General features: G+C 61.6%; 4 protein-coding genes across 11 annotated transcripts in view; 1 reads left to right on the forward strand and 3 right to left on the reverse strand.

Annotated features, from left to right (window-relative positions):
* The window catches only part of INTS1 (integrator complex subunit 1), a 30,721-nt gene extending 19,841 nt beyond the window's left edge, over window positions 1-10,880 (reverse strand). Inside the window, exons 1-15 of the mRNA XM_040634664.1 lie at window positions 10,575-10,880; window positions 9,915-10,205; window positions 7,388-7,584; window positions 7,100-7,237; window positions 6,635-6,794; window positions 6,380-6,485; window positions 6,081-6,267; window positions 5,836-5,981; window positions 5,603-5,744; window positions 4,515-4,691; window positions 3,882-3,990; window positions 3,128-3,248; window positions 2,746-2,823; window positions 2,008-2,165; window positions 1,349-1,445 (exon numbers count right to left, since the gene is read on the reverse strand). Coding sequence (XP_040490598.1) covers window positions 1,349-1,445; window positions 2,008-2,165; window positions 2,746-2,823; window positions 3,128-3,248; window positions 3,882-3,990; window positions 4,515-4,691; window positions 5,603-5,744; window positions 5,836-5,981; window positions 6,081-6,267; window positions 6,380-6,485; window positions 6,635-6,794; window positions 7,100-7,237; window positions 7,388-7,584; window positions 9,915-10,205; window positions 10,575-10,632 — 2,165 coding nt within the window. The 5' untranslated portion in view covers window positions 10,633-10,880. The remainder of the gene's footprint in view (window positions 1-1,348; window positions 1,446-2,007; window positions 2,166-2,745; window positions 2,824-3,127; window positions 3,249-3,881; window positions 3,991-4,514; window positions 4,692-5,602; window positions 5,745-5,835; window positions 5,982-6,080; window positions 6,268-6,379; window positions 6,486-6,634; window positions 6,795-7,099; window positions 7,238-7,387; window positions 7,585-9,914; window positions 10,206-10,574) is intronic.
* A 17,381-nt stretch (window positions 10,881-28,261) lies between these two features.
* MAFK (MAF bZIP transcription factor K) lies at window positions 28,262-38,087 on the forward strand. 6 transcript variants are annotated; one of them, XM_040634665.1, is made up of 3 exons: window positions 28,262-28,412; window positions 36,558-36,637; window positions 37,627-38,087. In XM_040634665.1, exons 2-3 carry the CDS (start codon window positions 36,602-36,604, stop codon window positions 38,059-38,061), a joined length of 471 nt encoding a protein of 156 aa, XP_040490599.1. In that variant the 5' UTR covers window positions 28,262-28,412; window positions 36,558-36,601; the 3' UTR covers window positions 38,062-38,087. The 6 variants fall into 6 exon arrangements, with proteins under 6 accessions (XP_040490599.1, XP_040490605.1, XP_040490601.1 ...); XM_040634671.1 differs by lacking the exon at window positions 28,262-28,412 and adding an exon at window positions 28,943-30,520; XM_040634667.1 differs by lacking the exon at window positions 28,262-28,412 and adding an exon at window positions 31,795-32,046.
* Window positions 38,088-41,084: 2,997 nt separating this feature from the next.
* Window positions 41,085-49,708, reverse strand: TMEM184A (transmembrane protein 184A). The gene is made up of 8 exons (XM_008698295.2): window positions 49,420-49,708; window positions 47,058-47,223; window positions 46,664-46,754; window positions 46,479-46,554; window positions 46,305-46,396; window positions 45,115-45,284; window positions 44,348-44,545; window positions 41,085-43,667 (listed from the first exon to the last, which is right to left on the reverse strand). Exons 1-8 carry the CDS (start codon window positions 49,663-49,665, stop codon window positions 43,432-43,434), a joined length of 1,275 nt encoding a protein of 424 aa, XP_008696517.2. The 5' UTR covers window positions 49,666-49,708; the 3' UTR covers window positions 41,085-43,431.
* Window positions 49,709-57,881: 8,173 nt separating this feature from the next.
* On the reverse strand, window positions 57,882-59,743 carry PSMG3 (proteasome assembly chaperone 3). 3 transcript variants are annotated; one of them, XM_040634673.1, is made up of 3 exons: window positions 59,652-59,743; window positions 58,962-59,198; window positions 57,882-58,392 (listed from the first exon to the last, which is right to left on the reverse strand). In XM_040634673.1, the coding sequence occupies exons 2-3, from the start codon at window positions 59,175-59,177 to the stop codon at window positions 58,240-58,242; spliced, it is 369 nt and encodes a 122-aa protein (XP_040490607.1). In that variant the 5' UTR covers window positions 59,178-59,198; window positions 59,652-59,743; the 3' UTR covers window positions 57,882-58,239. The 3 variants fall into 3 exon arrangements, with proteins under 3 accessions (XP_040490607.1, XP_040490608.1, XP_040490606.1); XM_040634674.1 differs by having other exon boundaries at window positions 59,674-59,734; XM_040634672.1 differs by lacking the exon at window positions 59,652-59,743 and adding an exon at window positions 59,381-59,645.
* Window positions 59,744-63,222: the final 3,479 nt, after the last annotated feature.

The raw sequence follows: 63,222 nt of genomic DNA on the forward strand, positions 1-63,222 counted from the left end.
AAGTTGCACGCGCACGGTCAGCAGACGGCGCCGGGGCAGCGGCTTGTCCAGCCGCAGCGGAGTGAACCTGGACCCGGCCTCCCTCCACGCGCACACTAGCTCGGGGATCAGAGGCCTACAATCCAGAGCTGAAACCGTAAAACACAAGGCCATCTTCACGATCCTGGACGAGGCCCCAGCTCCGTAGAAATGACCCAAGTGGACAAGAAATGGGAGAAAAGCAGAGAAGCCGAACTTTCCCAGAACTAAAGCGTTTGTCTCTCAGAGCCTCAAAGAGCACGATCAAGAGCGTGGAAAGACCCCTCAGGACAGGAAAACACACGCAAATCACAGGCTCGTTCGGGGTCTAGATCCAGAACATGTAAGGAACTCCCAAAACCCGACAACAATCCAAACCGTCGGTTTAAAAACGGGCAAAGAACCCGGACACACATCTCTCCAGACGAGACGGACACGTGGCTGAAAAGCACAAGACGACAGGCTCAGCGCCGTCGGTGCTCAGAGAAGCCCCCACGGGAGCCACAGCGTGACGCCTCGGCACACCCGCTAGGACGGTGAGCGGTGAGCACCGGAGAGACGGGGCGCGGGTTCGGTGGGACGGGAGCCCCCGGGCACTGCTGTGGAGAAGCCGGCAGCGCCTCAGGTAACCATGTGACCCGCGAGGAGCCCGGAAACAGGTCTGCACAGAAACGCGAGTAGAACGTTCTCGGCTGTGCTCCCGGGGCACCGGGAGCTTAAACAAAGCGTGGTGTCCACACCGAGCAATGCTACGCGGCCAGGAGAGGGAACAGAGCGCAGCTAAGTTTACAGCACGGCCGAACCCCAGGGGTGTGCTGCCCAGCGAGGGAGGCCACACGCAGCCATGGATCCCGTGCGTGTGTTGCTGTGAGGCGTCCGATATCACAGCCATGGGGACAGAGCGCATGTTAGGGGCTGCCGACGGCCCCTGGGTGCGGTTTTCCTGACGGGGGCAGACACTCTAAGACAGGACTGTGGCAGTGGTGGCACAACCCTGTGCTTTACCGAAACCAGCACGTTAGCAACTTGAAGTGGCTGAGGCGTACGCAGGTTACAGCGCGATTACAGCAGACGAGAAAACTGCACGAAGCCCCTGCTGTCCACCAAGGAAAGTGCGTGTGTCAGTGAACAGGAAGGGAAGAACCTGTGAGGCTCAGGCACCAAAGGGAGAGAGCAGGGGTACGAGTCCCCGAAATGCAGGTGCGGGCAGGACAGCAGGCCTGGGGCTGCTGCGAGCCGTCCAGCCCCTGGGTGTCTGCGCCCAGCACGGGGCAGTGCGGCCGGCGGCCGTGTGGAGGGAGCGGGTGTGAGAAGGCAAGGAGCGCCTTACCCGGGGGGGAGCTGGATGTTCTCGGGGTGGTGGTAGGTGCAGAGGTTCAGGACCGCATCAATCAGCTGGATCCTCTCCACCTTCAGCACTTCCACATCTGAAAGCCGAGAGCCACACGTAGCTTCCAGAAGCCCGTTCACATGCGCCGGGGGGGCACCGAGGCACAGGCTTTGGGCCGTGGAAGGACGGCAGGCAGATGGGCCTCGCTCTCCAGCAGCTAAGGGGCGGGCAGGGGACGGACACGGGCAGCGCGAGCAGGGAGGGCCTGCCCCCCCGCGCTGAGACCCCAGCAGCAGCCAGGGGTGAGTCGCGCTCACGGCAGGAGTGCCATCCTCAGGACCGCCACAGCAGCCCCTTAGAGGCGCAGACACAGCACCTGCCCCGGTGCATCACGCGGAGAACATGAACAAACCCCAGGGCGAGCTCCAGAAACAGCGCGCTGAATCACCGCCAGAAACACGCTCCTACCGCCCAATCCCTGACTCGCAGAGACCAGTCAGGTCCAGCGAGCACGGGGCTTCGCCGGAGGCAGGCCCACCCGAGCAGCCTGAGGACACGCAGGTGCCCGGAGGGCTTCTGCAGGGCTGAGGGCAGCAGAGTCCCGCTGGGGAAGGCCGTCACCAAGGGGGTGCCTGGACAAAGTCTGGAGGGACCCTCACCGTCTGCCTGCACGGCTGCAGCTCGTTTCACCAGGTGGTCGGCAAGCTCCATGGCATCCGCGGGCCCCAGAGGGAGCTCCCGGGACAGCCCAATAACCAGGATGCGCATGAGTGTGTCCTCCAGGATGGGCACCTCCGAGCAGAGGCGGAGGAAGAAGCTGTGGGCAGAGCAGGCAGGGCTGGGCTTGGCGGGGGCCGCGCGTGCCCACGTGCAGAGGCCCCAGCTCTGAATCTCGCCTGGACAGGGAGGAGGGCGGCTGTCCCGCTCCCGTGGCCTCCGTGGACGAGAATGCGAGAAGGGGCCTGACCCCCCGGGGCACAGACACACCGGCCGCCACCCACAACCTCCCAAACCAAGAAGGGGCAGAGAGCACAGGAGAGTAGGAGCCGTGCAAGCTGCATCGGGCAGCAGGGAGCCACTTGAGAACACTCGGGACACGGGGCCACGACACTGACCCGGGGAGGAAGGGTGTGTGCACGTGACTGCTTGGAGGCACAGAGGGAACAGTGAGTTTGAGGGTCCTGTGGACAGAGGCCGGCTGAAGCCCTGGGAGCGGACAGCACTGCACAGAGACACGCAGGTACAGCACATCGGGAATGGGGAGTGGCGGGGGGGACAGGGATGGTGATCAGGAAAAACAGACGGAGGTGGGGGGCCTGCTTGAGGGAGCCCTGGGGTCCATGGTGCTCACGGGAGCAGACCCCCACTGCCCCTGCGCACGCAGCAGGCACGCTCACTTGCGGTCGCTCTCGGGGGGCCAGTTGTCCCACTTGTAGTAGGTCTCCGGCTGCTCTGTGAAGAGCACCTTGTGCAGGCTGTGGGGGACAGAGGGGCTGTCAGTGCAGGTCTCCACGGGGCTCTCCCCACCCCACTAGGCCCCACAGGTGCGGAAGCTGCACGCTCCAGGCAGGGGCTCTGGGGTATTTTCCGGAGCCTCCTGCAGCCCCTCCGTAAGGCTGGCAGACCAGACCCCACAGATGAGCCCGTGTCCCCAGCTCGGGGGCTCATCTCTGGGTGAGAGACCGGCGCCAGCAGGTGGCCACATCTGGCGTGGCAGGCTCCCGTGGGCTGAGCCCAGGGAAGGGGTGGCCGTGGAAGCAGAGCGAGCCGGGCCCATACCAGTGCACGTAGTCCTTGGGGGCAAGCTTGCTGATGGAGGGGACGACGGTGTGCAGCCACCACACGGCATCCCGCTGGATCGCGGCAATCTGGTTTTGGAAGGAGCGCAGCACCTCAAGGTCTGAAAAGGCCATGCAGGGTTATGGTGTGCCCACACTGCAGCCTCCCAGGGCTGGGTACGAGGCAGGTGCAGGGACGGGGGCCTGTCCGTCAGGGGGCACTCCAAGCATCCATCCCTGTGCCTCCGAAGGGCTACAGGAGGGACACACAGATGGACACACTGACGCAGCTGGAGGAACGCTCAGGGAGCACTACGTAAGCCTCCCGTGGGTCGGGGAAATCCTAGATAAACAAAATCCCCGAATTCCCAGTGATTTCATTCCTTGAATTTTTCATGACTTCGTTAAGGCATTGGGGAGGCCTCTGCAGCTAGACTCCCAGCGGGCTTCACGGTGGGGTGAAGCAGCAGAAAGACCCACCCCGCCCTCCTGCCTTCCTGCCCTCAGAGGTGGGACTGAGCCTGAAACGCCCCCCAGTGAGCAGATGACCCAAGCAGACAGCAGGCCCTGGGCCTGGAGAACAGGCAACGGCAACTTCCAGAAGCTTCGAGTGTCCGGAGGTGGTGGGCGGGTCTGGCCCAGCATCCTCTCCCTGGGCCCCGGGGGGACAGCCTGCAGCCGCGGGAATGCTCCCCCCTGCCCCACCCCATCCCTGCCCTGGAGCTGGGTGGTGTCGGTCTGTCCTGGGTCCTTACTCTTCTTCTCTCCTTTGTCCCAGGCGGTGCCAGCCTCCTTCACCTGGGCTGTGATGCCCAGCATCATGGCCACGGCCAGCACATCTGTGATATGCACCACAAACCGCTCCTGCAAGCACAGCCCCGCACGGCCGGGTTCACGTGGAGCAGGGGGCCCCAGCCCACAAGCAGCCGGCACAGGAGGACGCCCACGGAGCACCGTGCCTGGAGACTACCCGCGTGAGGAGGTCTGGGGACCAGGAGCAGGTCAGCAGCAAGGCTCAGACCACAGAAGAAGGTTCAGCCGACAAAGCCGGGCAAGGCCCACCCTCCGGAGCGTGGGGCCATCTGCCAACTCGCCCACGTGGCCTTCGAGACCCTCCACAATCTGCCCCCATCCTCCTCGTCCCCCTCTGCACCTCAAACTCTGACACCTTGCCGGGGCAGACCTGCACCCCGCCGGCTCCAACTCCATCCCCACCTCCACACCCGGCCGGAAGGTCGGCCACGTGCGGCCAGTCCCTCCTCAGACCCCACACAGAATGGAACCCATGCCGCCCTCTAGGACTGGCCGCTGGCCGCACGGCGCACCACCCCCTGCTGGCAGGAGAGGCCGCGGAGTGCGGGAAGCGAGGGGCAGGCCGGCTGTGGCACCTTGAACTCCATGTCCAAGTACTGGGGCTCCTTGCGCTCCTGCATGAGCCCGAGGCAGAAGGCCTGGAAGTTGACCTCATGCTTGGTCTGCTTGATGATCTCCCGCAGCAGCGCGCGCGAGGCCCGCAGATAATCGTCCTTGTTGGTCAACAGGTCCTGGAACACCATGGCGAGGAACTGGGAGGAGAGAGCACACGCAGGGAGGTCACTCCCCACCACCGCCAGCTCCCCTCCGTCACAGGCCTGCCGTCGGGGCCTTCCTCAGCCTGGCATGAGGCTTCACAGAGCCCTTCTGGGAAGACGCCCCTGCCTGTGTCCCTGGAGCACGCCGGGCTCGAGCAAGCACGACACGGCTTCCACACTGGCCGTTCCCAGACAGCAAGGGACAGCGGGGGACACGGCTTTCACTCTCTTGGCAACTGGCTCGTGGGGGACCGGTCCTCATTAAACAAGGGGCCAGACACTGGCTAGGGTGGGTGTGCCAGGCACCCGGGCTGCAGGGACGGGTGACATGGTGACGGCGGAGCAGTGGCAAGAAGCAGCACCACGCGGACCTGCTGCTGTGTACGCAGCTAAGCCGCTTAAAGGCCTCGATCATTTCAGTAACAGCGCCAGCACTCTCTCAGCTCTCCCTTCAAAAGCACCTGGAATCCAGGGGACTCTCGCAGCTGGGACCCAAAGCCCAGCGCCAGAGATGCTGGCCTCGTTTGGGAAAGACCAGCCCTCAGAACGGCAGGACAGGCCTTGGCTTGGAAACAAGTGCCTTTTTAAAAGGGGCTCAGTGCTGCCTCCTCCTGAACGAGCCTAGCTGTAGCTTCTGAGGAAGACACCCGTGGAGGGCTGCACCCGCTCTGGACCTGACCTGAAGTCAGACGCCACCATGCGTAGCTCGCTGGGCCCCCTGCCCCCTGCCAGGCTTTCTCCCACGCAGCTCGGTACCACGCCACCCGTTGCGTCCAGACGCCCGGCAGTGCAGGTGACGCCGTGCGCTCCTCTCTGGCCTGGAGCCCCACGTCCCAGGCTGGGGGCCAGCCCTGCACACGGGGCCGTGTTCCAGTGTATGTGCACGCGGCCGCCAGGCGCCCTACCTTCGGCGCCAGCTCCGAGCTGTGCTGCAGCACCGTGTAGAGGGTCTGCATGTTGTTGGGGTTCCGGGCGTTGGAGAGCTCGTTGAAGACCACGAACTTGATGGTGGTGCCCAGGTTGTCCTTGTGCGCGCTCAGCAGCTCCCTGGACACAAGGCGAGCCGAGGGCACTGGCACGGACTGCGGCCGCCCGCCGTGCCACCCGCCCACCCCGCCAGCCCCCGCCCGCGCCACACCTGACACACAGCATGTAGTGGTTGAGGAGAACCTTGGGCTTGAGGCGGATCTTGATCAGGTGGGAGATGACGTCCATGTCCTCGACGCCGTGCGTGTTGCAGTTCATGCACACAGACATCAGCAGGTCCTGGGCGGGCCTGGTCAGCTACGGGGGGCGGGCGGCGCGCCGTCAGCCTCGCGCACGGTCCGGCACCGCAGAGCCCAGGAGGCCCCCGCGTGCACGGCCCCCCCTCCTTGCCCTCACCTTGGGGTTCTGCAGCCACATCTCCAGCCTCTGCACCGCCATCAGCCGCACCTCCTTGTAGCCACAGGTGGAGGTGAGGAGCCGCAGAAGGTTCCGCGACACGTTGTCGATGGGCTGGCGCCGGTTAAGCTGGTCGCGGAGCATGTCCAGGACGTACTCTTCCACGCTCTCTGCGAGGTCGTCGTACCTAGGCCAGAGGGGGGAGGGAGGAAGGAGGGCTGGCTCCCCATGGGCCCACCCCACTGGCCTCCCAGCCACACCCAGGGCCCCACGGGCAGGGGACCGTACAGCGTGCCTACCTGGGCATGAGCTGGCCCTCCTGCTCGGGGCTGAGCTTCTCCTCGGCAATCAGGAGCTCTGTCTGGCTGTCCTCCTCCTCCGTGAGGGAAGGGTGAGGACTGCTCCCTGCAGACCGAGCCACTCGTGGACACATCCCCCAACCGTCCTGTGACCGCCCACCCCCCCCAACAGTGGGCTCCATGGAGGGAGGTGATGTGAGCCCCTCCCGCACAGAGTCTGTCCTCTCCCCAGCCCAGCCACCCAGCATCTCTTACCAGCACTGAGATCCCCGCCGCTGCGCCCCACCTCCCCCTGCAGAAGCATGCTCTTTGGGGGCATCTTGGTGTTAAAGGCCGTCTGGATGTTGTCCACGAAGGTCTTGCAGTGCGGGCTGTCCACCCAGATCCGCTCCCCCAGGGAGTCTTCGATGTACACCTGTCCATGACAGAGGTGCACACTCCTGGTCCCTGCTGGGCAGCCCGCTTCTGCCTGCCCTCTGTTGCTCCCAAGACAGGTGCTTCCCCAAGTGTCCCCAGTTGCCTGGGGTGGGGGTGGGGCTCCCAGAATGACCTCCCCAGCGACCAGTGCAGGAAACAGATGCCCTGGGCCATCAGATACACAGCCTCCAGAGAGCATACTCAGACTGGCCTCTTCTTCCTTCTGGGGGTCCAGCGCTCTGCCCCCATCACCCCAAGCAGCGCGGAGGTTCCAGGGGGGCCTCCCAGGAGCGGTGGACCCACCTTGACGAAGATCTCAGGCCAGTTCTCATCTTCCTCATACGCAGCCATGAGCAGGTTACAGGCCAGCACGGACACCAGGCTGTTCCCCTTGGCCTTGAAGTTGATGGAGGCGTCCCGCCGTAGGAGGCTGCACAGAGCCTGCGAGAGACGGCGCGTCATCAGGGGAAGGGGGGCCCTGCACAGGGGTAAGAGCCAGAGAGCTTCCAAGGGGAGGCGGCCTTGGGTGGGGGGGGGGAGAACGTGAGGCCAGAGCGAGGGCCCGTCTCACTCCAGCCAGCCAGCCCTCACCTCGATGACACCCTCTGTGGCAAAGATGTTGGGCTTGATCTTGGCCAGGTACATTAGGCTCAGATACAGCGCGCCGTCCGGCTTGGCCCGGGTGGCCTTCAGCTGCTTCACGGCCCCACACAGCACGCCCTCGATCCGGCCATCGTTGCCCTCCAGCTCGGCGGCCTCGATCTCGTCCAGCAGCACGGAGGGCGGCACTGCAGGTACAGGAAGGGCGTCATCAGGGCAGGTGGCCGTGAGCAGACCCTGCCTCTGGGGGGGGGGGTGCCCCCCGAAGCCAGGGGACAACAGGGCAAACCCGCAGAAACCCAGTGAGTGAGGGTCTCGGGGCTGTGCCGCGGCTGCCCTGCCTCTGAGAACAACAGCAACAGCCGGGGACGGAGCAGGACCCAGCCAGCCAAGGATGAGCCACAGTGGGAACGGCGCCCTCCAGCCTTGGAGCACGGCCCAGCCACCTCCAGGCGTCTCCCCGCGTCCCACAGGTGACCCTGGGCTTGGCTGCTCTCACACTACATCTTTCTACAAATTGCTGAACGTTTTCTAAGTTTTCAAATTAACTGGTCTGATGCCGTTCATCGCCTTTTCTCCTAACAGCGGCTGCTTCTCTGCTGGGCTCCCCTCCTGGCGCTGCTGACTGCACCCTTGCCCTCTCCTCAGGTCCACTCTGCACAGCGGTTTCTGATTCAGTAGTCTCTGCAAACAACCCTCTTTGGGTTTTGACCTTCTCTCCCGTGTTCACTTCCGCCGTTTCTTTAGTCCTTCCTTCTTTCTGTCTTCTTTGCCATCTTGCTTCAGTGGCACAGGGAGCTCACCGACCTTCTTGCACAGTCAGCCTCCTGAAAGCGTGTTAGGTCCACCAAGCCTCTTCCTGGTGCTACCCTCAGTATCGCTCGGACAGAGAGTTTGTAATCCCCACCATAGTGTCATCTTTGACCCAAGAGCTTTTTCTGGTGGAAAGATGCAAACACACAGAGGGAGGTGCTGCCGTTGGTGTGAGTTAACTGTGCGAGGGCAGAGGGTCCGGTGATATCCGCTGAACGCTTTCCAGGTGTCCGGGACACAAGCCAGGCAGGCCGCACAGGTGCACTGGACTCAGGGAAGACCTCGACTTTCCCGTGCCAGGGGCTATGCACGGCTGTGATCTGCCTTCTGCTTCCTAAAGACATTTGTAAAGTGCTTCATCGCTCAGAACATGCTTTCCATAACCGCGCTTCCTCTCATCTCCAGAAGCACCTTGTACAGGAGATGCCAGCCAGGATGTAACCAGGAGAACTGTGGTGCAAGCCGGGGTCTCAGCCCTCAATGCCAGGGGCGGTGCCATGGGGCCCCAGGACGGTTGGTCCTGGACGAGAGGTCTGATTCATCTCCCAAAGCCCAGCTAGCGCCAGCTGTGTCTTCTGCTCCTCATGTCCCGGGGCTTCCCGCTACCCACTGCATCTTCCCGGCCTGCCAGCTTCGGTTCTCACCCCCAGGAGCTGCCCAGAGCTCGCCTGTTCCCCGGGCACAGTTCCATTCTCCAGGACGCACGCCTCTGCTCAGCGGCTTATTCTCCAACACCCTCAACCATCAAAACCCTGTCTGGCCTTTACGGCTCAACTTCTCAAATCCCTCACGAGCCTTCTCTGTGCCAAAGCTGTCGTGTGAGTACCTCTATGCTCAAAACCTGGGGCTGGCTGACTTTTAACAGATCTGGTCTACGCGGTACCGTGGAGCAGGTGAGATAATCAATGGGAAGACAATGCAGAAAAGCAGGGGCAACGTGAGATGCACACAAACTAAAGGCCCTTCTGTAACTAACAGAATTATAAATAATTAAAAAGAAACTTTCCTGGATGTTGTTAACGTTGTAGTACTACCTTCCCAATGAAAGAAAAAAGGACAAGCTCTTCACTGTTAGCAGGGATCACTGAGGTGCAAACGTCCACACCCCAGGCAGAGAGACGAGCGCATGAGAACACAGAGCCCACAAGAACAAGGCTCTGGTCAGTCTCTGCTGATCCCCCGTGCACGGAGCAGGCCTGTCACAAAGGAGGTGCTTAGTAAGCACATCAGAGGAACCACCGGGCACAGGAAAGAGCCTGTTCCCAAAGAACAGCCGCTGTCAGCGCAGCAGGGCCCCCCCCCCCACGCCGTGGGGACAGCTAAAGAGCCACCATCCGTCACCTCCTGGCTGACGGAGTATTCGCTTCGCCGCTAAGAGTAGGCGGCTGAGCTACTGTAGGGACGGCCCCTTGCCAGCATTTGCTCCCGCAGCCCATTCGGGCCCGAGACCCGCCTCTGCCACGCTGCCCTGGGTCCCGTTAATACTTCCCCATCTCTGTCACGGAATTTGGAAACACACATGGTGTAAAGGCACCTATGTGAGAGGTGCTTTGCAGAACAAACTCCCAGATGACTCCTCTCCACCCTTCTCCAGACACCCTGTGCACAGCTCTGGCGCTAAGCCCAGAAGCGGACTTCAGCGAACCTCCGGGAGACTGACAAGGTGTGGGACGTGCTCTCTGGGAAGCCCACAAACTGACTTTACCTTCAATTGGGACCACAGATGGCTCTTTAATGGACGGAGAGATGGCGCGCTTTTCTGCCACTGCAGCCTCAGCCAGGCGCCCCAGGGCACTCAGGGGGGGTGTGGAGGAGAGTTTGGGGCGCTTGGTGAGCCCGGTCAGGGCGGAGGCACCCGCCAAAGCGGCTGCAGCGTCCCGCTTGCGCTCGGAAGGCAGGCCGGAAGGGGCAGGCTTCAACAGGGTGGACGCCGTTTTGGATTCATTGGCCTGACCTTTTGAGCCCAGAGCAATGAAGTCTCCAGGTGGAGGGTGCCCTGCAGGAAAGGGAGGTGGAGAAACGCGCACTTTACACGGCGGTGGCGGTGGGAAGGGTGCTGGAGAGGGACTGCAACCTCCTGCTGTCTCAGAGGGTCGGGGCTGGCAAGGGACATGGACCAGCGAGCCCAGGGCACAGCCGGGTCTGGAGCGTTCAGTGAGGACAGCCTCTGACAGTCACCCCGCTGCGCAGAGGGAGACAAGGCACAGACACAGGTCGCAAGTGACAAGGCCCTATCTGAAGCCAGGCAGCCCCCTGCCCTGGGCTGCCCTGGGCTTCCCGCGCCCGCCCCGGGGCCGCGGCCCCCTCAGCGGCTGTCGGCCGCCTCGGACGTGCAGGGAGCCCCCGCCGCTGCACAAGCCCGCACCTGACGGCTTGGCGGCCGCGCTGGGCCTGCGGACCGTGGCGGGCTTGGCCCGGTTCATCGTGTCCCGCGGCCGGCGCTGCTGCTCGCCGCACAGCTGTCACCCGGTCCGCCGCCCCTCGCTCGCTCATTCATTCATTCGTCCCCGGGCCGTCCGGGCCTGCGGCCTGCGAACGAAGGGGCCGCGGCCCCGCCGGGCGCAGCTACTCAGGGAGGCCGCGCGAGGCCCCTCCGATCGGCCGGGTAGGGGTCGCGGTCGCCGGCAGCCGCGGCTCACGCACCACCGTCCCGCAGCGCCCGCGCCGCTCAGCCGCCACGGCCGTCCCGGAAGCGGAAGTCGCCTCCACCGCCCTCGCCCCCCAACTTCCGGAGCAACCGGAAGCAAAACACCGCAGCTCGGGCAGCGCGAGCGAGAGGCGACTGGGGCCCCACGACGCCTGCGTGCTGCCTGTCGCGCTCTCTGGCGGCGGGAGGCCGGCCGGGCGTCGCTGCAGCTGGTCCGTCTCGCACCTGCAGCCTGCAGGTGAGGGTGGCGTCATTTAGTGATGCTCCCAAGGACGCGCAACATGGGGTGGGGGTGGCGCAGAGGGATTCGTGCTGCGCCTTCGGGGTCCTGCTGTCCCATTTAGTTGTCAAAGGGCCGGTTCTGGGGTGCCCATGGTGGGGCGTGAGGAGGGAACTAGGTAGGGCTGGGAGCGGGCGGGAGCCTCCTTAAAACGGGGGGTGGAGGGGTGGGAGGGAGAGGCATCAGTCCCAGCCTCAGTTTCCCTGCCTACACAGTGGGGCTCTGCAACCTCTCCCAGTCCCTTCGATAGCAGAGGACGTGTCCGCCCTCCCAGAGAACCCCACGCCCTCCTCCTCTCCGGGTTCTCCGTGTGTCCTGGGGTCTCCAGCTGCAGCCCCAGCCCGCACCAGGAGCGAGGCCCGGAGCAACTGCCGGGTCCACAGCCCCACATTTGCAAGCTGGGTGCCTTCCTTTATGGAGCAGATGGCCTGGCGTGAGGGACAGGCCATGCACACAAACACTGAGCTCAAGGCTCCTACCAGACCGGGTGCTTCAGCAAGGCAACAGTCAGCAGTTAAGGGACCTTAGTCCGTCATGGCTGCAGGCAGGAAGGGCTGAGCTTCAGGGGAGAAGGAGGGTGTGGGGCCCAGGTGAAGAGACTGGCAAAGGGCACGCAGCATGGATGCACGGCCAGCCTTGTCCACTGGCGGGCAGTGACCAGAGAGGGAAGACGGGGCCCAGACTCCTGATGGTCTTGTTCACAGGCATGGCTGTGGGTCCCGGGTGTATCCCAGAGGGATTCAGGAAGGCACACCATTACAGACCTTGTTGGTCCTGCCCGGAGTTCCTCTGTAGGACTGGTGGCCTCAGCAGGCAGGAGGGAGGCTCCTTTGTTACAGGGAGAGGGTGACAGTCAGAGTCCAGAACCGTGCTCCCTGGTGTGGCTGGTGGAGCCCTTCTGCGCACCGCAGGGGGAGGGAGGTGGCAGTGGGGCCACTTTGCTGGGGACAGTGTAGGGTGTAAATCAGAAAGCCTTCGAGAGATGCCCAGTGCCCAGTACCGCTCCCACAAACAGGGGCCACTCTCCGTGCTATGGTTGTTGTCATTACCCAAACCCTCGGGCTCCAGGAAGCAGGCCTATGGTGGGGGAGGGGGCACTAAGGTCCAGGGTCTGTGCAGCCCCAGGGCTGGAGGGTGGGGCTCCGTGATGGGATTAGTGCCCTTATGAGAAGATACCATCGAGTCTTCTCCCACTGCCTGCTGCCCACGTGAGGACTTGCGTCCAGGTGCCATCTGCAGGCCAGGAAGCCAGCTTTCACTAGACACCAAGGGTGCAGGCAGCTGTATCTCCGACTCCCAGCCTCTAGAACCTCAAGAAGGAAATGTTTGCACCTTGGGCCCCACCTGGGACTATGCGGTAGCGGCCGGAGCCAAGACCCTATCCACAGTGGTCCTTCTGCTTTTGTAGGCTGGGAGAGGGGGACAAGGACCCTCAAGCAGGTGGGCATGGCACTCAGCCCAGAGGCCACCAGAGGCCTCATGATGTTTCAGCCACGCCTGCCTGCAGCCTCCTGACTGACTTCCTCGTCTCCCCCATCCACAGCCCCTGCCCCTGCAGGAATGCCAGGACCCACGTCCGTGAGCTCGGAGGGCAGGGTGGGCACTGAGTAGGAGCTCAGAGTGGAAGGATGATCGCTCACTGCACCCCATCACCCCGATGAGGACAGACGCTAACAAGTGCTGGTAAGGACATGGTGCTGGTAGGAAGTGGGCTGTTGGTCACGTATGAACAGAGCTGCCACAGGACCCCACAGGTACAGTCCTGAGCGCAGACCCCAGAGAACCGAGAGACGGTGCTCAGATACACACCTGCTCACCCGTGTTCGCAGCAGCCCTATTCATGAACGCCAGGAGGTGGAGACCGGCTTCTGTCAGTGGGTGAGTGGATACACAAAATATGGTCTGTCCACACCGTGGAGTATTATTCAGGTGTGAAAAGGAAGAAAGCACAGATCCACAACATGGACGAGCTTTGAACATGCTGTCAGAAGCCAGACGCAAAAGACCACACGTTGTCCGGTTCCATGGATATGAGATGTCTAGAACAAATCCATGGAGGGGGAGAGCAGATGGGTGGTGCTGGGGGTGGGGGAGGGGCACTGCTCGGCCGGGCTCTGGGTTTCTTTGGGGTGATAAACACATATGGAGTTTGATGATGGTGCTGGAGGCACAGCCCGTGAGTTCGCTAACAGCTGCTTAATCGTACACTTTGAAATGTCAGCATTATGGCGTGTATCTCAATGAAGTTATTGAGAAAAGAGCAGGTGGATGGTACGTAGTGGGGGTTTTTTCCTGTAGCCAGAAAAAAATGATCTTTTTCCAGCTTCATGGGTGTGTAATTGACAACAATTGTAAGTATTTAAGGTACAGAACATGATGTTTGTGAAGTAATCACCGCAGTCCAGCGCATTCACCTTTCCCTGACCTCACCTGGTTACGGCTTGGATGGCACGTAGTAGTTTTGACACCGAGCTGTATGAGACCCCCCCCCAATGTCAAGAGGTGGGGTCTCCATTGCGCCCGTGAGTGCTCGGCCCCCAGAACACAGCAGCCAGGATGCTGTGCTCACTGCTGCACCCTGTCCCTGAGATGGCGGTTCCTGGAAGCCAGCCACGTCTCCTGATGCTGCGGGGGGCAGAGACGCACTGCCTTGCACCCCCGCCCAGAGCGCAGACCCATGAGCAAGGTGGTGACATTGTTACTTTAACTCACTAAGGTGGGTTTTTTTTTTAAGATTTATTTATTTATATGAGAGAGAAGGGATGGTGAGAGGAGGAGCAGAAGGAGAGAGAATATTTTTTTTTTTTTAGATTTTATTTATTTATTTGACAGAGAGAGAGAGACAGCCAGCGAAAGAGGGAACACAAGCAGGGGGAGTGGGAGAGGAAGAAGCAGGCTCATAGCGGAGGAGCCTGATGTGGGGCTCGATCCCAGGACCCTGGGATCACGCCCTGAGCCGAAAGCAGATGCTTAACGACTGAGCCACCCAGGCGCCCCAGAAGGAGAGAGAATCTTAAGTAGGCTCCATGCCCGGCACGGCGGGGCTTGATCCCATGATCCTGAGATCTCGACCTGAGCTGAAACCAAGAGTCAGACACTTAACCGACTGAGCCACCCAGACGCCCCTTAAGTCACTAAGGTTTTTAAAAAATTAGGGAACATGATTTCAAACACAGAGAGTTGGCAAGAATGGTGTAGAGAGTTACGGGATAGCCTTCATCCTGAATCCCTCAACATTCACCGTGTACTGTCTTCGTTTTATCCTCCTCTCTCTCCATAATTTTCCCTGAACCATTAAAGAGTGAGTAGAAGATGATTCCTTTAACCCCCAAACATTGAGTATTTCCTAAAAATGAGGAATTCTCTTACGTGATGACAGCTCTATTATCAGCATGAAGAAAACAACATCAGAGCAGCGCTCTTCGTCACCCTAAGGCCTTAGGAGACTCTGTGCGTTGTCCCAGCAATATCTTTATGAAGCAATATCTTTTTGAAGTGTCCAGGCTTGTCCCTCTGTCGAGTTCCCGTGCGGGTTCGAGCACCTGCGCACGGGTAGGCTCATGTTACGCGCACCCGCTTCTGGCGGGAATAGCGCACAGATGCTGATTTCTCGCCGCATCTTGTCAACTGGCACGTGACTTTAACTTGACTGTAGTTTATCTCGTTACTGGCAGAGTTAACTTGATTACTTGGTTGGGGGGTATCTGCTGGATTTCTCCTTTCTTTCACCACCCCCCGCCTCCCAAACTTTTAGCCACTCAGTTTCAGCTTCCTCTCAGACCCGTGCCTGACTCCATCCTGAGGCTCACTGATCACCACTGGCGGGTGGCGCTTTTCGTCTTCCCTCATCCATCCTGGGTTTGTGGGCCAGCTGCCCCCCTCCCACCGGCCCATTACCTTCCCGTCAGGATGGACTCGGGGATTCCTTATCCAGTAGGTTATGGTAACATTTCACTATCATTTATTTGAGGCACAAGATGGCCCAGATTTTGGACCGGGGCGGGGGGGCCCTGCCTAGCTCACTGTGACTTGTGGTCTTTCGACATGACTCCATCCTTAGTGAAACTCGTCCTTCCTATTTTTCCCTCTCCTTAGTTTTTGAAGCCACTAAGTGTGGAGGTTGGTACGGATGGCTGGGCTGGAGGACGGGAAGAGTGAGGGGCAGACGGATTGGAGGAGGGAGGGAGTGGGGCGTCCTCGGTCACCTGAGAGGGGAAGGTGCGGGCTGCTGGGGGGCAGCTGGGTGCGAGTGTGCTGGACACATGAGGGACTGCTGCCACTTTCCCCACCTTCTCCGTCCGGGCTGCTCCTTCTCAAGCCTCCCCGCGGTGGGCAGAGCTGGGCTGCTGGCAGCTGCAGGCTGCAGGGTCGGGGGACGGCGAGAAGGGCCAAACCAAGGCCAGACTCGAGTTGAGGTTCTGCCCGCTGCCAAGCGCATGCAGGGGAAGATGGGACATCTGGTGAGAGCCATCAGAGAGTGAGCCGTGCCCAACTTCTGTCCCAGGATTTGAGCCCAAATGTGCAGAAATGCAGGTTCCAGCTTGACCACTGTGGAGGCCCCGTGTCCAGCCGCACAGACTGCTCAGTGCAGCCGTGGGGTGTCCGCACAACCCCCTTCTCTGAAGCTGCCGTGAAAGGCCCACACGGACCCTCTGGTGGCAAGAGGTGGGGAAAGGGAGCTGCTTATGGCCCCGTCTGCGTGCAGCGACCACCTGTGTCTGAAGTGGGAAGGAATGTATCCCAGCACTCCCGGGCGCAAGCGCTGCACGCTGTGCTCCGGGGGGCTTCATTTGTGCAATTAGGTGGATTTCCCAGGGAAAAGAAAGTTTCCGTCAGAAAGCAAAGAGGAGTGCACTGGCCGGTGGGCTGTATCAGACTCTGCCCCACGGAGACCACAGAGGCCGCCTCCCCCTGCTTGGGTCCTGCAGGCCGCCCTGCCCAGAACAGGACACCAAAGCAGCCCCACCCCAGAACTGAGTGCAGGGACTTGGGGCAGGCCCAGGAGTCTGCATTCCATGGGCTTCCCGCGGACGCCAACACAGGTGCCCCCAGGCTCCCTGAGACGCAATGAGTCCCGTCCAGTGGCTGCTGTGGAGGCCTGAACAATGAAAGTTGATTCTACCCCAGTCCTGGAGGCCCAAGTCCGAGATCAAGGTGGCAGCAGGCTGCGCTCTCTCCAGGGCTCCAGGGGAGGTCCTTCCTTGTCCCTCTCAGTTCCTGGGGGGCAGCTGGTGCTGCTTGCCCGCCTGGGACCTGCTTTCTCCCCAGCCCCTGCTGCCTCTTCCGGCCTCTTCCGTGGCCTGCACCTCTCTGTCCCTGCCTCTTCCTCTCCTCCTAGTGGACGGAGGGCCCACCGCAGCCCGGGGGGATCTCAGACCCTTACCTGACCTATATGTGCAAGGACTCTGTTTCCCAGTGGGGCCCATTCTGTGTCTGGAGGCCACTCATCGGTCAACTGCAGCTCCATAGGGGGTGCCAGGGGCTCTGCTCTCTGGCCCCTACTTGCGCTGTTTCCCGTGTCAGGAACCCCCCGCATGCCTACGGCCACCCTTCCCCTTCGCTGGTCTTTGCTCAAGGTGGCCTTCTTCCCTCGCCCCAACAACCACGTCCCCAGCCCCACTGGACCAGACCGGCATCTTGATACCCTCCGATCACTGCCAAACTGCTACTACTCACCCACCGGGCGGCCTGACGGGCGGTTCCCCGAGCAGGAGGCCCCAGAGACCAAGCGACCAGCAGCACTGGCGCTGCTGCCTCCTGCTGCATCCACGGGCCGCACGCCACACACAGTAAATGTGGGCAGGACTGAGGAACAGCCCAGCACAGAGCAAGGTCCGTGCAGGGAAGCCGTTACTGTTAGGAGCTGGGCTCAGCCCAGAGGGGTGCATCAGGCAAAGGCAGCCCTTTGAGGCCCACATGCCCAGTCACCTTTGCTGGGACCCTGGGTTGAGAAGCTTCTCTCCCGCTGGCCCTGACCTAGTGGTTGTGTGGCGTGCTCACGGGGCACCAAGAGGGAAGGAGGGAGGTCCCTGCAGCGGGGACCAGACAGGGCGGCCCCTCCCGGAACCTGAAATGCCAGGGGCTATGTGGCCAGCAGGGTGGGGGACCGAGGTGAACACACCGGCCTAGGCGCCCCTCCGGGGGATGGGGGGAGGTGGGGGAGGCACAGGTCTGCAGCTGCCTGCGGTCTAACTGCCTCTAGGCCAGGAAGCAGCTGCTCCTGCTGCCTGGCCTCGGGCCCCAGGGCTGGGCTCGGACCTGGGCCGTGTCTCCCTGGGGTCCAGGTCTCCCCGCCTGGGTCAGGTGTCCCCAGCCCTGGACCAGGCCCAGCCCTTCCCAGTGCTCATGGTGGGGGGATGGTGAGATGAGGCACAGGGTGCCCTGGGGGGGGCTGGTCGGTTCCCAACTACCTTGTCCACTAAATTTAGAAAGTGCTTCACCCATGTTGGAAGCCCCACCATCCTGGCAACTGGGTTTCAAAGCCATGAGTCAATGATCATTAGGACTCAGATGCCCATGTCCTGGGGGGGGGGGGTGGCGAGGCAACTCGGAGACCCATCTGCATTCCGGCAGACTTTTGGGCAATTTCCTCCACTAGCGAACATTCTGGCATGGAGCCTTTGACGCCGCAGTCCGCCAATGAGACGCCCCTTTGGTGGGGCCGGCTGGCGGCGCGCGAGGAGGCCGTAAGGACGGCTCTTTGCCCTCTGCCCGGGAAGGCTGGGCGGCCTGATATCTGAGACTCTGCTGGGCAGACGCTGGCCAGTGAGCGGAAACTCCGGGGAGGCAGCCTCTGGCTGGAGGCGGAGAAGTGCTTTCCAACAATTGTCTGAAAATAGAACGTGCTGGCTCACGAGGAAATGAGTCTCCCGTCACGGGAAGGGAGCAAGCAGCAGCAGGAAGACTGCTTAGCAGGCAGGGGATCCAAGGTGTCTGAACCCGCCAGGCCCCAAGTCCTGTTTCTCACCTGCTGCCCCCCCCCAATGTTTGGGTCCTGGAGATGAGAAAGCAGGACCAGGGTGCAGGCACCTTTCCCCCAGTCATGCTGGGGGGGCCGGGAGGGGGAAGCTGGCGCTGGCAGAGAGCACCTTCTCTGGGACCTCAGGTGTGCGGAGCAAAGAACCAATGGGGGGACCTGCATGGTCCCATCTGACAAGCGTGCGCCCTTCTCCCTGGGTCTCAGCTTCCCTTTCCCCTCAGCATCAAGCTCGCAGTCTGGGGGTTCTGCAGCCCGCACTCCGAGGATCCCACCCTGGCTCTTGACTCACCGGTGAAAACGCAGGGAGAAGGAGGCACATGCTTTTGTTCTGAGCCAACTGTGATCTCCCTGCCTTTGAAAGACTGCGGGGGGAGGGCAGGGCAGATAAAAGCCAGGTGTCGCCAGGGCCCCTCTACATGGCTTGCGCCCCTGGCACCTTGGGGTTCTAGAGAACACAGTTTAAGAACCAGTGCCAGGGCAGCCGCGGACTAAGGACTAGGGGATCCCGTAGCCCAGCTATACATCCCAGCCGGCACCGTGCCCACGTTCCAAAATTTCCCCTGGAATGGCTGAGGCTGAGGATGGGCCCTAGGCTTTCTTTCTTTGGTGGCTGGTGGGAGTCCCCCGGGGCACTTAGTGACCAGTCAGCTATGGCGGGGCAGAGGGCAGAGGTCACGGGCATGGGGCTGGATAGGCTGGAGGTCACAGCCCACATCAGGCAGGACTGAAAGGTGGCCTGGGTGAGGAAAGTCTCATCCCCCAGACACGGCATTTCCTCTGGGGACGGCAGACTGAGAACCTGGGTCCCCGCCCCAGGGCCTGTGCCCCCACCTTCTGTCTCCGTCCTCCGGCTGGGTGGGGATGGGAGGGGGGGCACCGGAGCAACGACGGCCTCGCTCCTGCCCTGCCCAGCGCAGACCCAATTCCACACCTTGGTCTCACTGGGCGCGGCTGGGCTTGTGCCTAAGGCTGCCCGTGTTTCTCACAGCATGGCGGTTCCCCGAGCAGGAGGCCCCAGAGACCAAGGGCCAGGCAGAAGCTGCGTGGCATGAAACACGTTAAAATAAGGAAGATATGTTTGATCTTCTTCTGGGTTCCCGGCACCAAGCTCCTACAACGCTTGAAATTTCCTGAATAGTGGGAGCGGCTTTTGTTACTCATGACGAGCTCCCTTGACTTTACCTGAGTTTGTGCTAAGGAGGTGACTGCAGGTGGGGCCCCTGGACGGCCTCCGGATGGGGTCCTTCTCAGTGGTGAGATTAGAGGCCGGTCCTCTGGGGAGGGGAGCGGCGGAGGTGGCCTGCGAGCTAATCCATCCTGCTCCCCTATCGGAACTTGGATGCATACCGGTGAACAAGAGATGAGAACAGCTTCAGGTCCACAGGGTGGCCGCCTGGGGAGGGCGTGAAGTGCAGTGTCCCTTTCCCCCTTTCTGGCCCTCCGTCTCTGCCTCTGGCTGTCCCTGTGCAGTTTCCTTTATGGTAACACCGTCCCCCTAGGTATGACGCGCTCCTGAGTTGTGCGATTTGAGCCTGAGCCTGATTTTGTTGTCAGCAGGCAGGTGTGGGGGCAGGCTGGGGACCCGGGACTTGCAAGTGGTGTCTGAGGTCACTGGGGCAGCTGGTGGGACCGAGCCCTTCACCCCTGCTCTGCGAGCCGGGAGATGATGGAGGACTGCAGTGGATTGTGGGACACCCAGCCGGTGCCGCAGAGCTGGAGAACTGGTTGGCATTTGGGAAAACAGAACACTGGACGTCACGCCCGCTGTCCGCTGTCGGCCAAAGCTACCAGGAAGGCGTGGCCAGCTTCCAGGAGAAGACGCACGCTTGGCTCCTGGCGGGAAGACGCTGTCACAGCATCTCTGGAAGATGGGGTGTGCTACAGTCACGGAAATTGGCTCCTGGCCTGCTGCGACCACGGACATCAGGTCAGGGGCCATGCCCACAGTGGGGGACACGTGGGTGATTCTGCTTGGGAAGATGATGGCCAGGATAAGTGCTTGCACACGGGCCTCCCACTTGAACCAGATTCCACCTGCATGTGAGCATCTAGACCCTGGGCCTGGCTCTCTGATGCTGCCAGCCATGGAGATGACCCAGCCATCTCGCCAGGGCTTGTCAGAGGAGTCTAGTGCGTGCACGCTGAGGACCTGACCCCCTGTCTGGCACACAGGAGCGACTAGGAGTCGATTGATAGCACTGTGGTTGTTTGGGGGTGAGGGGCAGATGGCTCTCGGACTGTGACTCCCCTGTCCCGCTCTTCACATCTGGTACTGGACCATTCCCTGCATGAGGGGGCCGTCCTGTGTGTGGCGGGGTGTTGGCCAGCATTCCCGGCCTCTACCCGTTAGATGCCAGTAGTAACCCCCTTCCTCCAGCTGCCGCGTCCAAGAATGGAACAATGTCTCCAGACTTGGCCAAATGTCCCCCCCTGGGTGAGAGCCACTGCCCTCAGCGTCTCCACCGGCACGAATGGGTGTTTGTTTTCAGGGTAGATGGCGTGGGTCCTGGGGCGGAGGGAGCGAATGCAGCACACTGCCACTCTGCCCCAGAGGCACCAGTGAGGTGCCCAATGCAGGGGGATGGCCTTGGCCGTGGTCGCAGCTGGCCTGCCTCCCTTGTAACTCACGGGGGTTTGGCCCCAAGCCCTCGGAGAAGGGTGAGGGCCTCAGTGGGATGCTGGCGGCCTCGAGCAGCCGGCTTCACCACTACCTGGGTCCCAGGTGCCCCCCGCCCCAAGGCATGAGCAAGCTCTCCTGTTGCATTCGAGTAATGGGCAGGGTAGGGCGCCGGGTTGGGGTGGCAGCCTCGGACGTGAATTGCCAAGGAGGGCGGCCAGACGCACCCTGTCCGCTGGGCCTGCTGGCCACCGATGGGCTGGAGATGGTCCAGGAGGCAGCAGAATCCTCACTGGTTTGCAGAGAGGATGCGGCTGCTGCCCCGGGAGTATGGGAGGGGTGGGGAATAAGTCCGTTCTTCAGGAATCTTGACCCAGTTGCTCTCAAAGTATGAAAGGAAATCAGCTCTATTACTTCATAATAAATTAATATCATCACACCGATGGGGGTCTTTATTTGAGAACTCTGCATTTTACAAAGACCTTCCCACGTCTGGCCCTCAGTCCATCCTCCTCCCAGTGTCAGATGTGCAGACAGGCTCAGAGACCGGGCGGCCTGCCCAAGGCCACACAGCTGGCCAATGCCAGAGGAGCGTCTGGAAGCCAAATTCTGCTCCCCCCGCATCTGAAGTGCAGAGGGACCCTTCTCCCGTCTGCTAGTGGAAAAAAGGTGGTTTCAGGACTGGCCCCTCCCCAAGCCAATCTGACCCCCAGAAGGGAGCTGGGGACAAGCAGACAGAGGCTCTCAGCTACCCGCCAAACTCCCACCGTGACCATCGGCTGCTTTCTGGCAGAGGACCCAGTCCACTGGGGCCTGGGTGCAGGAAACCAGCCTGGACATGCACCCCTCTGGGGAAGGGGGGCCAAGGCCCTGACGGAGCTCCCCATCTAGACTGAGGACAGGCCCTGAGAGCAGGTGCACGGCATCAGAGGCAGAGGGGCACACAAGCTTGTGCCACCTGGGGCGTGGGGAGGGGGCTTCTCCCTCACTGTCAAGGGCGGTCCTGGACAGCAAAGGTCGAGGGAGGGGCACCGCTGAGCACTCCTGGCCCTGCACGGAAGCATGAGTCATCTGCTCCAGGTCAGCACACTTCCGCCTGCAAAGGCTGCCCCCTTACAGGGTGTGGGGCACCGACACCCCGCCCCACTGACTTCCTAGACGGCTGTACTGGCCTGCCCTGGGGGGGAGGTCATGGAGCAGGTTGTCCCCAAGGCCAGCCTATCTAAAGTTCAACCCCCCCACCTTCCTGGGGTCAGGGGCCTTGGGGGCTGTGAGAGCGGCTGTTCCTGCAGGCTAGAGCTAGCATGGCCCCTGTCTCTCCTTCCCCCCAGAGCAATCAGTGTCCCTCCCTTGCCCTGGACCTTGCCCAGATCCACCTGAGTCCACCCTGTGGCACTCCCTACATCAACTCTCTGGAAGGAGGGTGGGGCAGGTGCACAGGGCCCAAGGGGCAGTCCTGCCACTCCCTGGGGCTCGACAGTCTCGGGACTCCCCCCGGGCAAAGAGGGGCACTTTATCTGGTGTAAGCAGACCCTTGTTAGAACTTTGTCCTTCCTGCAGCTTCCCCTTGGCAGGCACAGACGCGCAGACACCCATTCTATCTCCCGTCTTCCTCACACTGAAGGCAGCACAGCGTACACACTGTTGAGCACCTTGCTTTTCATTCACGATGGGCCCCGCGTCCTTCACACCTGCGCACGGATCTTCCATAGAACTTTCGCTGCTGTGTGGTGCCCCAGGCACCCTTGTCCCGCTGCTCACGTAGCTGGCCCCTCAGCAGTGACAACTTGATGGTCCAGCCTTTAGCTATGACAGCTGGTGCCGTCACGATGAGCCGAGTACACCCCAAGTTCATTCGCGAACAGGTGCACGTGTGGCATGGGGTTCTCAAAGCGGGGGGGGGGCTGGGTCTGAGGTCAAGTAAGGTCCATGGCGAGGACATAAGGAGCCGCCAGATTGCCCTCCTGTACCCCCACTGGCAGCCGCACCTCCCATGCCCCCCACGTTGCCATCAGAGGACACCCCCCGATTCTTGGGCTCTGATGGACGCAAAATGGAATTTTGATACTGCTTAATGTGTGTGCTCTGATAATGCACGTCTTTCTCTATGTTTGTCATTTAGGGTTGTTTGTTTGTTTGTTTTCTGTGCGTGACCTATGCCTATCCTGCGCTCCTTTTTATTTGTGTCTTCCTTTTACATTCCTAGGAGCCTTTTGTAGATTAGGGAGATAGACCTTTGCGACATGGGTTGCAAATATTTTTTCCTAGTGTATACTAGGGAAGTGGTTTAAGTTTTGCTTATGATTTTCACAGGCACAAGCAGGGAATGACCTGGGTCAATTCAGCCTTGCAAAATAAGCTCAGTGAAGCTTTCTGTGACTAAACGGGGGCTTGTCGAGGTTGGTCTCCATTTGTTTTGGGTTTTAGCAGTTCTCCCCTTTTGGTGGTTGTGTTGGTGGGGTTCTCTCGCCTTCTCTAGTTGAGTCTTCAGTCCGGAGGGTCGTGTCGTCACCGTCTTCATCGTTTCTGTGCTTCTTGCTGACCTCATCCAGGTGTCTGGTCCTCGTGGACAGCATTCAGGACATGGGTGGCTGCCCACCGGCATTGAAACCCTGGAAAGTGTGGGACACACTGGAGCGGCCAGTATGATTACAATAAGGAGGACAGTAACCAGGATCGAAAAGTTCCCTGGAGCAGAGGTTCCCTGGAGCCAGCACGTCACCGATCAAACACATGCAGTGGGTTACAATTGTTTGAGTTATTTACAAAGGCGCGCAGAATGCGCAATCACACAGCCTCACGATGACTTAGGACTGGAGAACTTGAGCATCGTAGGTGGGCTTCCACCTAAATCAGGTCTCCATATGGTGTGAGCAACTGGCTAATTTAATGACAGACTCTTCTATGGAAACAAAAGAAAAACAAGGGTTAGTACTTAAAGCAAATTATAAATTTGTTTCTGAGTTTGGAAAGCGGCCAGCTGAGTTTCTAGACGTTGGGTTTGGAGCACCTTCAGATGGGGCAAGAGCAGGCTGTGCTGATCCGACCCGTCTTCCTGGTTTGCACCGTGAACATCCCTGGTGACCTTTCTGAGCGCCCCACAGCATCAGGCATGGAGACTGTCCACACATGAGCTGTTGTGGTGATTGCTCTGAAGCTGACATCAAGTTGTCAAGCTTCCACTCGCACAGCTCTGGGAAAAGGACGATTTTAGTTTCATAGTGATTCCCAGTCAAGAGACTGGGAGACTTGGAGATGATAGTTTGGAGCATTCTAGCTAAATTTTGGAGGAAACTAGAGTTCAGGATCTAGTCCCGTCTACAGGTATAAAACAAAACCTCCAAGACAAGAAACAGCACTAGAATCTGATATCCACAAAGATTATTATTACTGAAACATATTTTTTCTCTCTATAATCATCCCCCATTTCTGTCAAAGATAACCATAGTAAGACAATTCGTTCGCAAATTAAGACTAGTTCCAATACACTCGGTCTGATTATTTATACAAGTGCACAAGAATAATGATTGATCATATAGGTGTTTCTAAGTCTGCTTTGTTGGAACTTTTCCTAAGGAAACTCAGATTGGACTTTCAAGAGCTTCTCCAGGTCACAGAGCCAAGCCAGTTCTGTCCTGTTACAGGGAGAACAGATTCTTATCGAGCTTATGCCAACACGCATATTGTCATGAAAAATGAGAATACTTAATAAGAGTTTCTGAATTCTGGAGGGATCAGATGGAGAAAAAAAGAAACACATTTCAACCTCTGCTGTAAAGATATGCTTACCAAATTGTTGTGCATCATAGATAGCTAAAGAGAGAGGAGAAAAGGGGTCCTTTACACCTGGAAAACATGACACGAGAGAACCAACAATGTTGTAAAACGAGGTCATCCAAATTACAGCCATCTCCATCAGTTTGTTTAGTGTTTTGTAATTAATTCTTGCTTTGCTTCAATTCAGGTTAGTGGCTTTATGAATCGATCAGCTTTCCATTAAAGTTTTAGAAATTCTCACGCAGTTCAGTAGCTGCATAGTAGAGTGCTAGGATCGTTCCTGGGAATGTCTTTGAAAAGGAAGCATTTTTGCAAAAGCATCAGAGTAAAACAATGTGTTTGTAAATGGCAAAAGACTTAAAATGGCCATGGTTAAAGATCTGTGAGAGTTCATTATAATGCCATTGACAAGTAAATTTGATTATTTCTGTGACATACATTTAAAATAATAACTAGAATTGGGACTGATAACATTATAGCAGGACACATCAGTTTTTAAGAATTTCATAGAATCTCTGGAATGCATATATTATTAACATATATTTATACAAACGTAAGTTACAGAAGTTTTATCTTCACTTCTTGTTTGACAATGCTTCCCATGTAATGTAACATATCAAATAAGCCTAATTAGTTCAGCATTTCTTTGTTATAAGGAGAGAGAACAAATCTTTTGAGATAATCCAGGGACCCTATTTAAAATCCCAAAGTTAGTTTGAGGTCAAAACGACTTCATCTAGAATTTGGTTTTTGTGGGGTGCCTGGGTGGCTCAGTCAAGTGTCTGCCTTTGGCTCAGGTCATGATCCTGGGGTCCTGGGACTGAGCCCTGCGTCGGCCTCCGTGCTCAGTATGGAGTCTGCTTCTCCCTCTCCCTCTGCCCCTCCCCCTGCTTGTGCGTGCTCTCTCTCTCTCTCTCTTTCTGTCAAGTAAATAAAATCTTTAAAAAAAAAGAAGAAAACTTAGATTAAAAAAAAAAGAATTTGGTTTTTGAGAAGTTTGTCAAAAATAGCCTAAGGGTTAAAACACTTGATCAGATAGGATCACAGTTCACCATGAAAACAGTAGTCATCCATTGGCACCAACGTGACAATTAAAAATTTCAAAAGCAAATACAGAAAGTTACCAAGTTGCAAAAATGACCTTAGTTCTTTTAATAGAGAGGACTCAGTTATTTTTCTAAGTAATCAAAGACTTGGGAAAGTGAAGCACAGGAAAATTATATTCCTAAAATACAGAATCTTTGTTTCATAGGAAGATCACATTAAAGTAGAGAAAATCTTGCTTACAATTTCTGATTAGGGGCAGATGGATAATCTAAAAAATTTTTTTGGTGATTTTAACAGAGCAAAAACCAAATTCTAATTTTGTACTAGTGTGCTTTGATATTAAAAATCTGTGTTTTAAATTTTAAGTGGCTCCGTGCCCAACATGGGGCTTGAACTCACAACCCCAAGATTAAGAGTTGCTCGCTCTACTGACTGAGCCAGCCAGGCGGGTAAAATTCTTTTTTTTTTTTAAGTTAAATAAATCCATTCCAATCTTAGTCCCCTTGACCACATATTAAATTTCTTTTTCAACATCTTTTTCCACAAATTTCCTGCAACTTTCTATATCCATTTAGGCTTTTCCTATCTTTTTCCTTTCTCATTCCAGAACGATCATTTTGCTCTAAGACAAAATTCCTTCCTTTTTGCCTTACTGACCCCCACCCCTCAAACCAAAACCAAAACCAAAACCAAAACCCAAAACAAAACAGTAACAACAAAAACCCGTGTCTTTTATACTTTTTCTTGTTCAAAAACACATTCAGAGACAAAGGCATGCATTCTTTGATTGGTGTGCCGAAGCTGCTAAGAGACAAAAGGACTCCAAAAACGCAGTTCCAAATGGTCCTTACAGGATGCAAAATAGAGAGTGTTTCACAAAACCCGTTTGGCCATGTGGCCAGGTATGCACATTAAAGTTGGAGAGCTTAGAACACCAGAGAGCAGAGCTCAGATCCGAGAGACACCTGCAAACTTCAGGGTTTGCGAGAAAGTGCTGAGCTCTGTGGGCTCTGTGGGAACCAGGACCTGTTTGCACAGCAGCCTCAGAGTCATTGTGTGGGTGGGGGAGGGGGGGTCCTTCCCCCCTCCCTTGGATCCCACTTCTGACACCATGAAATGTCAAAAGTTCCCATAAAGGAAAACCAATGAATCACCCAAGTAGGACTTATGAAGTGCATTGTGTACACACCACAAAGACACTTGGCAAGCCGGGAGCACTCTGACCACAACACGGGGTGCGGCTCGGGAAGCTGGGAGCACTCCAACCAGAACATGGAGTGCAGCTCTGGGGTCTCACAACACCTTCCATGGTGAGAGCTCAGTGAGAATTCATTGTTCACAGGGATTACTTATCATATCAAAAGTTTCCTAAATGAGAGGGACCTGGGTCATGGTTCTCTCCCAACAACCTCTGGAAGCAGTAGGTTTGGCTTATGATTTTCAGAGGCACAGGTAGGGAATTACCTGGGTCAACTTACCTTTGCAAAATAAGCTCAATGAAGCTGTCTGTGACTAAACTGATTGTGTCTGTTCCGGGACTTTTCAAGATTTGTCTCTGTTTGTTTTGGATTTTAACAGAGGGGCCCCCACCCCAGCTTCGTCCTCCACCTGGGACAGGACCAGGCTTCTCCCTTCCAGAGCCAGGGGCATTGTTCTGGGCTTGCCTTTGCAACTGTGAGCTGGGGCTTTAGCTGGGCACTGTTCCCCAGGCCCCCAGAGCCTTGAAGCCCTTCACCTCGAGGCCCTGGGCCAAAGCTGTTTATCACCATTCCTATAGAGGAGAAATAATTCTCTTTATCCACTTGTCTTTTTTTTTTTTTTTTAAGATTTTATTTATTTATTTGAGAGAGCATGAGCAGAGGGGAGGGGTAGGAGAGGGTGAAGCAGGCTCCCCATTGAGCAGGGAGCCCGATGTGGAGCTCCATGCCAGGACCCTGAGATCACAACCTGAGCCAAGGCAGATGCTTGACAGAGTGAGTCACCCAGGCGCCCCTCTTTACCCCCTTCTTGATCAAAAAAGAGAAATCAAAGGACAGATGGGGATGTCCCTGGAGGGGGCAATGCCAACTGCCCTTTCCTCACTCGTGGGTGGGCCTGCGTGCCCTGGACAGGGAGGTGTGCCCTGCAACCCGTCCACTCCCCCTTGGTTAGTCCCCTGTCCCCTGGGACGCGAACTCCAGCAGGACTCCCCTGGGGGAGCTCCCCGTGCCCAAGGCAGGCTCCGGCTGGGACCACCCCTGGGGACGCGAGGTCTCCCGAAGGCTCCGATGGGGCTGAGGGGATGAGCACGAGGCCGTCGGGGAAGTGGGGGCTCCAGAGGAGAGTATCGCGGCCAGGGCGCGCTCTTGTGAGAAATGGGGGTGCTACCGGGTGGGATCACTCAGCGGGGATGACTGTCATCACGGGGGGGGGTCGCGCACGACACCTGCGGGCACAGGTGCAGCCTTCGGCCTAGCACAGGCGGGGCGGCGGGGCGTTAGCTCCGGAGCCCCGGGGTTCCGGGCTCGGCGGGCGAGGGGCGGGGCCCAGCGATGGGCGGGGCCGAGAGCTGGGCGGGGCGGCAGCGGGCGGTGGCGCGCGGTGGGCGGGGCGGCGGGCGGGCCCGGCGGCTGCGCGCGGTGGGCGGGGCGGCGTGACGCGAGCCGACGCCGATCCCGGAAGCGGTGTCAGATGCTGGGGAGCCGGGCGGGCGGGCTGGCGGCGGGCGGCGGGGGACTTGTTGTTCTTCGCGAAGTCGGAGCCCCAGAGCGCGGCGGAGGCGGCGGCCGAGGGGGAGCGCGAGAGTGAGCGCGAGCGCGAGGAGAGCGCGTGCCCGCGAGGAGCCGCCGCGCGCCCGCGCCCCCCGCGCGACGCCAGGTGAGGAGCGGCCGCGCGGGGCTGGGCCGGGCCGGGCGGGCCGGGTTGGGGGCCGGGGCCGGGGGCGGGGCGGGGGCGGGTCGGGGCCCGCGCGCCGCTGAGTCACGGCCGCCTCGGACCCGCGGCCAAGTTGGGCGGGACCCCGAGACCCCGGCCCGCGCACCTGCCGTCAGGTGCCGTGCCGCGAGCGCGCCGCGCGGGCCGGGGCTCTTCTTTCTGAGGCCCGGGAGAGCGCCCCAGGGCCGCCCCGAGCCCGAGCGGGAGGCGGTGGGCCCCGGGAGGGGTGCGCTGGGGGAGCCCGGGGCGTGCCTGCCGGCCCGGCGCCCCCTGTCGAGCCCTTCCTACCTGCTTTGCCTTCAGCCCCGGGAGATCCCCTCCGAGGCGGGAAGGCGGGGGAGAAAATAAACGGCCACGTGCAGGGGAGCGCGTGGTCGCACAGGGCCGACCCGGCCGGTGCTGCCCTGCTTGGCGGTAGCTTCCCACCCGCGCTCGGGGGGAGGGGGCGGGAGGGCCAGGACGAAGGGACTCATGACCGATGTCACGTTCGGAGCAGCTGACCTGCCAGGGGTTCCCCGGAGGGAGGCCTTGGTGTGGAAGCTTTGGGTGGGGAGGGGGACAGGGCGAACGTGTCACTTCCCCTAAACCCCACGGCCTGCGGTCTCATCTTTCTCATCTGCGAATGGGGGTCTCCATGTCTTCCAAGTCCAACTGCAGGTTCTTCTGTGGCCCTGCTGAGTTGGGGAGACAGTGTGTCAGTCCGCCGGCTTCCGCACGCGTCCCCGGGAGCCTCGGGGTACCCCGGGCATGCTTCGCTCTCCACCTAGCTCTGAGGTGCAGCAGCTCGCTTTGCTTTCTGTCTCATGGTGTTCTCGCTCGCCACGTGTTGTGGAGTCTTCACAAAGCAGAACACAGTCGTGGAGCAGTTGGTGTTTGGGGTTGCTGGAAGTTCCCTGCTCTCTGTCCTGCGTTAATGATTATGCTTTCTGTTTACCTTTCACACTGCTCTCGTGGCCCGGCAGAAATGCTTAACGGCTGAATGAATTGTTAGTGCGGAAGATCCCCACACTCAGCCACCTTCCCTCGCCAGGCGCCTGGCCTCAGGACGCTCCCAGGGCTTGTGCACCCATGCCCCGCACGGCAGATAGAATGGGTGCGTTCCCGAGCCAGTGTGGCTTGGCCGCGTGGCCACCCTCCCCTTTCCCCCTTATTGGCATTGGCGCGGTTTTGCTGTTCCAGCCCTCACTGCACAGGTATTTTGATAGAGCACAGCTGTGTGCCAGGCGGGCTGGGCCATCTCCAAGCACCCTGCCTTCTGGGGTGGGGCTTTTGAAAGTGTCAGTTGAAGCGGGTGGGAGGGGTCTGGGAAGTTGAAGGTGGGCTCTGCAGGTGGGTGAGGCACACCTACAGCCTCTGTTGCATTGTGGGTAGCTGACACCTTTGGGAGAACTTCCCTCCCTGGGCAGCCCAGTAAAAATGTTTGAGTTTGAGCTCATTGGGGGGGGGTGTGGGCGTCTGCTTTTAGAACTTAACACTGATCCTCTTGTGATTCCAAAATAAAGTTTCCTAACTCAAAAACACAAAGCAAAGCTTCTCTTTGGAGCACATTTGCCTTCGGTGCTTGAACGTAGCTGGACTTTGAGGGACGCGTTCCAAGTTCAGCCCCACTCACTCAAGGTGGTTGCTAAAAATGGGAGTTGAATCGGGGCTACTCCGGGAAGTCGTTTCCGGGGCTTGCTGCGTTCCAGCCCTGTCTCCAGGGCCCGGCTGAGTGAGGTCGCCTTCCCGACCCACCGTTCTCCCTCCATGTGCCCGCGGCCCCATATGCTTTCACTCTTCGGGCTCCGAGAGCTGGAGAGTCTATTTCCCTCCCATGTGGTGGCGAAGTCCTGCCTGCGTCCTAGCTGCCGCTGAGTCTAAAGGTTCCTGGAGTGGACTTTCTGGCTTTAGGGTCCAGTCCACACGGGAAATGGAACCAGGGCAGCTGTGAGCGCTCTCTGTGTGGCGGCTCCTCAGAGCAGTAAACAGTGACTCACCCTCCCCTCTGCTCTCCGCCTCCCTGCTCCCTGCCGATGGAAGATGCACTGCTCCCGTGTTTACTTTTGCTTTTTGTAAGTCACAGACTCGTCATGTTTCCTCTCTCTTGCAGTTTCAGGAAATTGAAAGTGTTGTCTTGAAATCATAGAATTTTAGAACAGGTAGAAATAAATGTAGGGAATCATGAAATACACACACCCCCACCCCACCCCCACCTTAGATGAGGACGCCAAGCCTGAAGCCTCCTCACCTTGCCCGTATCCGGGGTGTGAGGTAGCACGCTGCTTGCTTTTCTGTGCTGCCTGGGGGCTGCCCTGGACAAGGGGGGCTGGAGAGGTCCTGAGCTGGAGCGCCCCCGACCCCTCCCTTCAGTGCAGTGCTGACACGCGTGCTTAGGCGGCATGCCTCTCACTTGCTGTGAGTTGAGGGGAGCGGGTATCGTTAAGAATGTCCCCTGCCCTCCATCCAGCAAGGGAAGCAAAGCTCGGAAAGAAAGACCAGGACCAAGTCTTGAGCTCAGCCCTTGGATGTGTTCTTGTGAGAGGGTGCCCGTCTGCCACAGGGAGGGCAGGAGGGGGCTTTCTGGTGAAGCCAGGGTTGGGGGAAGAAGGTGGGAGCCAGCACTGGTTGCAGAGGCTCTAGAAGCCAGAGGTGGAGCCCTGAAGGCGACAGGTGGTCAGGGGAGTGAGGTGCTGAGGAGCGCCTGCAGGCGGGGGGTTCTACCCACCTCGGGGCTACATTTGAGGGGCCAAGGCCCAGAGGGAAGCAGCCAAGGCCTGAGCCAGGTAGTGCCGGAGGGCTGGGGCATCTGCAGGGAGACGGGCTGAGGCTAGCTGGCCCGGCTCAGCAGGTGGACTTGGAAGGAGAGGTGAGGCATTGGGGGTGATTTCTGCATGAGTGGTGTGATGGGTCATCACCTGAGCTGGAGACACAGGAGGAGGGCAGGTGTGGGGACAGGGTGCATCTCTGGGGCCTGTCCGGCATGCAGGCTGTGTAACTTTGGCTGGATGTGGAGGTTGGCGCTGGCCAAACCCCTGGGCAGCTATGGAGCCAGCAGAGCCCCAGAGGGCACCTGGAGACAGGAGGACCACCCAGAGGGGTACCGGGGGAGTGAGGGGCCAGGGCGTGGCCAGGGAGGTGAGGCGTTCAGCCTGCTGTCAGCCTAGCAGCCGCCTGAGTCACCTCTGAACAGAGCCAGGATGACACAGCTTCCTCGAACTGCAAACGCAAGGTGACCAGACGTCCTCCAAGCCAGGCAGACAGTCATGTCTTGCCGGAGGGCGGCCAGCCAGGGCCAGCCTGCAGCCTGGGTGTGGGCCGGGCTGGTGGGGTGCACCCCCACGTGGAGGGGAGTTGGGTGGGAGGTACGAGCCCTCCTGCTCCTGGGACCTGTCTTCAGTTGGATGAGGCATCAGCTTGGGGGGCAAGCTGGCTGTGTTACCCCGTGCTCGTGGGACAGTTGCCTCCTGTGTCGGCCCCACTGTGCAGTCAGCTGGGGAGGCACTCAGCTTTGGGTCCCCTGTGAGAAGGGCCCCGGCCCCCCAGGACAGAGGCGGTCACATCACGGTGGCTTCTGGCTTTGGGGTTTGCAGCCGTCAGGGTGAGTCAGATGCTGTTCTGCTGCGTGGAGCGGAGATCTGCTCCGGGACAGAACCCCTTTCCTCCCTTCCTGTTTTCCTCCTGCCCTTCCCCCTCTCCCTGGATCTGACCCCCTCGGAGACCTGGGAGAGCGGGCATGGAACAATTGGCTGGGAGGGCTGGAGGGGGCAGGCATGGGGAGTGGCAGTCGCCTTCAGTCCACACCGAACAGGAACAAGAGTTTTTTTGAGAGCCCACCCTGCTGGGTGCCAGCTTCGGCTTCCTGTGCATGTGAAGCTCACGGTGTAAGCTAGTCTCACCGAGGTAAGGGTTAGAGCCCCATCAGACTCCAGAAGCCCTTTTTCTGTGATCTAGGGCTGTTTGGGTGGGGCCATTGTATCCATCAGCCCCCTGGCTTTACTGGGGGAGCAAATGTTCCCCTGCCCCGAACCTGGGTCCAGCCCAGCGAGGGCTAGAGCGCCCTGGAGATGGCCCGGGCCTTGAGTCACCGCAGATGAGCTCAGACAGTGGGCAAGCAGTAGGTGTTTGCTGGCAGATGGAGGGTCTGAGGTCCTGGCCTCCAAGTTCGCCTGCCCCTGGAAGGGCCGTGCTGGACTGTTGAACCTGGACAACCTGCCCTGTTCTTTGTGGGGCCCGGAAGGGAGGGCCTCCCCCGCTCCCTAACTTGTTCCCAGCGATGCCGTCCCCAGAGTTGACTCCCATCTAGGCCGCTGGTACATTGTTTTTTCTTTTAGGGCAGTCTTTCCCTTGACTTTAGATGCACGCCAGGATGAATTGTCTGGCTTTGGGTTGAAAACCAGCCTCTTCAGCTCGGAAAGCAGTCCCCTGAAAGGTGTTCCAAGCTCCGAGTGCTGACCGTGCAGCCCGTCTTGAGGTCTGCGGGAGCATCATGGCTCTCGCTCGGATGGGAGGTTCACACCCGCCTTCCTTCCGGGGTCCCTGCCTGGCTCTGGCGGCGGAGCGGCTCGGTGCCCTTACTGGAATTCGGAAAAGCCCGCAGAGAGAGCGTGCGTGCGTGGCGGAGGTGTTGTTAGCGGGCGCTGGTGGGACGCTGTGCCGCAGGGGTGTGCGTGGGTCCTGAGCTGCGGCGGGTGCGGTGATGCCGGTGTCTGGCCTGCGGGGAGGGGGCAGGGGAGGCCGCCTCGCCGGCCTCGATCTCTAGCCCCTGCTGGGGTCCAGCCCGAGACCAGAAAGCACTTCCTCCGTGTGTACTCCGGTGGCCGAGAGGGTGCCTGAGGTTCGGGGCTTTATAAATACATGGTTTAGGGCAGTTGTTTTCAAATCAGTCGTCGTACCAACTCACACACGTGCGAAACTTCTTTCTGAACCTGTTTTCAAAAGCAAATTGTGGGGTTTTTTTGCCTTTCGTGTTTGAAGTGACCTTAGGTCACTGCTGCATGTATCTTGCGTAGCTTAGCAGAGGGGAGTCATGGTGCTGTTTCTATCCATATACTGAGTTTGGGAAAGGCGGCAGTGCCTGGCCAGCTCCGCGCTCCCAGAGCCGGCTCCCTAGACCGGTGGCCGAGTCTGCGTAGTGCCCCTTGGGGCAGCCCGCGGGGTGCCATCAGGGCCGGAGGATGGTCATGCTCTCCAGCAGCTGGTGGAGACTTCCACTGGGTGCCTTGGGGCGGGGGGCAGAGGCCAGGACCTGGTCCACCCGAGGCAGTGGTGTTGTGTCTAAGAGCAGGGGGCCGTGGGATAGCGTCTGCCCCTGCCTGGGACTGGCCCACCTGTCTCTGGGTCTCTGGTTTCTCAGGGGTGTCGTAGTATGGGCCCCAGCCCCCTGTGGGTTGAGTGGAGCCCCAGTCAGGGTCTCTCCTGGCATCACCTGCTTGGCCCAACTGAGGTCTTTGCAAGCTGGACAGAACCTGGGATCCCTGGTTCCAACCCCCTCATTTTCAGAGGAGGAGAGTAAGACCCACAGAGAGCAGAGCTTTACTGGCTTGCTCCCCAACTTTGTCTCAAGGCAGTCATCACCTCCACATGCACTCCCGTTCGCTCTTAGGCCTCGTGCCACTCTTGTTGGACAGGAGGCCCGAGAAGAGCAGGGGGTCCTGAGGTCAGACCCAGCGTGGCACCCTCCCACAGAGAGAGGCATCCCTCCTCGCTTGGACCCCAGGTGGGCCCTGGAGCCGCTCTTCTCCCATCTCTGCCGCGGCTCTCATCTGTGTCCTCTCCCCGGAAAGCCAGGCAGGTGGGCAGGGTGTGTGCAGAGCTGGTGGGTACAGGCTTTGGCCCAGTGACCTCAACCCTGCAGACGTAGCCAGTGGACCTTCATGGGGCCAGTACGGAGGGCAGGGGACTGAGCCCGTGGAGTGCTGTGCCCGTTCTGGTTACCTGGACATCCCAGCAAGCACTGTCACAGACGGCAGGTCCCCAGAGGAGGTGTACCTGCCCTGAACGCAGCCCTGTGGCCCTGGGTGCCGGCTGAGCAGGCCTGTCACTGTGGGGGGGGGCCCAGAAACCCCTGCTGGTCGGGGTCTGAGTGGAGGTCCCTCCTTTGCTGGGGCCTCCCTTTTCTCATCGGGCGGCAGGCTGGGCGGCCCATGCAGGGTGGGAGGGCCTTAGGTCTGTGGGAATGTGAGCTGCTCGGTCTGTAAACAGCTGTGACTCACCGCACAACTATGCCCCAGCGGCTCCAGGCCCTTGTGCGCTGACGTGTGCTGGAATGACACCCGGCCTGTGGAAAAGTTTCTCATGGCTCTTCCAGCTGCCTGGCTCCTGTTGGCCCTCCAGGTGGTTTCTCTAGCACGGTTTGACCCCAGCACCTGGAGGGAGGGGTGCTTGTTGTGTGCCCCCTCCCCGCCACAGATGCGGGGGTCTGGCCGCTGTCAGGAAGCAGCTCCTGTGTCCCTGCCAGAATCCCCCCATGCTGCTGTGTGTCTGCATGTCTGTCTCGTGCACACCCGTGGGAACCCCCCCTGTGCTGCTGTGTGTCTGCATGTCTGTCTCGTGCACACGCGTGGGGCTTGCAGAGGGGCCCGGAGCCCCCTGAGGGTGTGTCTGGCCCTGGCCCTGCTGCTGCGCCGCTGTCCCGCTGTCTGTCATCCAGCATCAGCGCCCGGGAGTGTGGCTGTGTTGCCAGGGTCGACTCGGGGTCCAGTGGCCTGAGACCCCGGTGCTGAGACCCTCTGGTAGTGGAAGGCAGGCGAGCTTTTGGAGGCAGGAGCAGTGGGGGACAGGTTTAGGCCGTGCTACAGTCGGGGTCCCGCGGCTGTGGGCGAAGGAAGGCATGGTGGAGACACCCACCCGAGTCCCGCTCACCTTCGAGATGGAGGCTTTGGTGAGGCTCCCCTGTGGGGCCCGCCCCCCCTCCCCCACCTTGCGTTTCTCTGATGTTCTCTCTGCTCAGTTCACCTTGCCTGGCGTTTGGAACGTGGACCTTGGTTCCTAACCCCGCGCCAGCAAGTCTAGAGCCCGTTCTCCTCTTGCCCTCCCCCCAGCCGCGGGGGCACACGGGTTTGTTTACTGTCCCACAACCTGTGATGTCTGCACCGGCCTGCCCAAAGCCATTGTTGCTGTGGGCTTCTCTGTTTCCATGACGACCATCAGGGGTTGGCTACTTCCCAAGGTCGCCATGGCAACTATCAGAGGGGAATCATGCTTGGGATGCTTTGGCTGGCTTTTTCATGAATGATTAGAATGTGTGACACAATGCAGACGCGAAAACTAGAAGGGCGGGCAGCGGTGGGGGCTGGCGGGCGCCGGGGACAACTCCCGCCAGACGGTCGATGAGCTCCCCACCTCCCGGATCCTGCCCTGGCCGTTGTAGGGAGACCCCGCCCACCTCATGGGCCTCAGGTCATGGCTGTGGGGCAGCCCAGGTGGGGGTGGTGATGTCACAGCTGCAGTGCCCTTTGCAGAGGTAGGTCTGCTAGGGAGGGCGGGGCTGGGCCACGGCGGTGCGGGCTCCACCCGTCCCCCAGAGTGTGCTCCCCCAAGGGGCTCTTCCTCCCCGGAGCCAGGCTAGGTCAGGGGTACTGGGGGCTCCTGCCGGGGCAGGGTGCCGTCCTGGGGGCCAGTGGTGCCCTTCAGGTGCTGGGTGCGGCCGATCTCGGGAGGGGGCTTTACTGCTGCGCACTTTGGCCCTTAAACGTGGCATCCTGCGCCTTGCGGGTGCGAGCGTCTCTGCTCAGAGGGAGAGTCAGAACAGGAAGCAACAGCTGCTCGCGCCAGGGGCCCCCCCAGGCGCTGGTGGCACAGGCCTGGCGGGTGGGGCGGCACGGGACAGCTGTGTGGCTGCCAGGCGCTGGGCCAAGGTGGGTCCGGGTTGCTCCGTGGTCTGATGCTGGGATGGGGGGTGGCCAGCATGCTTACCTTTGGGGAGCCCCTCAGGACTGGCTGGCCCCCATCTTGCTTTCAGGGTGACACGAACGAGGAGCTGAGCCTCCTTGGAGCCTCTCTGCGGTGGGGATGTCCCCGCTTTAGGTCACTTGTGACGGCAGCGGTTCCCGTCCCCTCCTGGCCAGAACCTAACCTTGCTCATTTCTGTGTTCTTGTGTGATTTTCTAGTTCCAATTTCCAAGCCCTTCTGTTCGGGTGACTGTGCCCAGGTTATGACGACTAATCCCAAACCAAACAAGGCGTTAAAGGTAAGCGGGGGTGGGGGTGAGCAGACCCTGTTTCTGTCGCGGTCTCAGGCCTGGAAAGGTCCCTTCTGGCCCCAGTAGCCCCACTTTCCCAGGATTGCCCTGAGTGTGAGGAAGGAAGCCCTGGAAGAGAGTGGGGTGGGGAGGGGGCTGTTGGCTAAAGGATGTGTCACAGAGAGGTGGTGACAGAATTGGGGCTTGCGGCCTTGGGAGACGCCAGCTCCGACGTCTGGGGGGATCACTCCTTGGCAGGGAGCAGTAGGGGTGGATCCCCGCCGGCTAGGATGTGCTGATCACCCCAGCCCCCAGGCGTGGGCAGTGTGGCCTCCGTCCAGTGGAACCACGGGCCAGGCAGCGCATATGAATGGTGGCGCCCTGGCTCCCAGGGTCTGGCTCTGGCTGTCCGCAGTGCGTGCTGCCTCCGTGGGCCTTCCCAGCTTCTGAGGCCGGCAGCGTGTGCTCTTGGGTTGGCTGTCTCGTCCTGGGAGCAGAGCTGGGTCTGGCAGGAGAGGGAACGCTCCGTGCATTCCTGGGCCGTGCACGTCCAAGCCCCTTCTGAGGTCCCACTAGGTGTGAGGGGTGTGGAAGGATGGGCTGCCTGTATCCGTCCTGCCCCGGGCACTGAAGATACACAGCGGGTAGCACACACGTGGGCCACAGTCTTGCAGAGTGTGGGCGGCTGACGGGAACCAGGCGATGGCCGGGTGTAGCCAGTGGCCCCCGTCCGAGAACCGTCTGAGTACGCTGCTGTGTGCGTGGCGTCAGGTGACCCCTCAGTGACCGTTCCCGGTCCGTGATGGAGGAGCGAAGGCCCACGGGCTCAGCAGAGGCCGTGCCGCCCGGTCTTTCTGCTGCCCGGAACCGGGCTCTTGAGCACACAGGCTTTGCCCTGGTGTAGACACAGCGAGCCATCTTCTAGGGTCCCGCTGCGTCAAGGGCCTCCCGCTGCCCGTGCGCGCCTCCGCGCTGACCGCTGTGCCGTGGCCCCGCAGGTCAAGAAGGAGGCGGGCGAGAACGGCCCGGCGCTCAGCGATGACGAGCTGGTGTCCATGTCGGTGCGGGAGCTGAACCAGCACCTGCGCGGCCTTAGCAAGGACGAGGTGGTGCGCCTGAAGCAGCGGCGGCGCACGCTCAAAAACCGGGGCTACGCCGCCAGCTGCCGCATCAAGCGCGTGACGCAGAAGGAGGAGCTGGAGCGCCAGCGGGTGGAGCTGCAGCGGGAGGTGGAGAAGCTGGCGCGCGAGAACAGCAGCATGAAGCTGGAGCTCGACGCGCTGCGCTCCAAGTACGAGGCGCTGCAGACCTTCGCCCGCACCGTGGCCCGCGGGCCCATCACCCCCACCAAGGTGGCCACCACCAGCGTCATCACCATCGTTAAATCCGCCGAGATCTCCTCCACCTCTGTGCCCTTTTCGGCCGCCTCCTAGTGCCCCACCCGGGGTTGGGCCGGAGGGGGGCCGTGGCCAGGGCTGGGGGGTGGGTGGGTGGGGGGTGGGCGGGGGGCACCTCCCGTGTGCCCATCAGAGGGTCCCATGGGGAGCAGACCCCTTAACACCTGAGTCAAGTATGGACTCGCGGCGGGGACGAGGGTGCCGGCTGAAGATGGGGTCTCGTGAGACCGTGTGCTGCACGCCTTCCCACACGCACGCACACGCGCACACGCACACGTACACACCTGGCCTTCCTCTGGGCCCTGCCAGCTCTCTCCAGACTGTCCTTTTCCAGGGGCGTGTGTCTTGCGCCGGGGGTGTCGGGGTGTATGGAGGGAAGGTCCGCAGGAGGTTCCTGGCCCTGTGGCCCAGACGGCGGGGGCTCTGTCTTCCACCCCTCCCGAGAGTGGCCTGCCGTGGCCCACCAGCTGGTGCGGGAACCCCCTCACTGCCCTGAGCTCTGGTGCCGCAGGAGGAACCATTTGTCCCTGGTGACGAGAAGCACCGTGACCCTGCTTGAGCCTTACCGGAGACCTGCGCCCCACGAGGCGGAGGGAGGGAGGGAGGGCAGGCGGGCTCCCTGAGGGGCTGTGTGCGTGTGCACATGTGCTCCGGGGCCCTGGGGGAGTGGCTCAGAATGGCCGGTCACTGGGGGGGCCTCCGGGGTACATGCGGCAGAAAGTTGCATGGGGGTTGGGAACTTTCCTTCCGTTGGAGTGACCCCAGGGAGGTCCCCGCCAAGGAGCGGTAGCTGCTGGGCAGGGAGGGGGCCAGCCAGCCGGGGAGGGTGGAGCCCTGCGCAGGGAGGGGTGGCAGGGCCTGGGGGTGGACACGAGGAAGTTCTGTGTGGAGTAGGGGTGAGTTTGGCGGGGGCCTCAGGAGTGGGCTGTGGTTCTGCTGGAGGGGATGGGTGGAGGGGATGTGGTGACATGGCACAAGGCCAGGACCCGCCTCCTGGGGGCACCTGGGTGGTCTCTTGGTGCAGAGGACAAGGGGACGCAGCCACCTTGGTGCTTAATCCTCGCCTGGAACCTTTACTTGCTCTTTCTGGCACCTGGACCCCCTGATGACCTTGGTGACCCTTGCTGGGGCTTCCCTCCCCTGCGAGCCTCGATCGGGGCTCCCGGCTCCTATGGGCTGACCTTGGACTGCCCCTTCCTGCCCCTGCTGGAGAGAGGCCGGGGTCGTCGGGTCTGGGGGTGGGCAGTGAGCTCCAGCTCCTGGCTTCCTCTTGGCCCTGCCGCTACCACCTAGGGAGACCCCCAGGAAGCCGCAGGCACCCTGTGCAGGAAGAGGAGGGTTGGGCAGGGCAGATGGCCCCAAGGGCTGAGTCCTGTGTCTGCTGTCAGGAGTGGTGGGGAAAGGTCTGGGGCCCTCCCCCATCATCGCCGTGCGGCCTTGGCCTTGGCCTTGTCCTGGTGGAAGGTGAAGGGTCTGGGGTGCTCTGGATCCTTACAGCGCAAAAGGCCCAGTGTGTTAAAAAAAAAAAACAAAAAAAAACAAAAAAAACAAACTGTCGATACCATAGCCATGGTAGGTAATCCACATTGGATATCAATAAGGACCATGGGGAAATATTTAAAAGAGAGAAAGTATATATATATATAAAATTATATATACATTTTATCGTACAGATTTTCGTAACTTTTTTCCTGTTTTTACTGTAAATCCCTAATAGAGCAGAGCTGCAGCTGGAGTAGGGTGGGGGTGGGGGCTGGTCGCCCCGGCCCCCGGCTCTGAGGAGGGAGGCCCTGGCTGCTAGCCCGCCGCTTCCCTCTGCGTTCCCCCCTGCCCTGGGGAGCACCGAGGCCCCACCTGGGGGGACCCAGGGCCAGGGACGGAGACCAGAGCCTCCTTGTGCTTTTCCTTTCAGCTCACTGAGATTCCATTGTCACAGGTTTAATATATGGGTTTTTTTTATTTAAGAGAAAAGGCAAGGACCTCTGTCCCTGGGGCTTGCTCCCCCTGCCTCCTGGGCTTCAGACGCACGGGTCCTTCCTGGGGACGGGGCCTCCCGCTTCCTCGCCTCTGTCGCTCGGCTGTTCCATTTCAATATTTATTTTTGTGCTGCTTTTATCATGGTATAAATTATTGAGAAGCGACCCCACGTCGCGGTCCTCGTCTGTATGACGCGTGCCCCGCGCCTGCCCTGCCCCTCACGGCCACCACCTAATTTATTGCTGTACGTCTCAGCTGTGATGCTTTTGTACCTTTGCAATAAAGACTTTTCTGGTTTCACACCCGCCTGGTTTTGTGATTGGCGCTGTGGCCGCCGCCCCCCCATGTCCCAGCCTCCTGACACGGTCGTCCTCGCCTGCAGTGAGTGTCCTAGGTCGCGAGGTCCGTCGGGACAGCTGCGGGCTAGGGAGGGGGTCAGGCAGGTGGAGGCGGCCAGGCTGGATTTCTGAGTGCTGGGCACAATTCCCGAGTGTCCCATTCACCCTGACCGGGAGCCCCCAGCCTTCAGACACAGCCTTCCTCTCCAGCTCAGATGCCCCCCCCCAGGCAGTATGTGTCCCAGTCTCGGACCAGGTCCTGCCGCAGGTGGGAAGAGGGACGCTCGGCCTGGGGTGGGGAACAAGGTGCCCAAAGTGGGCGTTCCCGAAAGCTGGAGCCGAGGGCCTGTCAACTCACGGGCCTTCCCCACCCCCCGTCCTTCCAAGGGGCAGACGTGTCAGCACTTGGCCTCAGCCTCTGAAGGAGGGCAGGCTTGCAGGCAAGGTCTCGGGGTTCCCAAGACCTGCCAGCCCTCCTGCCTCACCTCTGCCTGAGCTGATGGGACTGCTCCTGCCCTCACCGTCACTGAGGGGGGCTTCACTGCCAGCCTCTTGGGGTTAGCCTCTGGGGGGCCTGTTTCCTCCCCTTGCAATCCGCCAACTCCTTCTGTGAAATCGGCGGGGAGTGTGCCAGCACCGCGGGGTCGCCATGGCCCCCAGCCAAGCCAGACCTCCCTGAAGCCCGGCCTGCTCCCCCTGCGAGAGCCCCGCGCGGCGGCCCGGTGACCGGAGCTGGCAGCCAGCCTGTGGGTGGGAACTGGGGGAGGCACAGACCCTAGCCCTGTCAGGGCCCCTGGGAAGTTGAAGGGTACCCCCTGCCCCGGCCTGGCCGTCCAGCTCTCTCGGGGCTGCCCCCTTTGATGTGGAGTGCTGGGGCCATTTCGCAGATGAGCGCGCCGAGGCCAGGACGGGTTAGATGAGCTGGCCACTCCTGTCCCCTTGCGGTGGGGCCCAGAACTGGGAGCCCACTTTGTCTTCATCGATGGCAAGATGCGCCTCCCTCCCCTCCTCGAGAGCGCCCACGCTTCTGCCAGGACGGTAAGGCCGGCGAGGCAGGGGCAGCAACTTGGACTGCACGAGGAGCTCTGTCCTACTTGCGGGTGGCAGGGGCACGGCGTTGCTTTGTTGTGTCACAAGGAGAAGCTGGGCCTTGTCTGCGGTGGAGATGTCTGTGGGGGCCGGACGAGTGCCAGAGGCTGGCCTTTGTGGGGCTGGTCCCCCTCTTGCTGGCTCTGTGACCTCGGGCAAGTGGCTTAACCTCTCTGGGCCTCGGCCCCCTTTCCCGGGGCTGTCCTGAGGATTAAGTGTATGCCAGGGTCCTGGCCCCGCCTCAGCACACGGCGGACACAGCACACAGGTGGACAAGGCTGTCCCCAGCGCACAGGCCTGGCCTGAAGGCGCCCCTGCAGCCCGGAGCCGACACTGGGTGTGGTCTCTGGAAGGGGGTCCCCGCTCAGGTACCCAGTGCACACAGCTTCAGGCAACTGGGGCCCTAACGGGGTGGCCCTCGCCGGGCAGGGGCCTGCAGGGCAGCACTGCCCCCTTGCTCACAGGGGGGCTGGCACCGGGCCCTCCTGCATCCTCCAGACCACCTCCAGCCGTGGTTGCTCCCAAACCCGCTGACTGACACCTGCCGAGGCCCATCAGCTGTGGAGGGCGTGATAAGGCAGGTGGGGGACTCTCCAGCTGGGCGGCAGGGAGGCGTCGTGGCTTATCTTGCCGGGCAGCCCGGCCGGCCTTCGGAGAGGCTGCGGCCTTGAGGCCCAGGTCTCCAGGCTTAGGGAGCAAGGAGGCCGTGGGGCGACCCCACTCTGGTCAGGACACTGATGGTCAGTTCCTGCCCTGCCGAGTCTCTCCAGACCCTTGGCACCTTTACCCGGTGGTGGAGGTCTTCACTGGCTGGTGCCCACCAGGCTTTCCTGCCCGCTGCTCGGGCCTGGCCACCCGGCCCCGGCTCCCCACGCCCGTGGGCTCTCGGGCATACAGGCCCTGCCCTCAGGCCCTCCAGGAGGGCTCCCCACTCCACTGGTTGCTTCCGGCCCCTCTCATAGGCCCCTCGCAGCTTCTGGAGGGCAAGGCGTGTGTCTCCCTGGGCGCCAGCCTGGCACACAGAAGAGAGGATGGGGGAAGGCAGGCTCCAGCTGTGAGCCCCTTCTGTGCCCCACGTTCTCTCTGGGTCTGTGTCCATCCGTGGCCTTCGTGGACTCGCTGCGGGCGGGGCTGGCCAGAGGCCCGTCTTATAGAGGAGGCTGAGCTCCAAAGGGGAGGGGAGCCCTCGGGTCTCCTGCCAGCACGGGGAGCACTCCGGTCTCCCCGGGACACAGGCCAGGGCATTTGGTCTACCTGTGAGCTCTGGGCCCCGCTGTGCTCTGAGCAACGACCTGGACCCCTCCCCCGACAGCAGACTTAGCACAGTGGGGGTTGTCTGACCACCCCACTCCAGTCCACTCCTCTGGGCACTGACCCTGCAGGAACAGAGGCCACTGGAGTCGCTAGAAAACCCAGGTGTTTATGTATAAATAAGTGTGATTCATCCGCAAGCCCCACGTGCTCCGCAGGCTTCTCAGGGCGAAGTTCTGTGCAGGTGGCCCCTGGCACCTCCTGGACCCTCGTCAGGCATGCTGCAGTGGCGGCTTTTCAGGAGTCTCCATGGCTGGAGGGGACGTGCAGCGGCTTGGCAAGGCCCAGCTGAGCCCCCGCCACCACCGCCTGTGCGTGCCTGCGGCTCCTGTGTTTGCGGGGTGGTGGGCTGCCGCGCGCTCCTGAGGCCATCCTTCCCTGCAGGGGCCCAGCCTGGAACCTGTCCATCCGGTGGGGCCCTGCTGGCATCCGCTTCTCAGCAGCCCCCCTAGTGGACGACTAAGGGAGACCAGCGGGTCCCAGGTTCGTCAGACAAGCTCAGATGTCCCCTCCCGGGGCCACAGGCCCACTGGTGGGAGGCAGGCTGGGAGGTGTCCCCACAGGCCTGGCAGGGGGGCTCCCAGAAGGGGCTTCACCTTTGGCAAGAGGGCTGATGGGTGAGGGGCCCCATGCTTGCCCAGAGGCCCGGGTAGCCTGGTCACAGCCAGGTGACCGGTGACCCGTGGCCCTCCTACAGCTCCTCCGAGGGGATCAGCATCCGCTTTTCCACATTCCGACTCTTCCTGACCCCGCCGGAGCCTCCTGCCACACTGGGGTGGGTGCCGGGGCTCGGGGCCTCGTGCGTGGCCTGCTGGGTGTAGTGCTGGTAGGCAGGTGAGAAGTTGTGGACGGCGTCCTGCACAATGTCCTGTGGGCTCATGGTCTCCTTGAGGCCACTGGAGATGCTGCGCATGGGTGCCTCAGGGGCTGGGGCGAACGGCACATGTGTGGGGTCGGGGTGCCCTGGCCCTGTCATTTTCCCCTCAGACCCCAGCCCCGGGGACACGGCCCTGCTGCCCACCGGCCTCCGGGCTCCCCAGGCCCTGGGCTCGGCCAGCAGGGGGTCACTTCGGGACCTCTGAATCCCAGCCCGGCTTCTCCACCCTGGGCTGTCCCAGACCAGACTCCCCGGGGGCCACAGGGAGAGACTGCCTCAGCTGGCCCCTGCCTTCTCTCTGGCCTGGAGTGAGTCCTTCACACCCGCAGTCACTCGAGGCTGCTGGAGCGGGTGCAGGCCATCGTGGCCCAAACAGGTCATTTACTAGGATGCCCGGGCCCCTGGGTGTGGTGGGCAGGGCACCCCAGGCTTGGGAGGCACCAAGCCCCCCATCCCAGCAGGGGCTGTGGGGGCCCAGATGTCCCATCCAGCCCCTCTCACTCAGAGCGCAGGGCCTGGGCCAGATGCAGATACGGCACCTCTCTAGGGCTGGGCTCCTCCCGAGGGGCTGGTTCTCTGTGGGGTTGAGATCCCCTGGGCCCATGCGGGGGAGGGGGGCCGGAGAGGTGATGCTGAGGGTGCCCAGAGGAAGGCAGGGCTGGCTGCACCCCTCCCCACCCCAGGCCCACCCTCCACATGCCCCGCCCCCCACAGGGCCCGGCCCGAGTACCTGGTGAGTTCTCTTTCTTCTCTGCGTACACCTGGCAGGTGAAAGCATAGCGTAGGGCAATGGAGGCAAACAGCATCTCGATGCAGATGATGAAATTCTGGTAGCCAGCGGCCAGTGTGCCAGCCCCCACCTTGCTCCCATCGATGACCTGGACCTCAGGGATGACCCCACACTTCTCCAGGACAGCCAGCAGCATCCCTGGGGGATGGTGACAGCTGCTCAGGCACCCACCCTGCACCGGCCTTGGGAACTGGGTGAGGTGTGTAGGGGAGGTTCCGGCCCTGCAGGGGCTCCTCTCACCAGCCCTGGGATGTCCCATCTGTGTGGTCCGTTCCACGGACGGGGAGGCTGACGGTCAGGGGTGTGAGTGCCTCCAAAGCCAGGGTCATGGCACAGGGGTCATCTGGGAACTTCCCACGTGTCTGCCCTGACCTCCTCGATCCCAGAGCTGGGGCCCACCCCTAGCCCTACCCCTCACTGTCTGGTGGCCACCCTCCCCTGCAGGGTGGGGTCTGGGAGTGCCCCCAGCCTGGCCTTGGGGCCTCTGCCTGTCCTCTCCACCCACAAGGGGCCAGACCCGCCGGATGGGAACTTGCCATTTCCCCCGCGGCAAGGGCTGTATGGCTTCTGGCTGAGGGGGAGGTGGTTCTGACCTGTGCTCCAGCAGGGAAACTGAGGCCAGGCCTGAGGGCACGTGGGGAACTGGGGGGAGAGGTGGGATGGGGACAGGCTCTAGGCTCCAGCCCCTGTCCCCACAGCCCACCCACCCTGCCAGAAAGAGAGGAAGATGACGGCCTTGATGGTGAAGAACTTGAGGACGGGCTCGAAGGGCTGCAGGAGCTCCCTGGTGGCGAAGTAGAAAAGGAACAGGGCGTAGAGGGCCAGGCTGACGGAGACGTTGTAGACGAGGGTGATGTAGAGGTAGCCACTGTGGATGCTGGGGCCAGAGCAGGTGCCGGGGTCAGGGCGGGCCCCACGCCCTGCGCCCTCCCCGCTGTCCCGGCCCGGGCACCCAGAGTGACCCGGACCTGGACCCTCCCTGCAGGGTCGGGGGGGCCCGAGCACAACAGCCAGGGAGCTGGGGGGCGCTGGCAGGGGGCCCTTGCAGGGAGTCCCAATACAGCAGTAAGGATGTGGTCTTTCTCCCTATGATGCACCCCCACTGTCCCTCTTTCCCTGTCCACCTGGATGTGGCCTGAAGGAACGGGCCTCTACATTGTGCACACATGGGCAGGCGTGTGCCAGTGTGTGAGTGCATATGTGATGTGTGTGCACCTGTACACATGTACGTGTTTTCACATGTACGTGTCAGCATTGTGTGCACATGAGCATGTGAGTGCGTGTCTGCGCGTGTGCATGTGAGAGCACGTGTGCCTGCTTGTGTGCGTGGGCTCGTGTGTGAGTGTGTGAGTGTGAACGTGTTTGTGTGAACTGCTTGTGTGTATGGGCTTGTGTGCGTGCGAGTGTGCATGTGTGAGCGTGTGTGTTTGTGTGGACTGCTTGTTTGAGTGGGCTCGTGTGTACGCGTGAGCGTGTGTGTGTGGACTGCTTGTGCGCGTGGGCTCTTGTGATCGCGTCTATGTGTGTGTGTATATTCATGCGGACCTGGCACAGGGCTCCTGGAGTGTCGGGGAGGTTCTGCCCAATGGCTCCCTGGGCCTGAGTGCCTGAAATCCCCCCTTGCTGTCTTTTGGGTGGGCTGGGCTGGGTGGGGGCTGGGGGAGGGAGCCCATGGTTGCCGAGGCTGCGCAGCCCTGCACCCCGCAGGCAAGGACCCGCTCGTCTAGGTCTGTTTGCCGCGGCCTTGCCCTGGCAGTCTCCCGAGAGGGGGGAGGTCTGTCCGGCACACGTGAGGACTCGGCGCTGTGCTGAGCCCCCTCCCTGGCCCAGTGCCCGCACCCCCCCACCCGCCAGGCTGGCCCGTCCCCTCCCAGCCAGCTCAGCAACCGGGCCTTACTTGAAGTCCCCGTCGTGGTATTTGCCGAATGCCTGCAGGACGATGGTGACCACAGCCATGATGGGCTTCACGATGCAGAACTGCAGTGTGGCCTGGGGGACGGGAAGCAAGGGGTGGTTGGGAGGCGGGTGGCCGGGAGGGGCAGGGCAGGGGCAGGCAAGCCGCCCCGCTCACCTGCTTGCAGAAGCGCAGGAAGCCGATGGAGTAGGACATGCCCTGCAGGCAGCAGGTGCCGTAGACACAGCTGGACCTGGGGTGTGCAAATCCGTGATACAGGGCCCCAGAGGACCCTCCCTCAGCCTGGCCCTGCCACCCGGGGCGCGGCGGGGCCCCCGCGGGCTCTGGGGCGAGACGCTTACCGGATGGGCTTTCCCCGAATCTCGGCCATGATGGCGCTCTCGCCCCCCAGGTACTGGAAGCACAGGCTCAGGAAGCTGTAGATGACGAAGGCTGCGGGGCAGAGGCCGGCCAGCGGCGGTGAGCCCCCCGCCCCCACACGGGGGCTCCCTGTCTCCCCTCCCCTCAGCTTCAGGACCGCCTGCCATCCCTGCGGAGCCCCAGCCGTCAGCAGTCCCTGCGGCGGTGAGGCCCCAGCCCGTCGGGGTCTGGGGCAGGCCCAGCTGCAGGGCCCCCACCCTCGGCATCCCTGACCCCTTCCCGTGGCGCCTCGCTGAGCGGGATTTGGCCCCAGGGGGCGGCCTGTCCCGGGCCCTCCCTGGATCTCACGGGAGCCTGGGGCCGGGCCGCGCTCACCTTCGTAGCAGTCGCGCACCGAGTCGAAGTAGACATAGTACTGGTGGCCCCCCAGGAGGAGGAGGCTGAGCCAGGAGTCGAAGGCGTAGACGGGCACGATGAAGAGCAGGCGGATGATGTAACGCTGCTCACTGGGGACCGTGTAGGAGCGCAGGTGCAGGTAGATCTGGGCGGGCAGAGCAAGGGCAGGCTTGGGGGCACGGTGGGCACACGCACCCCCGCCGTGCGGAGCAGTGGGCAGCGTGGGAAGTAGCGTGCGTCCCTGGGCGCGGCTGACGGGACAAGGGCCGCGGGAATGCTCGCTCGCTCGTGTGTTCACTCGTTCCGGGAGAATCTCCCCGGGGGGCATCCGTGGCCCAGGAATTTGGCAGCTCAACATGGGGGGACATCCAACGGGCTGATCCCCTGGAGCCCTTTCCGGGATTTGCCCCACAGAGCAGGTACGTTGAGAAAGAAAGGGTCTGTGTACGAGCCGTCTCCACGACCCGGGAATACGCAGTATGGGGCCGTGCGGGTCTCGGCGGAGCAGCCCCACCAAGGGGGCTCAGACAGCCAGTAACAGTGGTGCCCACGGGGGTGGGGGGGCCTGCTCTGAGATAACGGGGCGTGTAAGCATCAGATGCGGAAGCAAGTGCGACCCCACGTGTGTTGGAAACACGTGCTGAACGGGAAAGGAAGGACGCCGCTGTCCTGTCCCTGGACGGTAGAAAATACGGCTGACTTATAGTTTGTCTGTAGACCTTTTTTGATTTTCCATGTCTTCTGCGGGAAGGTTGAACAAGCAGTGAGAGGGTCTTGAAGAGGAAGAGGCGCTGGGGAGCCGGGCACACAGCACCTCTGGAAGGCTTCCTGGAGGAGGTGCCCTTGAGCATAGGTGGAGAGAGGGCCGTGGGAGGGCAGGCTGTGTGTGGAGCCCCGCGTGCACCCAGCTTTTTAGGGCACAATGCAGGGAGTGGCGGGGGCGGGTTGGAGTCCGGAACGGGCCCTTATCAGTCCCCCACTCCCCGACTGGGGCAGTGGGAGGGGCCCGGCATGACCAGCCATTAGGAGACGTGGATGCTCTCCTGGGGCTGGCACTGCCTGGCCGGGTGGCCTTGGCAGGCGCCCACTGCCCTCTCCAGCCTTGCCTTCCTGTCTTGAAGGCGAGAGTTTGAGTCCCTCTGTCCTTGTGGGCTCTGCAAGGACAGAGTCTGGCTGCCCTCGTGTCTCGGAGGGCCTGGCGGTGGGGGCGGGGGTGGGAGCTACAGCCCACGGCTCCCTGTCTGCCCCGTCTAGGGGTTGGGGCCCCAGGAGTCACAGACAGACACACACATGTGCTGGCCACGGTGCAGGGGTTAGGGTCACACGGGGAACCCGAGACCCTGACTCAGGACTCTGAGGCCTGCCCCCTAAACCACAGCCTACCCCAGACCTAACGCCGGTCCACCGGCAGGGAGCAGGTGTGTCCGCCGCACAAGTGTGCACACACCACCCACCTGTTCAGTCTTCCCGAGCAGAGGCCCAGGAGCAGCTTGGTAAGACTCAGTGCCAATCCCGCCTCCTCCAGGCAGCCCTCCTGGATGGCCCCTGCTGCTCCCCTGGCTCCCCTCACAGACTTGTGTCTACTTCTGTTGTGGTTGTTTGAGGCCACACAGCAGGCGCTCTCTCTGATGGGAGTCTGCTCACCCTCCCTGCCCGCCAGGCTGCTGGCTGCCCCTGCCCCAGGCTCACTCCCCTACTCATTCCCTCCCTGTCCTGAAGGCCGGCTCTGCTCTCGGCTCCCCCACAGCCTTTCCTGGCTCCCCACCCCCCCCAGGCTGAAGGCCAAGCTGCCACACTGACGTGCGGGTTCCCCTTATGTGTCCCGAGTGCCCCTTGCCCAGACAGCCCTGTCCCTGGCCTGCACTTCCTGCTCACTTCCCACGGCCAGCGGGTCCTCCTGGGCCCCTGTGCCCACACCCTGGCTCTTCCTCGCTGCCGGGGCTGCCCATCCCTTCTTGGAGGGGCTGCCCTGTCTGCCCAGTGGTCACCACGTGGGGCTGGGGGCTTGTGGCGATCAGGGCTGAGCATGTCGCTTCTCTCCTCTCCTTCCCTGAATCTGGGGGGGCAGCCCCTCCTGGGCCCTGTGCTCCCAGCCAAGCTCTGTCCCTGGCAGAGACCTCCCACCTTTAGGCCCGGCGCCCACATGCCGTTTTCTGGAGAAAGCCCCCTCCCCTGCCCGTGTGCACTGACCTGATGCCGCCTCTGACAGCTCTCCATCCAGCCGCGCCTCTGCTGGCTGACCCGAGGCCACGGCTTGAGGTCCCTGATCCCAGCAGGGCCAGCCAGGGCCATGTCCCATGGAAAGCAGGGTCCCAAGAGAGGTGCAGAAGGGAGGGCCTACCTGGTGGCAGGTCAGCACCAGGGCAGTCCACACGAAGACCCCTGAGACGCCGCGGGCCAACGCGGTGGTGAGGAAGAGCCGGGAGGTGCCCTGGGAGCTGTTCCCCATGGGGTCCATCTGCGGCCCGGAGGGCACTGAGGACGCGGAGGGCACGGTGGGCATGGCGGGCTGGGGGCTCGGCTGTGGCCAGGCTGCTGACACCAGGGGGCTGCGGGCTGTTCCCAGGAGCCCTGAGGCATTAGTCATCTGCAGGGGTGAGGGAGGACACGGGGAGGAGTGAGGGCAAAGGTGCGTCCGGGCAGCTGGAGGCAGCCCCAGGGCCAGCCAGAGGAGGAGGGAGTGGGGGCAGGGAGAGAGGGGCTCCTCCTCCAGGCCACCGATGGCTGGGGCTGTCTGGGCGTCCCTCACCGTCCCTTCTGTGTGGTACGGGTCTGACGGTCTTGCCCACTCCCCTGACTTGGGGCAGCCCTGCTCCAAGCAGGAACTTAATTCCGAGGCCGAGGCCTGGGGCACCCTCCTTCCCCCAGGCTCAGCCACCCGGGCACAGAATCAGTGAGCGGACCGTGATGTCGGGTGGTCCCCGCCTCTGCTGCGCGGGCTTGTGGGGGCCCACGTTTGAGGGGCCAGAGATGTCTGGGAAAGTGAGAGAGCCCCCGCTGCCCTGCCTGCCTGCCCAGAGTGGAGTGGGAGAGGCCAGACTGGCGCTGCCCACAGCAGCTGATGGGGGTGCAGCCCAGCACCCACTGGCTCCCTGGGACCTGCCCAACTGTCTGGGTGCCCCGCTGTGCTGCAGGGCCCTTTGCCTCCCCAAGCCCGCTCAGTAGCCCCGGATGCTGGTTCTTCAGCCGCTGGCCAGCCCCTGGGGCACTGGGCACCTCCCCCCTCCCACACTGGAGGCCTACCCGGCGTCGCCCCCTGCCTCCAGCCCACCGTAGGTAGGGACCCAGCACCTACCTCTCAGGCAGGAAGCTCCGGCCCAGCCCTGGGAGGCCCGGCCTCCAGGGAAGCCTGGCTGGTCATTTGTGTGGCCACGTGGCCCCAGTGGCAGCCCCACTGGGGGTGGGGCAGGGCCGCTATCTGGAGGCTGTACCAGGCTTGGGGAGGGGCGGCCACTGCCTCAGCTCCCAGGTGGCCCACAGAACTGCCACCTGCAGGAGGGGCCGGGGTGCAGGGGGAGGAGCAGAGGATCGTCCCCTCCCACTGCTGCTGACATTCTATCTTTGCTCAGTGGCAGCTGGCTCCCAGGAACCTGCTGGCCGCCAGGTGCCCTCACCTGCCTGCGCCAGATGGCCAGGTGGCTTCTGCCCGGACCCCAGGCAGGCGGGAGGGGCTTGGTGGGCTGGGTTGCTGTTTGCCTAAAAGCAGGTGAACTTATATTGTGAGAATCTCGCTCAGTCCCCAAGAGGTGCATTGGAAACATTGCTGGGGTTGTGGGGTCACGAGAGGAGGACAGGCAGGTCACTGGGCTCTGCTCGGGGGTCTGACTCGTCCTGCCCGATGCCAGAGGCCCCTTTGGCTCTGTCTCTGGGGTGGGTGTCGGGGGGGGGCGCCATGCTCTGGGCACAAACACGTTCATGCTGCCGCCGCTGTGGGCACCAGAACGAAAGGTCTGCTCTGTGCCCTTGATGGGATCACACGTTCATGTCCTTTGTGCCCACCTAAGGCTCCCTGCGGCCTGGGGCGATGATGGGTCAGGGACTGAACTGTTGGGATGACTGATCCCGTCTCACTCGGAGAGGTTCATCCACATGTCCACGGTCCCCAGGAGTGTGGGAGGCTGCAGGCCCAAGCCCTGGACACACCACCACCCTGCTCCCCACCCCTCCACCCACACCGCCCCCACCCCCCCGGGGAGCCCCCAGCAGGCCTCCTCTGAGCACTGACTTCTTTCCCAGTGCTCTCCTTGTCCTGCCAGCTAAGATATCACCATTCAGGCCTGTCCCCCCTTGAATTCCCACCTGGAATTCCTGTCTACCTGTTGGCTTTGTGCTTGCTGCCTGCCCTCCATCAGCGGGAGCTTCTGGAACCTGTGCAGGGCCCAGCCTCTGTCCGGCCAGCCCTCTGGCTGTGGCTCTCACCCGCTCTGGCTGGGGCGGCAGGTGTGGTCTAGACCTCATCCAGCCAGAGTAAGTTTGCCCTGTGTGCCCCGATCCCACCACCTGCCCTGGATGCCAGGAGCATGGGTCAGCATGTGTGGAGACAGCACCCTTCACTGCCCCTGGTGGCAATGGCTTGGGGACTTTGAAGGGCAAAGACTCAGCTATGCGGACATGGACGGGGCTGGCAGGGGCCCAGGGAACCCGCCCATGCCACAGGTGGGGAAACGAGGTCCTTCCCAGGCTGACGCTGGGGGGACTGAGCATGCGGCAGGACGCACTCTGGTCAGATGTCAGGACTGCCTAGCTGGAGTCTGCATGGCCGGGCCTTTGGGAGTGTGCTGAGGGGCCCTGGCTTTGGGGAGGCTTGAGGCCGGGACCCTGGACCCGGACGGAAGGACTTCCGAAGCTCTGCCCTTTCCTCAGAGGCAGAAGCACTGTGGGGGGGTCAGTGCTTTCTGACAAGGCCGGTTGTACCCCAGGGACAGGCCCAGGGGCCTTCTGCCCCTGCAGCTCTGCCAGTGACAAGTGGGGGCCAGGGGTCTGTGATCCCAGGATGCCCCTTCTGCCCAGGGCCACCCCCACTCTGATGGTGGAGGCCAGGCCCAGTGTCACTTCTGGGTTGTTCCTCAGCTGCCCTACCCTGAAGTTTTCTGGTTCAGCTGTTGCCCCCAGAAAGGCCTCCAGGGATCCCTGGCTCGGAAGCCTCCCCGCTCCACAGCCTCTTGCACACTGTGGGACGACGTGGCTTTGCTCAGGGGCCTTCCCATCAGCACCAGGCCATGCGTGCATTTTAGAATCCCAGGCCTCCGGAAAGTGGAGGCCTTCTTCCCTCCCCACCCCTCTTTCTCCGGGTCCTGACCTGTCGCTCGAGGCAGCCTCGGCCCCCAGTGCCTTGCTCTGCCCATGGCCTCGGCGGGCACCTGGGCAGAACCCTTCACCTCTCCGGGCCTCTGCTTTCTCGTCTGTACCGATGAGTCTGGGGTTCTCCCACCGTGCCGTGGGGTACGGTAGGCAGGTCCCTGCCGTCACTGGGGGGCTGGGACACCCCCCTTGCCTTGCCCTGAGCACAGGGAAAGGCCTGAGCCCCTGGCCCTCCCGGGCGCTGCCAGGGTGTGTGGTGGAGAGCCGCGGGAGCCCAGGTGTGGGAGGCACGGGAGACGGAGGGGAAGGAGCCGGGCCCTGCACCACAAACAGAGAGCTGGGGTCCAGCACCAGGGGCGCCAGGCCAAGGAGAGCGGACCGTGCGGCTGCCCCAGTACGGCCCCGCCCCCGGCAGCCCTTGTCGTGGCCCACGCACGCTCAGCAGAGGTGGCCCGGCCGGCCCGGCCTGATTTCCCTGCCCGGGGCTGGACGCTGACCAAGCCCAGCACAGGACAGACCTGCCTGCCCAGGTCCGGGCAGCTGGGGACTCTGACCCCTGTTTACAGTGACCAGGTGACTAGGCCCCAGGCAGGTCCTGGCAGGACTGGGCTGTAGGTGGCTGAGATGCTGTGGCCGGTGTCAGACCTGTGTCCTCGTCCCCATGCCTGCCTTTCACTACTAGTGACCCAAGGCCCATGGCTCCTTACTGCTGGCCCTGGACCTCCTTCTGGACCTGCCCTGCCATGCCGGCCCCCCTTCTCAGATGGCCTGCCACCTGGGGACATTTCTGAAGGCCTGTGGCTCCTTCCCTGCCGCCAGCCCTGTCCAGCGCCCCCTGGCAGGCAGAGATGACAGGTTGGGGGAGGGCGGTAGGGGCATCAGGACCCCAGGCTCCCCCAGGGCGGCCCCACTGGGGTCCTTTGGCTCTCCCGGGGGTGCCCCCTGCTGGCGTCCAGGGAGTGGCCAGCAGGGTTTGCCTCTGAGCTTTTGTTCCGGCCCCCGAAATGGCCCTTGACTCAACCGATAGCCACTGTGGCTGAGGCTCCTGGGGGTGACTGGACTGGGGCCACTTTCAGCTGCGGGTCCTGGGCGCTCAGCCTTTAAGCCACTCAGGTGGGAGCTGGGAGAAGGGGGGAGCAGCGGTGGGGCCGTGGGGCTTCTGCAGGTAATGGAAGGAACCTACCATCCTGTGGGCCGCAAGCCACTTCTCCCCTCCTCTGGGCCCACAGCGGGGACCGCATGTCCCTCCCTCTCTAGTCCTAGGATTCCCCGTGTGGTGGGCAAGCAGGGAGGCAGTGTCTCCTGGAGTCCAAGACGCCTGCTTCTCACTGGGGTCAGGGCACTGGGCCCTAGAGCTGCGGGAGCAGGGCCCCAGGTCGGACACACGGCCTGGGGCCCTGACACAGCCCTCACTGTGTCTGTGACCTTCCTCAGTTTTCCCCGCTATTGGAGCCCCCACGTGCAGCAGGTCGGCACCCGTCTCCCTCCCGTAACGGTGGGCCCAGGTCCCTGCGGCCCAGGACTGCTCTGCTGGACCAGCTGTCTCAGTTGGCCCGCTGTCCTGACAGCCAGGTCACTGTCCAGGGGCTTCTCTTGGCTTCTAGGCCAGTCAGCCCTGGGGGGACCCCAGGCGGGATCTCGGGGACTTCACTTCCTTCCTCCTGGGGCTGTCTGTCCTTTCTGCACTGCCCATTCCTGGCCCGTGTCCCTCCCCTGTGCCAACTCCCTCCCCCAGGCCTGTTGCCTCAGTCCCCAGAGAGGAGCTGCGTGTACCCGGGGCCTGCCTGTACCTGCCTGTTGTTCCGGAGCCAGCTGCCAGTCCTGGGTGCGTGCCTGGGGCAGCCCTCCATGCGAAGCTGGGGCAGGGGTGCTGGCCTGAGACCCTTTTTGGTTACCAGGCGGCATCCGGGGCCTGGCAGGGCCCTGTCCTCTTGGGTGGAGAGGGGGTGGTGCAGAGAGCCTCAGACTCTCGGAATTTCAGGGTGTGACGTTTTCTCTCCAGGAGTCCCTGCCCACTAGAGTGAACGGGACCCAGCCTGGCCCCCACACCCCTCCTGTGGGCGTGCACACAGGCACACACGTGCGTGCCCACACTTACCTCCCTGCTGGCTCCTGCAGCCGTCTGATCGGGCCCCTCGGGCAGCTCTGTCGCAGGGCTCCAGGCCTGGGAGCGGGTAGCTGGGAGTCCAGCCCCACCATGGGGCCTCCAGCCCTCCGTCGTTCCTCCTCACAGCTGCCTGGGTCGCTCCAAGAGAGTGTCGCTGCTGGGGAAGCACTGGCCTTTCCCTGGACCCAGAAAACTTCTCCTGGCCACCACCCACCTTGCCAGGCCAGCCCTGCAAGCCGGGGTGCAGCCCAGGCCACACCCTCTGCCCTGCCCAGACTCTGGGACCGCCGTCCCTGCCGTCCCTCCCGTCCACTGTCCGGCAGGGGGTACGAGCCGGCCTCAGAGTCTCTGACTTCCGGGTGTGGCCTCGGGGGCTGCATCTCTCCCGCCCGTGGGGGTCCGATGCCCCCTCCTACGGTGCAGTGAAGGGTAGACGGGTGGGGGGGATGGCATGTCTGTCTGCCCGCCTTCACCGAGGGATGGCCTCCGAGGGGCCTCCTGCAGAGATGATGGAGAAGACGGTCAGCCGCCAGCTGCTCCCGCAGGAGAGGCCGTCCCTACCATCTCGTCACAATCTTGCCGAATCAATGGGCCCGCACTTCCCACCGAGCCTGCCTTCACCCCCCACACGGTGGCTTCTGTCCGCTTGGGCCTGGGGCAGACTCTGAAGCGTGGGGCTCCCCCCGCAGTCAGTCCCTGCTCACTCAGGGCCCTCTGATGTCACACATCCATCAGGCATCGATCTGGTCACTCACCCGCGTGCCCCTCTCCTGCCAGTGTCACTCCAGGGCGCTAAGATGCCCACGCTCCGCCGGTCCTGCGTGCAGCTGTCTGGTTCCACCAGTTCGTTGTCGTAACTGGTTTGGGAGGATCGGGGGCTGCGAAGCCCTGGAGCTGCTCCGAGCGATTGCCACGAGTAGCCTCCCTGCGTGGCTTCTCTCGCTTGCCCTCGGCTCCGAGCCATGTGCCCGCGTGCACTAAGGAAAGGGAGGGGGTCTGGGGGCCTGCGCGCAGCTCAGCGGAGCACTGCGCTGGGCAGATGGCACCGTCGGTCCGAGGAGCCCCTCTAGCAGTCGGGGCTGCAGGTGAGCCCTACGTGCGTTCGTCCCATCGGCCTGCGAATCGCTGGGAGGCGTGGTGGCAGGTTGATGGCTGGGTAAGCGCCGTAGGCAGCTTTCCGAGTGTAGGAATAACCATCTCCCCGCCGCGGACCCCCGCCCCCCTGCGAGAGCTGCGGCTTCACGGACCTCCTCCTGAATCGTCGCAGGGGGGCGCGGAGCAGAGGGCCCAGCGCCTTCCCACCCAGTCCCGTGCCCGCATTGGTGAAGCAGAGCGGTGCCGTGACAGTGTGGTGTCGGCCTGTGCCTTCCACAAACCACCAGACCCCTTCCGGGAGCTGTAAGGGTGTGGCACGGAGAAGGTGCTGGGGGCCCTGCTCTCAGTTCCACGCCGGGTCTGCCACCCTCTGCCAGGTGGGCCGCCGAGGGCCCTGGGCGGGCACCACCCTGATCTCCGAGCCCTGTGTCTGCAGGCCCGTGACCGCCGCTGCCCACCTGCCTCTTCTTCGGGGCGGCTGCGAGGGGTGGGAGTGTTGCTCCTTCGCACCCAGTCAGACCACTCGCAGTGAGGGGTCCCATGCCCGAGTTCAAGTCCCGGCTCTGCTGCGCTGGGGTGGCTGGGGGATGCTGCCTGTTTCCCTTTCAGGAACACATGGAGGACAAGAGGAGTGACCTCCCCGGGTCTGAGTGAGGACTACTAGCGCACGTGCGACCCGGGCCGTCCCCAGAGCCTGGTCACCGTGACAGGCAGGTGTGCTAGTCCCACAGAGACGCATTTAAGGACCAAACCAGAACATCGAGAAAGCTGCAAATCTGGACCCAGACTCAGAATGGGACCCTATCCCTGCCTCAGGTTCCGCGCTTGTGAAACTGGAGGAGTTGTGATCCCACAGCACAAACCCCTAATTTTTAGGTAACAAGCGTTGGGTAACCGCTGCTCTGAAGTTAGTCCGAGGACGCCACGTGCTAGGGGGGCCGCTTCTGGTGCTGGGGGGGCCGCTTCTCCAGCAGCTGGGGCCGCCCCTCCCACTGAGGTCTCGCCGGCCCGACCCCAACCGTCTCCACATTCCAGACGCGACTTTACTCCTCACCCGTCGTGACACCCCAGTGCTGGGGGGTCCTCGTGTGTGTGGCCGCCCCTTCCCTTCTTTGGTCGGCTCCTGGGCCTTAGAACTTGTGCTGGTCCCAGTCCCCGAGAGGCTCACCAACCGGGGTTCAGGGCACAGGATCTAACTGGGGGGGTTGCCAGTGTGAACACAGGAGGGGACGGAGTGGGTCTGCCTGAGAGGTGAGGCAAAGCTGGCCACAAAGCAGTCCTGTGTCTCTGAGGGACGGGCCTGCCTCAGTTTCCCCTAGGGTCCCCGAGCATGCAGGCACTAGCGGGGGCAGTGGGACCCTGGTCATCTAGGCTCCCTGCAGCAGCACGAGGTGCCTTCCCCGTTCAAGCGTCAGCGCCTCCTATGAGAAGCCTGGCAGGATTCCCACGTGTGACTCCCGCAGTCACCATCAGCCAGTCTGTGTCCCCGGCAGGACAGGGCTGATAGTGACCCCACACAGGCAGCGTCTGCTGAGGGAATGAGCTCTTGAACAGTTTCCCTCGCTCCCATCTTAGCAAACTCACTTGTAAACCAGACGGGCGGCTCGAGCCAGTCCTTCCCATCGCCTTTTCGAGAGGAATTTCTAAAGTTGAAACCCTCAGGGTCTCAGAAGCCGTTGGTTCTAAGGGAAACTGAATAAAAAGTCCCCTTCTGGTCTCATGAAGACATGGACAGCACCCAGGGTGTTTTACAGAGATCTCGTATAACTTTATTTTTAAGTCATCTCTACGCCGACCGTGGGGCCCGAACGCACAGCCCGGAGGTCCAGAGTCGCACGCTCCACTGACTGAGCCGGCCAGGCGCCTCTCCTTACACAGGGACCCCAGCTTCCAGACCCGGCGCCCTCATCCCATCTCCGATCCTCCATGGGGCGGGCTCACACGGCACACCGAACCCCCCAGCTTCTCGTTCGGACAGTGACGCGCCACGGTGGCTAGGGGGCGACGAGGATGAGCCCAGAGGGTCGGAGCTGCTGTATGCCAGGGGCCCGGGCAGTGAGGCCACCTTATAGTCCGAACGCCTCCCCATTAACTGCCACGCAGCGAGACGGTAAGAAACGTTTGCGGAATGGAAGTTAACTGCTGTCTGGCAACCCAGACACACTCAGACAAGTCGGAGGAATAGGAGCAAGAGAAGTGTGCACAGAGCGTGTGAACCTTGCCAGATAAGGTTTCCTTCCCCTGCAGGGCGCCGAACCGAACGTTAGCTCCTCGATATTGACAGGAAGGGTGGTGAGGGATTTTGGGATACGCATTTATTCTGAATAAACAAAATGCCCTTCACCAACAGATACTGCACACAGAGCGCCAGGACTCATACCCGATGACTCCTCTTTCAGTTCTCAAATACACGCAGCTATTCGGACCCTGGTGAGAACTGTTCACAAGCCCCCAAGACACACTCCGCAGCTTTCCTCCACCCAAGGGTAAGTTAGCGCCCAGAGTAAGAGTTGGGCCGGGATGTGCGAACTTCTGGCTTCTAAAAGCTAAAGCCAGAGTTCCTCCTCCTTCCTGACCGAGGGAGGGTCTCTGAAACAAGAGGGTGTCTGCATGTCCCCTCGGCCCGCTGAATAGCAGGCGCGGCTGCCGGCTCCAGGGTCACCACACCTGGCATGACTGGATCACCTCCTTCAAGGCCTTCAGCCCCTCCACGCTCCTGTCCTTCACGGCCATGGCCAGGAGGACTGCTCTGTTTCCAGCTTCCTGAGACACGAACGTCACCAGGTTCTTTGCAAAGACGTGGATGAGAGGCTGGTAAAGGGAAGGAGAGAAACCATTTTAACTGCAACAAATCTGTTTTCCCCTAGCGCCATCACAGAGTGTCCCCTAGGAACCTGACCGGCTTCCCGCACCCCCAGTAAATCACCCCCCCCACCCAAGCTCAATGCAGCCATGGTTCAGTGTTCAGCTAGCCTCCAGAACACTCCAGTCCTAAATAAAACGCTGAAGAGGCACGTCATAGTCATTTTCTCGGTGCCTTCGGATCCTTGGTCTCTTCTGGCTGTCATCTAGAAGGAATCACGAAAGGTATGCTGCAGGGCTGGGGTGGGGTCTGTCGGATCTCACTCCTTGCTCCAAAGTAGCAGGAAAGGGTCAAACCTTACAAAATCAATACCCCTGCCTGTCTGCTAGATAAAACATGGAAGGGCTGGGAAAAGCAAGCACCAAGGGCAGGCAAGTGCCCTCACAGCTGCGTAGGTTTCAGAAAATGCTGTGGCCCCCCTCGGGCTCCGTGGCCTTCCCACCAGCCCCTCCCCACAAACCGCAGTCACACAAGCGGTTTTTCCTCCAGCGTGGGGACCCCTTCCCAGCCACTTTACCTCGTCCTGCCCAAGAAGGACTTTCGTGGTGAGCACGGGCTTGCTGATGTCACTGGCCACGGCGCTGGGCTCCAGGGAGACCAGGGTACCCATCTTCCCGAACTGGGTCACCACGACCAGGATGTGACTGCTGAAGGCCGTGCAGACCACCTGCGTGGGGACCCCACACACCACTTCCGTCTTCTGTTTGGATACCAGCAAGGGTTTGCCTTCCATGGATGGGTCTCTTCAAGGACACTTCAGTGTTTAGCAAGGAAAGAGGAAGGAAAAGAGAGTAATTCAGGCCACCCGCGTCGGAGGAGGCTCGTGGCTCCAGCATGAGCACCATCTGGTCCTCAGCAGCAGCACAAGCGCGCCCACGCGACCGAGCGCCCGTGCACGCACGCCGGCTTCACCCGCACCGCTCCGGAACCGCTCACCGGCGGACGTGTGCGCACGAGCGGGCTGCGCCGGGAAGCCGAGCCGGCAGGGCACTCGCAGCTCTGTACCCCGGACCGGGAGCGAGCGCCGCAGGTGCACACGCCCGGCTCCTGCAGGTGGCCGCGCCCCGGCCGCCCTCTGAGCTTCCCTTTCCGTTTGGGTAAACGACCGCGCCACGGGATAGGGCAGCAACCTTCGCGCGGGCGACTGGCCGAGAGCGCCGGGAGGCGGGGGGCCCCGCGGGAACGCGCGCCCACCCACCCAACGCACCCGCCAGGCCTCCTGCGCTCACCGCGCCGCGCCCGGAAGTGACGCCCATGGGCGACGCGGGCCCGCCCCCGCACGAAGGCCCCTCTCACCTACGCCACGGCCCCTCCCACCGGAAGTGCGGTGGCGGGCTTCCGGTCCCGGCAGGGCTTCCGGCGCCGGCAGGGCCTCCGGTGCCGGCGGGGCCTCGGGCTCCCCGAGCGGCGGGGTTAGGCGCTCCCGAGAGGGGCCGGCTCTTCGGGGTGAGGGGCTACAGTCCCCACCCGCGGACCTCGGCCTCCCGGCCTCCGGCTGCTCCCCCCGGGTGACCTCGGCTGTCGGGGGGCCGCCTGGCTGTGGGTTGCCTACAGTGGATTGCCGAGCCGGCACCATCCAGAGGTCGCCCCACGGAGAGCGGGCCGTAAGGGCCGCCGCCGCCGCCCCGGGCACAGAGACCTGGGTGTGGCCGGCGGTCGTGCCGGGGGCGCGGGGGATCCTGCCGACCCCGGGGGCGGGGCGGCGCGGAGGCCTCACGGCGGTCCGTGGGGGACGAGCCCTCCGCCCCACTCTTCCGGGGCCCCCAGCTCTGCACGGGCAAGCCCTCCACCCCACTGTCGCGCGGGCCCCAGCCCTCGGGCGTCCATCTGGGCCTCCCATCGCACATCCCTCAGATTCCTCAGGCCCCTGGTGAATGCCAGGCCCGTGGTGGGTGGTGGGTGGCAGGCACTGCGCCAAGTGCTCTGTGCGGTGACTCCTGCAGTCTTAACCCCGTCCTGCAGATCGGCTGTTTAGGTGCAGAGCTCGCCACAGGTCGTCAGGCTGGTAAGGGCTGGATCCCGGCTTTGGACGCTGGCCCTGTCGCCCTTGATTTCCGGCCTGAGGGCTCGGAGCCCAGGTACCCAGGTTCGGGGCAGGAGGGGGGACCAGCGTGGCCCCTGTGGCAGGACGAACTCTGCCCCCCTCTTGGGGATCTTTGACAGCCCCCTACGGCTCATCCTCCCTTTCAACAAGCTGGAAGTGTTGGCGGGCAGGGGGCGTCTCGTGCTGATGCTGCTGCAGCTTGAGCCTGCAGGCCCCTCCTCGGGGGAGTAACAGCCCTTCAGAACCCCGCACCCAGAGGCCTTGCCGTCCAGTTTCCTGACCGTCCGTGCGGGGGTGCCTTTCCCCTCGACCTGGTCCGCCCACCCCACTGAGCCCCTTAGGAAAGCCTTGGCATCCCTGATCTTTGCTCCCTTTTCTTGTGATTGAATGACTCCTTAGACAATCCGTGTCAAGTCCAATGAAGCCTACGCCTTCCAAAACGATTTTTGTGGCTTAAAATAAAAGGCATGTATACAAAACATTATCAAAATAGAAATAAAAAAAGGAAACCTGCTTTTGAGCTTTCTTGCAGCCCGTTCACAGGGGGGAAGATTATGACTTTCAAGGTTCCAATACTCACAAAGGACGAAGGGTATCAATTTCTGGGGAGAGTGTTTTTGTTGGGGCTAAATTTAAACCCACATCCACCCACACACCCCCCAAAAGCAAATTGCCAAGTCCTTGCTTTGCCCTGGGAACCCTTCCAAAGGTGCATTCACTGCTGTTCATCTATTCATGCGTTCTCTCTGTAGACAAATAGATCCAAGTTTGACACCCCCCCCAAAAAAACCCAGCTCTGAGAAGTCTCACTTTCATTAAAGACGAGCAAGAGCAGAGTGGCTGATGTTTCGATGACACTGAAGCAAATACGTCAGTGCTTGTCCGTTGGCTGTTTTCGGTCTGGATCTTGGGTAGAGGCTGCGGATGAAGGGAAGGAGGTGGGAAGTCCAGGTAGGAGGTTCCCGGTGGCCCAAGAGGACGTGTGGGCAGAACGTCCGCACTCAGAATAATGGGGGCCCAGCTCATGGCCTGCCGTGCGCTGTTCTCCAGTGCGAGGCGAATTCGTTTAAAACGAGAACCAGGTAGTGGTAGTATCACTAGTGGGGCAGGAGGGTGTGAGAATTTATCTTAAAAATGGGGGAAAAAAGAAAATATCTTGAATTTGCCTTACATTCAAGGAGTTCTAGGTCATGAATGCCGCTTTATACGTTAATTGGTAGAACCAGGGAATCAAGTGTTGAGTTGGCAGGGTCATAATTTTTCCAACAAATCGTCCGACAGCCGTTTCCCCAGCTGCGTGACGAAGAAGGTGGGTTTGCCACACGGTACAAGGGCACCGTCAGTTTGCCCAGGAGCCTGTCTGATCCTTTGATGTGCACGTCTGTCCTTGGAGAACCGTCCTCTCACCGGCCTGGCCCATTGTCCGCCGCCAGGCCCTCCCACGCCAGCCACCACATCCCCCAGCACTAAGCTGCGCGGGCTTGCTGGAATCTCGCATCTTTCATGATGCACGGGACACCCACAGCCTCACAGCGTGCTCCCCAGAACCCGCAGCGTTGCGCGTGTGCGTGAGAACGGGGGAGGTGGAGGGGCCTTTAAGGAGAGCCCAGTTCTGTAAACGGTCGATTCATCAGGGAGACTTTCTGTGTTACGATGTCTCTCCTTCCCTCTGCGAGCTCATGCCTTGCCAGCTCAAGCCGGCACACAGGGACCTAAAATGGCACCCTTGCAAGGGCCTGGAAGGGGTAGGACTTTAGGCTCCAGAACCTGCCTCCTTGGCCCCTACTGTGCTTTGGGGCCACTTTCCCTCAGCCTCTCAGCTCAAAAATGGAGAGAACGTGTGTGCCGGCCTCACGGGAGTGAGTGAGGTGGCCCGTGTGCCGTGAATTCCCAGAGCTTTATGAAGTTGGCTCTTACTTCATGTATTTTCATACTTATTTGGGTATTTGTACGTTACTTATTTATTATGAAGCACCTGTTGTCTCATCCTCAGGTGAGTAACATCCTGCTGCCATATGCCGGGCGAGGAGCCGCTTGAAAGCAAACCCACCTTTGGGACCGCGGGAGCCTCTCTGAGCTGCACCCCAGGGCCCGGCTGAGGGAGGGTCCCCGTTGCACCCCAGGGGCTGCCCGAGGGAGGGTCTTGTAGACACAGCGTTCCCTCCGGGTTTCAGGGAGACGGTGTCATAGGTGGAGCTGTGCTGTTTGCAGAAACGATTGCCCCTCTCACATGTCCTGGCCAGTCTGCTAAGAGGACCCGGGGATGCGGAGAGCTGGAGGTCACATTTGTGATGCAAGCCTGAGACAAGGCATCAGAGAAGCAGATTTTGTCCCATAGGCGGCAGACACTCAGGACCGAGTGAGGGGCGGTGTGTCCATTCAGGTCCTTCCAGGCAGAGGGGACAGATAACCATGTGAAACCATCCTTCGCTCCAAAGAGAACAGATGGGCTCACCGGACAGCTGAAAAGTCCAGACACTCCGACGGTTCTCCTCACCATCTCTCAACTCCGAGATTGCTGTCCTGCGTCCCGGCAACATCACCAGCCGCTGCCCCCTGGAATGTCCAGGCCAGTCTCCCTAGACCTGCCCGGGTCACGTGCCTGTCCTCGACCCAGTCACCCCGTGAAAACGAGTCCCTGTACAAGCAGCTCCCTGTGTGTTTCAGAGTTAGCGAGTCCTTGTCAGGGCTTGGGTCAAAGAAGAAATCCTAACGGACGTGACGCGGTATCCAG

Source organism: Ursus maritimus, unplaced genomic scaffold, assembly GCF_017311325.1.
Source record: "Ursus maritimus isolate PB19 unplaced genomic scaffold, ASM1731132v1 scaffold_2, whole genome shotgun sequence".
Lineage (NCBI taxonomy): Eukaryota > Metazoa > Chordata > Mammalia > Carnivora > Ursidae > Ursus > Ursus maritimus.

Bases quoted from the DNA above. Each gene is read 5' to 3' on its own strand.
- MAFK (XM_040634665.1), top strand. From the start codon at position 36,602: ATGACGACTAATCCCAAACCAAACAAGGCGTTAAAG. The intron at 36,638-37,626 runs GTAAGCGGGGGT...GTGGCCCCGCAG, and splicing joins AACCAAACAAGGCGTTAAAG to GTCAAGAAGGAGGCGGGCGA.
- TMEM184A (XM_008698295.2), bottom strand. From the start codon at position 49,665: ATGACTAATGCCTCAGGGCTCCTGGGAACAGCCCGCAGCCCCCTGGTG. The intron at 47,224-49,419 runs GTAGGCCCTCCC...CTGCCCGCCCAG, and splicing joins TGGTGCTGACCTGCCACCAG to ATCTACCTGCACCTGCGCTC. The intron at 44,546-45,114 runs GTGGGTGGGCTG...ACCATCCCCCAG, and splicing joins CTTCCTCTCTTTCTGGCAGG to GGATGCTGCTGGCTGTCCTG.
- PSMG3 (XM_040634673.1), bottom strand. From the start codon at position 59,177: ATGGAAGGCAAACCCTTGCTGGTATCCAAACAGAAGACGGAAGTGGTG. The intron at 58,393-58,961 runs GTAAAGTGGCTG...TCCCTTTACCAG, and splicing joins TCCTTCTTGGGCAGGACGAG to CCTCTCATCCACGTCTTTGC.